Raw genomic sequence first — 72,089 nt, 5'->3', positions numbered from 1 at the left:
GGGCAATGCTGCATGGGCATCCCACAAGTGAGGCAGGGTAACTGCTGTTACCATCGGCAGCTGGGAGAGGGGCAGCCCCAACCCCCCGCGCCTGCTCCTCTCCTTCCCCCCCAGCTACGGAGACACACAGTCTCGGCAGCACAAAAGCCACGGAAGGGTAAGGTGCGAACAGTCATCGCACCCTTCCTCCAAACAGCAAGGCATTAAGCGCCATAAGGAAACAACCATCAGGCAGGGCCCAGGTTCAAAGATCTGCCCCCACCGGGGGGTCAGACAGTCGGCTATCCGGCCAGGGGCTGCGACAACAGCGGCCCCCACTATATACACAACAAAGACCCAGGGCCTCCCTGGGTCCTATAAATGAGAGCATCATGCTCAGAGTAAACACCATCTGTTTGTGGACCCTGAACTGGGACCCAAGCAAACAGGAGGTTCACTGTTTACTCAGTGTCTTCCAAATCTTCTTGCTTCTTTAGCATTTCTTGAAGTTCGCTGTACATCGCAGTGTCTTTTTCCTTCCTGAACATTGTACTGTTCAAACCAATTGCAACGCAGTTTTAACGAAGGAAGAAACGACAACCGAACGGCCAGCATGGACGCTGTCAGCTTCAACAATTTTCGGCATGAATCGAAAAAGCGAGCGGCGAGCGTGTTCAATCCACAGCAAACAAAGGCGCATGCTGCGGAATTATCCACAAAACCAGTGCGAGCGAAGGAGAAGCGGCACTCGAACAGCACAGCGCGGACGGTTTTCCGATTCAACATTTTACAGGTGAGTCACCGCGCTGGGGCTACGAGGGAAGAAAAATAGACATTTATGTCCAGGTGAGATACATTGTACTTACAGTGGACCGGAACCCCCACGTTATAAGGCAGACGGGGCAAGATAACACAACCCAATTTTAAATTTGGCAGAGTCACAAACCAGCTTGGGAGCTCGTCTTTGCTTGACAGCCACGCAGAGCTGGCGAACACATTGCCAAGCTCGGCGGGCCCAAAGACTGCAGATTTAAAATAATTTCTGTAATATTGCAGGGCGATCCCACAGCGAAACCAATTATTTAAATCCAGTAAATCAAGCCTGGGGGTGCCCAATTTTCGGAAACCCGGGCAAGAAGGCACAGTCAACAGTTACCCAGCACGGGCAACAAACAGAACAAGCGCAAAGAACTTGCCGATAACAACGGTTTTAACTCCGTGATAAAACCCCTTTTTCTTTTTCCTATAACAGGCATAGAAAAGCATGGGCCCCAAACGGAAAACACGGGCACCCCCAACACCGGCGCAGAAGCCCAAATCACCACAATTGCTAGCAGCCATTGAAGCGGCAGAGCACTACGGATGGGCATGGGTTAGAGAAAACATGTACGGCCTACCCAGGGAAGGAATTACCAGCCCACCCAGCCAGGAGGAAGTTCCTGCACCATTGAAAAAGAGAAAAATATCCGAAGACGCCAGAAAAGGTACCAGAAAATTGTCAAAATTATGCGAGAATATGGCAGAATTGCAGCAACTAATGGTAGAAATAAGGCAGAAACAGACGCCGCCCGCAAGGGATACCATGGGCCTCAAACCCCCCCATCACAATAGAACCTACTATAACAGTTGTCAATCCACCCGTAAAACACCCCCTATAGCAACTCCGCCACAACAAGTACAGCAGTTGCCAATAGCGACCACAGCTATAAACGCAACAGCCTCCACAACTCCAGCAACTGATCAACAGGTGCCCTAAAAGCATGGACAATGCCAGGCGCAGACAGCCCAGGCGCGACAGGGACACCTGGCAGCAATACAACTGACATTATATCAATCTGTAATGCGCAAGTAGAACAAAAAATGAAATCTTTCCAAACAGAGATATTAAATAGATACAAAAGATGCCTGGCATGGAACATTGATACCACAATCAAAGAAGCCATATGGGCCAAAGAGTTTATAGAAATCTTTTCCCTAATAGAAGCACAGCGCAAAGGGAAAGACACTTTTAGAGATCCCAAAAAAATAGAAGAGAAAGCCATTGCCAGGAACGCCCAGGTCGAGCAAAACTGGGACAACTGGTTACAGGCCTTTGCCATACTAGCAACAATATACGAAGAAAAATTTCCCATGGATGCTTGGAAGATCTGGGCACATGTTGATAAAATAAGGGAAGTAAAAGTAACACAGAAGGGGAAGACATGGCTTGTATACGACATCAGATTTAGGAGGAGCATGTCAGAAAGACCGGCCATTGAGTGGGATGAAGTCCAGAACGATTTATACACTCTTAATGCCGAACCTCCCCTGGAAGAAGATACCATGCATTCTTCTTCCAAAAATAGCAAACATTCGCAAATAAGCAAATCCCATGGTAATGATAAATCCAAAAAAGAGGAGCAGCCCTTTCGGAGGAACCAGCCTTGGGCGGCGAAAAATAATGCCCACAGACAGAACAAACAGCAGGCTGGCAAATCCAACATCCCATGTAGAAATTTTGGGAAAAACCAGTGTACATGGGGCAAAGAATGCTGGTACAAACACGCCTACACAAACTGCAACGGCGACCATGCAACAAGCAACTGCACCAGACTCCCAGCCAAAAAAGAAGGATTGCCCAATTATAGAACCAGGGCGAATGCCCATCAACCCGGGCAATTTTAGGGACGCCCTAAACAGCTACCCAGACACAGAAACCAGCAGGATAATATCGCAGGGGTTCACCAAAGGGTTTTTTATCCCATTTAAGGGCTCTGGGTCACAATACATCCCGATGAACCTAAAGTCAGTCAGGGACAACCCCCAGTTAGTAGAAACCAAAATCAAGAAAGAACTGCACCTGGGCAGGGTAGCAGGTCCTTGGGATGCCATGCCTCTAAAGGACTATTTAATATCTCCACTAGGCCTGGTTCCCAAAAAAGAACACGGAAAAATGAGACTAATCCATCACCTATCCTACCCCAAAGGCCAGTCTTTAAACGATGGCATCCCACACACAGAATCCGCTGTAACTTATACGCATTTCCAAGAAGCGGTAAGGCTCATACAAGAGTGCGGCAGAAACGCCTTGATGGCAAAGCTGGACATCGAATCCGCTTTCAGACTTCTGCCAGTCCACCCAGAGTCACAGCAGTGTCTAGGTTTCACTTTTAACAACAAATTCTACGTAGATAGTTGCCTTCCTATGGGGTGCGCAGTATCCTGTGCACTATTTGAGCAATTCAGTTCCTTTTTTCAATGGGCTTTCCTAAAGCAGAGACCAGGAACAAAAATAGTACATTACCTAGACGATTTCATGGTCATAGGGCCACCAAAATCTGAGGAATACGGCCAGGCTTTAGCAAACCGGGAGCACATGGCTGCACAGTGGGGAATTCCCCTAGCGAGGGAAAACACCACCAAACCAGACACAAACATAATCTTCCTGGGCATCAAAATAGACTCAGCATAGGGGCTCTGCAGAATCCCAAAAACAAAAATAACAGTACTCTGGGCCAAAATACAAAACCTGATAATGAGAGATAAGGGGACGGTAAAGGAAATACAATCCTTAGCAGGCAGCCTCAATTTCGCATCCAAAATAATATCTCAAGGGAGGATATTTTCCAGAAGCCTGGAGTTCAAAATCAAATCACTCACCAAACCACACTTGCATATCCGGCTAGGCAGAGAGGTGAAACAGGACCTGGAAACATGGGGAAAATTCCTCTGAGATTTCAACGGGTCTTTACTTTGGCGAATGCCTTTAAACACCCGGTCTAACAGGGTCCTATACACCGACGTAGGTGGGAGTAAGGGGATTGGAGCAATACTAGACTCGAATGAGTGGCAGGACACTGGCCCAATTCATGGCAAACAGCAGGGTGGACAAGAAACATCACCTTACTAGAAATATTCCCCATCTGGCTAACATTACACATCTGGGGCAGGCGACTAGCAAATACGGAACTTTTGATTTGGTGCAACAACATGGCTGTAGTGGGCTCCATAAACAGAAGGTCTACGAAATGCCCTTTAGTACTAAAAGTATTACGAGCCATTACAACAGTCACACTACAAGTAAATGTTGTACTCAAAGCGAAGCACATTTCAGGGGCAGATAATAACATTGCTGATGCCTTATCTCGCTTCCAGTGGACAAGATTCCGAGAGCTAGCGCCGCACGCCCAAGAACAGATGATGCCAATACCAGCAGAATGCTGGGCAATAATGGGAAAACAAGAGTAACGGCATCAACGCCAACGCCAGAGAGCGCAGGCCGGGATGTCCAACGAAAACCAGGCACCTCTAAAACGGGTGCCAACAACACATTGGCATCAACACCAGCACCAGAGAGTGCAGGCCGGGATGACCAATACAAAGCAGGCACCTCTAAAAGGGGTGCCAGCAACACATTGGCATCAACGCCAGCGCCAGAGAGCCAAGGCCGAGATGCCCAACGAAAACCAGGCATCTCAAAACGGGTGCCAGAAATACATTGGCATCAACGCCAGCACCATAGAGTGCAGGCCGGGATGACCAATACAAAGCAGGCACCTCTAAAAGGGGTGCCAGCAACACATTGGCATCAACGCCAGCGCCAGAGAGCCCAGGCCAGGATGCCCAACAAGAATCAGGCACAACAACAACAGGTGCCAACAACCTCACAGGTTTCCTAACTGAGATGGCAGAGAGGGCGGTGGCAAGCACCACAGCAACACAGTACAGTAAGTGTTTGCAAACAGTATTCAAAGCCACAAGTTTAAACCACGTAGAACTAATAATGATTAAAGATATAGAAGTATTTTTAAAATGGGCCCGGGAACAAGGTTTCAAAAGGGATTGGGCCAAAAGACACATGGTGGCAATCTCATACTTTACAAAAATTCGGGGCGATACATACCCCACCCAGAACACACTCATCTCTTATGCAATAAAGAGATGGGGCAGATTGGAGGGGCCGCAAGTGGACACCCGCCGACCCCTTGATTTCACCAAACTGGTATAGATAGCAAGCCACTTGGAAGCCATATGTTGGCACCATTACGAGATATTGTTATTTAAAACAGCCTTTTTCCTAGCCTACTTCGGGGCTTTCTGGGTAGGAGAACTCATCGCTTGCAGCACCAAGGCCACAAACGGCCTGGGCGTCATGGAAATCAGGATGAGACAGGAGAGTGTTAATATAGAAATGCAGCAGTCGAAAACGGGTGCAAAAAGAACCATCAATATTTGTTGCATCGATGAGGCAACAAACTGCCTGGTGTGCATCACCAACCTCTATTACGCACAACGACCTAAAGTGGGGGGGAGTTTTTGTATCCACAAGGATGCATCGCCCTAATCTGTTACCAATTTAAAGGAGTGCTGATGAAAGCAATCAGCAGAGCAGGGTGGGATCCCAAACATTTCGGCACTCATTCTTTCAGGATAGGTGCCGCCACTGCTGCATGGCAAGGAGGTTTAGCACCGCAACTACTTAAAAACATAGGGGGATGGAAGTCAGACTGTTATAAAAGACATATCAGACTGCAACCGATATAGCCATCCACCCGTATAATACTGTCTTCCTTTTCCCTCCCTCCGACCACCACAGAAACAACAGGCGAATTGAGGACCACACTCCGATCAGCATGGATAGTTCGCCACTCATTTGTTTTCAGGACAGGCAGATGGGCAGATGAAACTAAAGATGGGCCACCTTTCAGAAACACCATTACGTCATGGTGGGGATACAGAGGCCTACGTTGGGCGGACGTCCACGAAACATTAGCGGAACTGGTGGCATATAGGGACCCACCAGAATTCCTGATCATACATATAGGGGCCAACGACCTAGTCAACACAGCTAGATGCACCCTATGCAAAGAAATGTGCTCCTCCCTAGCAGGCATCGCGCACAACTGGAGGGGTACCGAAATATATTTCTCAGCCATCTTACCAAGAAAGAAATGGCTAGGGGCCAACTGCTATAAATCTATAGACATATCCAGAAGAAAACTGAACAGGACCATAGAGACATTCTGTATGACCAGAGGACTGGGTTTCATAAAACACCCAGCCATTACACGAGGCAACCCAGACCTTTACCTCGACGACAGCACCTATCTGTCCAGCCAGGGCATGGAGCATTTTTACCGGGAAATCAATACAACTCTTGCTCACAGGGGCTGTCACTAGGGCATACTCTTGGGGGAACACGGCCAGCCGGGAACCTGCCCGTGTGTGGCGGCACGGGTCTGAGGGGGTAACCTCAGGACCCGGTGCCCAAAAGTATGATACCATCATGATATGTGATATTGTTATTGTAATAACCCATATCTGTACAATAAAATCCTACGGCCTTTTATTGCCAACACTTGTAACAAGTTGTGAGCCTATCATTACGGGTTTGGGTTCGGGGTTCGGCCATTACTAATGCATGCATATGGGTTCAGCAGCTATGGGCAATGCTGTATGGGCATCCCACAAGCGAGGCAGGGTAACTGCTGTTACCATCAGCAACTGGGATAGGGGCAGCCCTAACCCCCCGCGCCTGCTCCTCTCCTTCCCCCCAGCTAAGGAGACACGCAGTCTCGGCAGCATAAAAGCCACGGAAGGGTAAGGTGCGAACAGTCATCGCACCCTTCCTCCAAACAGCAAGGCGCTAAGCGCCATAAGGAAACAACCGTCAGGCAGGGCTGTACAATAAAATCCTACCGCCTTTTATTGCCAACACTTGTAACAAGTTGTGAGCCTATCATTACGGGTGAGGGTTCGGGGTTCGGCCATCACTAATGCATGCATATGGGTTCAGCAGTTAGCAATGAGCGCCACGCCCAGCGTCCAGCGTGTAACATGTACATACTGATTCAAACTTAAAAACCGTTTTTATTACATATGCATTTGTCAAATATAAGCAGTGGTCATTGTTATGTTCCCAAAATGTTCTTTGATTTCATGCACAACAGCCAGGATCCCTCCTTGATGTTATATGGCTCCTTCACCATTCTCATAAAGGACTTGCAAAGATTGCATTCCATCAGAAAATCATGTTTATGGTACTTCTAGATTTTGCTAATGTACTTTGCTTAGTAAGACAAGTGTAATGTTGTTTTAATGACTACAACATGTACTGGAATTGATCATTGGAAATAACATAGACTAATGTTAAAAAGAGACTGTTTACAATGTTATTGCAATTATACAATTGATTTTTTACAAGAGAGTCTTTTTCCAAGAATACACATCACTTTGTATCATGACATATCTTTCCTTCTTGGAAAGGCTTGTACTCGTATGAAAATAAATTATCTTTTCCTTCTCTGTGCACCAATGCAAGATATCATTTTGATTTCTGACCACTGTTTGGAAGTTCTGTTGAACCCACATTTGTTACAATAGGCAACAAACACTAATAATTAAAAACATAAATTGAAAATAAGAGCAATTGTAGACCCTGCAGCCTGGTCGTCTGGCCCCTTGAAAGGTGAAGAACGATGGTCGGGAGGGTTGCCCAGAGCAATGCCAGAGGTTAGATTAATTCTAAACCTTCCAGCCATCACACCTTTTGTTTTGCCATAGTCACCCCGAGTGGGACGGGTATGACCAGACTTGGTTCCCATGCCGGCTGCGCCTAGATACCGCAGCTACTCCACACTGATGAGGCCCAACAAGGCTGAAACGTGTCTGGGGATGCTTATGATTTCCTGCAAAAGGGATGTGACCTAGCAGGTCAGGCTGGACTGCCCCCTTTGGGGTGGGACCAAGCCTGATTTGCATATGGTCATTCCCTTTTTGTAATGGCTTGGCAAGTGAAGAACAATGGTCTTGAGGGATGCCCAGAGCAATGCCAGAGGTTAGTTTAATTCTAAACCTTCCAGCAATCACACCTTTTGTTTTGCCATAGTCACCCCAAGTGGGACGGGTATGCCCAGACTTGGGTCCCATGCCTGCTGGGCCTAGAGACCCATGCTACTCCTCACTAATGAGGCCCAACAAGGCTGAAACATACCTGGGGATGCTTGTGATCTCGTGCAAAAGGGATGTTATCAAGCAGGTCAGGCTGGACTGCCCCTTTTGGGGTGGGACCAAACCTGATTTGCACATGATATGTGCTTTTTTGTAATGGTTTGGCAGGTGAAGAACGATGGTCTGGACAGTTGCCCAGAACAATGCCAGAGGTTAAATTAATTCTAAACCTTCCAGCCATCACCCCTTTTGTTTACCCATGGAAAGGTCTGTCAGAATCCTAGTACCCCTGCAGATCCTCTAGGTGTCTCTCTGACCTCCATCTAGACAGACAATTCACCCTAAGTGTTTTTGCAACATTTCTGCTTGACAGACAGAATTAACATGTATATCCCCAAACGCAAGGCCAGACCCCACCTAGGTGATGCCTGTGCGCCTGCTGTTGTACCATAAAAAAGAGAGTGCCTTCCCATTTAAGATATCTGTGCATTTTCTTGGATTGTGCTTCTGTCTGCAATAGCTGTGGTGGCCCTAGAAAACGTGCACCTGACAAAGGGGCTCTTACTTAGAGAACGAGAGAGAGAAAGCAAGAGAGAGAGAGAGAGTGAGAAACAGAAAGAGAGTGCAAGGATAGAGAAACAGGGGGTGACCATGCTAGATGGGTGTATGATATGCTGGGTACATCTAGTTATTTTAGAAATCGTCATGCGATATTCAGTTTGGTGTTTCTCAACACCTTCTGCGGTGGTTTATAGGGGAAATGAACACAAAATATGATGTATGCTTTGCCCTGATGTAAAAGATCCCTTATAATAGCACCATTAAGAAGTTAGACCTTCCACGTTCTGCAATCCGCAGAAGGTCATAGCCAATCGTAACCAGCCCAGTGTCTAGTCCACAAAGAGTTCAAGGAAAGAACAGTTTATGTAAAGTGGTTAATATCGTACCAGGTCACTCTGGTCCTGTGTGAATGCTGCTGAGAAATAGGCCATAGGTTGCATTGCCTTACACACTCCTACATGGGGAGGAAAAGGGTAGGTCGAAGGAGGGGTAGGGTGGCTAAATGGTGGTTCTCTCTGTACAAAGAACACAAAAAAGGGAATGCCAGCAGCGGTACAGCCTATTATCCAATAGCACCAAAATACCAGTTTCCTGGAGCAATACAGGTAGAATATGAACATTCAAGATGAAGGTATAAATTGTTGAACATTTCAGGATGCCTTTCCTTAGTGGGGAAATAGTGAATTATTAAACACATGAAGATTGAATCAAAGGAGCCGGAGAGATGTGGGCTGAATTATTAAGAGGAAATTCTGGATACTGTTTGCATTGTTTCACAGCCACTGAGATATGCAGTGTAAGTGTTCCAGATCACCCCCTCTGGATCAGGCAAAACGACTCTCTGGAAAGGGCTCATCAGCTGTACAAGGCTTTGGTAATCTGGATTGTTGATGCTTTCTGGCTGATATACCCAGCACCAGCCACAAACCACGTGCTTGCTTCACGCTTAGAAACACACTTCCTAACTGTACACAGACGCGTTTATCAACACATTTTCAGGATGCCTGTGCCCACAATACGTCCAAGCATTGCCATTCTAAGAACACACCCATGTCGGCTTTGCCCATTAATCCCAGTTCTGCACTGTAAGGAAACAATTAGTTAAAAGTGAACACTTAACAGCACACTTTTTGTGAAACATTGTGTAAAAAGTCCTGTTTAATTTACAATTTGTATTATATGGAAACACATTAAAAAGAACAACACATGCGTTTGCTCAGAAATCCACAGGAGCATTACACAATGCATTGTTATGTAGCAGTTTGTTTGTTTGTTTAGTTTATTTGTAGAGCGCTCCGGACCCGTGGGTAGAAGGGCGCTTAAGGACACGGTTACAGGCAAAAGATACGGATTTACATTTACAGGTACATCAATTACAAAGGATTTACATAGTACAACAATTTGCATATTATATAGGGCAGGTATGGTTGCGGCTGTTAGATATTCGGGATGGTGGATGCTACTCTTTGTTCAATAACCAGCCAATAACAAGTTTCCTGAAGATCGGGAAGGACTCGGTGGTTTTAATTTTGAGTGGTATGGTGTTCCAAAGTTGGGAGGCTAGTACAGTGAAACTCGCACCTCCTGCTCTTTTTAAGGCATATCTGGGCACTAGCAGGCATAAGGAGTTGATGATCTAGTGGTTCTGGATGTGGATTTTAGAGTGAATTTGTTGGAGAGGTACGGTGGGGCTAGGTTGTTTAAGGCCTTATAGGTGAGGCAGATAGTTTTGAGGTCAGTTCTTTGCTGTATGCAGAGCCATTTGTACGCTTTCCTGGTAGTGGAGATGTGCTTGCGCTTTGGGATGTTGAGTGCTGCGCGTAGAGCATTGTTCTGGAGAACCTGGAGCTTGTTAGTTACAGATTGGTTGGCTCCCAGGTACAGGCTGTTGCAATAGTCTAGTTTGGATTGAATGAGTGCTCTGGCCAGAGTGAGGCAGCTGTCGGGGGATAGGAAGGGTCTACTTGCCCTGATTAGCTTACCCGTATGGTCAGTGGCCGAGGCGGTTGAGTTGATTTGTTTGGAGAGGTTGGAGTTGGCATCAAGGTGGAAGCCTAAGGTTTTCACACTTTTAGCAATAGGGATGGTGTAACCGTCTATGATAATGTTCTTATAGCTGAGCCCTATGTGGCAGAAATGGGAATGGGGAAGGGCAAAAGGTGAATGGGGAATTACCGGTCCCTCCAACCCTGGAATGGACCGGTAATTACTCCATTCACCATGCCGGATTTGGGACGGTTTCGGAGGCAACCATGGAGCTAATTACTCCATGGTTAGCTGCAAACCCGGAATGAGGCCCATTGTATTGAATTGAATTTATATGAAATGGGGATGGTATTTACAATCAGGAATGGCATAAAATAACCCATTCACAGATAGAGTAGGCATTCCCCAGACAGGTGCCGGTACAAAGGCACAACGATGGGAACAAGTGGTGAGCCAGTTTATGGGGATGTGAACAGCATGGGACATATTCCGGAACCAGCATTTATTCCGGACCTGCAAAACACAAGTCTGCTGGTTGGGGCCACGGATCTCCCAGCAGATCTGATGTGCAGGTAGATCAGGCCCCTACTGGCAGATACATGCCTGAATCACTGGCACCGGAACTCCCAGTGCCGGTGATTCGGTCAATACCATCACATGAATGTCATCTTTCATGTACTTGGTGTTTGTTTTAGCAGTGCACAGTGGTGGCGCAAGTTATGGTTGCTTAGCTTACCATAACTGGTGAATTTCTGGGGGTTTTCGGTTTTACTTGTAACCATAACGTCCCATGAAAACAGTTATTTCACTGAATTTCATGGGATTTTACCAGTGCACCCTAATTTGCTACAACTTACTAATATCATACTACCCCAATATAGCAACATTTGGGTGCAATTTAAAAAGTTTCACCTTACAACTCTGGCATTCCCCACGTCTAGCATAATTTTTAACACTTCTATACACATTTAGCAACTTTTTCCACTGTTTTTGTGAACATCTAACGTCATCTCAGACTTTCTGAACAGTGTCACATGATCATGCGCATGATGACGTGTTCACAAACGCGTTCGCACTTCACGAACAGGTCAGTTATTCACGAACATCTCGAAACTGCTTTTCCATCTGATCTAGGAAGTTTTAAACTGAAAATGAACCCTTGCACAGCTCCTCCACCTATTCTTACTCATTATTCATTAACATCACATACTTACAAAAATATTAGAAAAACTGCTATTTATCTTAAAAATGGCATCAGCTAATGCCACCCTTCTTTCCCAAGAGCCTCCACCACCAGCTGGAGAACCTACATAACGAAAGAAGCGCAATACTTCAAAAGGCAATGAAGAGGACCAGGAAGATGAGGCAGAGGAAGTGCCTAACCCGGCACCCAGAGAGAATCATGGATGTGGCAGTTCTTTACCACAGTTGGGAATGTACCAAAGGCTATAGCTGCCAAAGTGAAATGCACTGAGGGCAACATTGTACTCAGTCGCGGACAACTTGGGGAGAACTTCTGCGGGACCCCCTCCATGCATGCCACACCAAATCCAACCACTGAAATGCTCTCAGAAAGGCTGTTCCTTTTTTAGGAAGTAGTAGGGTGTCTTTCTATACCTCATCTTCCTCAACCAATACTGTAACCACACAGCCTACTTCTGTTGGACACAAAATCCCACCAGCTACCTTGCAATCGATCGAAGAGGATGTTGATCCACATCTTTTGAAGACAAGAGTACACTGTATATACTGCAACACACCAATCTGCAGAGGGGAGCAATTTTGAAGAGTTTGTGAAGCTGTTATCAAAGAGCATGAGAAATATTGCCCCTACCTTAGAATTACTACACACGCAACATATTCCCCTGTACAACTGCCCCTCCATATCTGTGGTTGGTGGCCCCTTCCCACGTTTCCCTCCCCACCTTACTTTCTACCCTCTCCTGCAAAAAATACATTAAAAAGGTGCCTTTAGGACCAACCTTTCACAGTTCAAAAATAGAACTAAATAAATAAGCTTATATTATCCATCTACTTTACATTTTTCAGTAAAGTAGTTACAGTCAATAAGATTCTCTAACATTCCCATTAGCATTTTCTACTATGTTATTGGAACTAATGGACAATTGTATAATAGAGAAAAAGAAAAAAACACAAAAACAATTTTCTGTCTGAAATTCTTCTCTCTAGTATACAATAAACACCATAATCTATTGCCCTTTATGACTATTCACAGTCGCCACATTACCCTGTCTAGCCCATGTTTTATTAGAAAACCCACATTACACATTCACACCATCACACAGGACAGCCCTTCTACTCTTTTTACTGTTATGTTTGTAAGACTCCCTCATTGCCTGCTTTAAACCATTCACACATGTAACCACCAATCACTTAAAAACACTCTACATATAGCCTATCAACATATTAAACTGCCACTTAAAAATGTTCTACACATCTTTTGCATCTGCATTTCCCATACTTATACCACAACATTGCACATAGAGCACCTATAAATGCACATTTGCATTGTGCAGTAAGAGAAGTGCATAAATGAAAGGGACAGTACGGATGGACACGTGCTCATGGGAGCCCAGGAGGGAAGTGCCAAGGGATGCCAAGGTCAGAGGCCACTATCTAACTGCTGGGGCAGAGGAGTCCCAAGCGTAGGGTACCTCTTAACCGTAACATCCATTTAACAAAGTTCTTTCTTTCAATTGAATAGGTTTTTATAAGTGAAAATGTTTCATAATGTTACATCACTGTATATAAGTTATTAATAATTCCTCTTTTAACATATATAAAAGAACTATAAACTTCCTTTAACAAACATATTTATTGCAACGCATACTTATGTGTGTTTTTATCAGCAGCGCATACTGCGCATACAAGTCATTATTCAATTGCCTAGGGTATGCGACTCGACCATAACCCCAACCCCACCAACCCCCCCCCCCTTTTATCCACTGCATCTACCCAGCATCCTCGATCACTGTCCACCACACCCTCGTAAGATAACCAATGGCCAGTGCTCATGGCTGCAGGTGAGGCTCCACAATCCATGGGCCATGGGCTTTGGCAATGCCGCATACCCCAATTGGCAAATCAGATCAGACATTTGACCTTGCCAAGGGCCAGACCCACTGACCATGGCAAAAAAGTTATATCACTATTTTTTGTACTTGCGTTTTGACACTTTTAAAAAAAGTACAACACATGACAGATTTGCAAAAGCATCCTTTCAGGTCCTTGCTGGCACTCCTTGCGCAGATTTGCAGCAAACCTGTCCAGCACTCTGGGCTGCAGCCACAAGCAGAATTGTTTTTCCCATGTAAACCTACAGCGTTGGCCATCCCTCATGCCCCAAAATCAGAGTAGGTATTTGTCATTGCCAAGCGCCAGGCCCGTTGCCCATGCACCAAATTTATATTACTATTTTCTGTGCTTACATTTGGACACTTTGGAAAAATAAAACACAAAACAGATTTGAAAAAGCATGCTTTCAGGTCCTTGCCGAATCTTCTTGTGCAGGTTTGTTGTAATTCAGTACAGCACTTCAGGCTTTAGCCGGAAGCAACATTTATTTTCCCATTCAAACCTAGGGTTCAGTCATGCTACATGCCCGAATAATCAAATCAGACCACATGATTATCAAGTAATTGCAAGGCGGTATAATTGGTAGATCGCTGTTCTTCATCTAGTAGTTCAAACGGGTGTCCGGTCAAAGGTTTGAATCCAAAGGGATCGAATGCCATAGGGTCGAGTCAATAGGACCTAAAACAAAAGGGTAAACATTTTTTTTTAAAATATATATATTTTTTTGGGGGTTCTGTATAGGAAACAAAAGTGGTTTTTACCACAAAAAACGGGGTAAAGGGGACCCCCACAAAAAAGTTTTTTAAAAAAAATCAACCCTTTTGTTTTCAGTCCTTTTGATTTGACCCTATTGTATTTCAATCCTTTTGATTCAATCCTTTGACCTATAACCATTCAAATGGATTACCCTGCTGGTAGTGATGGGGTTCTTTTGTGAAGGTTTCCTTCCTTTCTTAAGTGTTAGGTTTCGAATAGTAGAGTGAGCTCTGGTCACCGGAGTGCTGGGTAATTCAGTAAGCAACTGTTGTCGTAATAAAGCAGTCTTCAAAACCATTGTTTGTGCTATATATATTGTTAGAAGTCAGCCGGCATGTTATTTCGACTCCCTAGGGTCTTTCTCAAGGTGTTTGGATTGTGGGCTGGTCATTGCTGCGAGGTTGTGGAAATTAGTCTGGCATGCTATCCCAATATCTTGTCCCGGTATTGTTGTAAATAAGGGGGGTTACTGATTTGAAGGGGTGGCCTGGTGACCACTTGGCCACCTTGTTCGGCGTGCTCAGTAATGATCTGCTGATTAGCATTGTCTCAGAGTGTATGCAGCGGTAGTCACCTTGATCTGTGGACACAATTCAGTAGTACAGCAATTCAGGCTGTAGCCACGGGCAGATTTTTAGCCACAGAAAGAATATCTTTTCCCATGGAAACCGATCCCAATTTTCAAAAACGTTACCAGATAGCCAGTCCCTGGTGGCCATGTCACTTTAACCCCATTGCCAGTCCCTCATGGTTATGGCCAGTAACCAGTTGTCTGAGTCATGGCCATGGTTTCTCTTAAGTTTTCCTCTATGTTTATATGTCTGGAGTATTCATTGTTTTCTTTGAGATATTGTAGAGCTTGTCAAACTCTGTTTACGTCGACTAGTTGTTGCCAAATCATTTTGCCTTTTGTTGGTTTACCATTAACTCGTGCAATCAAAGATTGATCTTTTGGCTATCGTACTCGTAGAGTTTCTACATTTTCTTTAAGATCTAATGGCAAATATACTACAAATACCTTTAAGTAACTCGGAAGTAGGCAATTTGGCAGTTTTGGGTTGAAGGCATATTGTAGCTTGAAATTGACCTAATGTTTGGATTATAATGCTCTCATACAAGTTAAGTTGTTGGAGAGCTTTTGGAAGTGGGAATATTTCTAAGTTACTAGTGATAGCACGTAATGGCCTTTTGGTTATTTTCAAGCTTTGTATTGCAGTACGTGCGAACTATTGAGGGGTCCGTTATTTTGTATTTATTTTCTGCTGTTAGATATAAAGCTCATTGGAACCATTGGGATTCCTCATTGTCCTCTATTTTGCAGGCAATATCTACTATTTTCTGTAACAGACACACACTTTGTCTGGTATTTCAGCAGATGTGTTCTGAAACTTGCCTATTTCTTTTTTGTATGTGTTTGTAAGGAGGTTGCTGTTTGTGAGGTTTCGCTAATGTTTTCTAAATGTACTGAATTTTCTAAATCAACTTAATTTCCAAAATATTTACTTTGGATATGTTCTATTTCTCGAAGGAGTTTTTTGGCTGTTCCATGTAGGAGTATGTTATTTAAATGTTGCAGTTCTAGAGCAGGATGTTTTGCATAGTATAATCTATGCACAAAGTTTCAAATAGCGGAATGGTGTGTTACTAACATTTTGATGTGGTGGAAGGTGCTTTTGCAAACAGTTACTGAAATGCAGGCTAATGAATGTCCTCGCTGTCCAGTGTGGATGCATACTGGGAAGGTGTCCATGGGTTGTAAAGTTTTGATTCTACTTTTGTGTTTTTGTTTCACATAGTGATTGAAGAATTGTCATAAAGATTTGAAGGATTATTGGCGGATGTTACATATTGAGCTGCATGTCCATTTGTAGAGGAGGAACCAAAAGCCTCTACTGGTAATCCCGCCCCTATTTTGCCTCTATGCTGGAAGCCGGAAATTGCAACATGCACAACGCCAGTATTGGTATCTATTCCACGAATAATCCTCGAGACAAGGTATCCACTAAGAAAGCCCTACATAATATACTCAGAGAGAGATGACAGTCTCTTAAAGGAGGTTCTCGAAACAGTATGTAGCAATGAACGCAAGAGGATGGTGATGTCACATGAAGCAGAGATGACGCACCAAGAAGAGATGCCAAGAAAAAGTATATGGACCTATAGAATCTGATGACGGAGTGAAGAGTCAAGTAACATTTCATGTGCGGAATGAAGATTACATGTGTGAAGAGCACTGAAGAAAATGTGAATCGCTTTATAACTGTACAGATGCTGCAATGCAAGTAGACTAAGTAATGATGAAGGCTGGCTATACGTAGTGGATAGACTGCAGGCGGTGACGCCAATATATATATATGTGTATAGAATCTGGATGTTCCACATCGTATTTTAACAAACTAGGACCCAATGAGCAAAAAGGGCAGAAAGTGTGGCGCAGCAGAGAAAGGCACCTGAAGATGGAGGAAGAATCGAAAAAGGCTTGTCTGGCCCAGTGTCAAGAATTGAGGCAGCCAAGAAAATGGTTATCTATTTGAGAAGATACAATGAACGTGAGAAGCAAGGCATGCTCATGTTAAGGTGCAATGGAAAAACACTATGACTGCCAAGTTTTATTCATTCAATAGTATTAAATACGACAAAGGAGCTAAAAACGGTCTCCTGTCACATGGGGTAGATGGAAATAGACTTTGGGCAAGCTACATTGTGTTGAAGATAAGAACGTGCTCGCACTCCCTTCTATTCTCAGGCGCAGTGATACTTTGCAAGGTCAAGTTCAAAAACAATATGAATGGCAGACAGCAGGGCTGATGATGGTTGATGGGCTAATTGGGTGGGAAGGCATGGTCAAGTTCACCCACAAACACCTGGGGTACCAGCTTGCATGCTGCTAGCGAGTGGAATATTCCCGCGGGTCCAAGCGTGCCAACCAATCATAGAGTGCCACATAGCAAGGAGCCCTATAGTTTGAGAGCCAATAAAACATTGTGTATTTGATGACAATGAAGATGACTTGCACTAGGGGTGGGCTTAGTTGTCCACCTGACTATAGAGACCAAATCATAATCTTATCCCCCATAGAAAGTATATCTAGATGTTCCCCGTAGACCAACCACAATCTCAGTTAGGTTTTTCTTATTATTGCCACGTAGTATGATGTTAATGATGACAGGTTTTTGCATAAATGTGTATTTTTTCATGTAAAACGTTGAGACACTTGAGCGAACGTCCGTTGATGCCCGTTGTACTCCCTGTTTTAGACAATTAATATTTAAACAGCAATGTTTTGCCAACTTCCTGAGTCGGTCTTATTATTGGTGTAAGGGTCAATTCTACATCCCCATCCATTCAATAAATCGTTATCTCGCTTAAAGGACCTACGGGTTCACGTGGTATCAGAGATTGGATGGTTAGAGTACCCATTGACTAGTATGTTTCTAGTATGTCGGACGATCCAACACCCTCCACCATCTAGCCAGAAGATCGTGAGGTTTCCTGTGGAGAGCGGGCGATATAGAAACTTGCAAGAAAATTGATATATGTGGGACGGGCCTCTCTTTCATGAAATCCCTTTTGGTTTCCACAAGCACCGATTGGACGGAAGGTGAAAGTGGCCAATTGGAGGAGGGGAGAATGAATGGTGAGTAGATTGAGGGGAATGGCAAAATAAGGGCATGAGATTGTGGTAACATAGGAAAGTAACACTGGGTTGTTTAAAGTATAAACAAAGAACTTTTAAGGTGAGCCCAGTTTCCTACCTCAAGACAGGTTTAGAAGGAGTCATTTCAAACCCCAATTTAGCTATAAATAGGTGGCGCATAAAGAGGGCCCAGGAGAAAAGGAGTACAAGATATATATATATATGTGAAAAGTCGACTAGTCTGTCTGTTTGTGTATTTTGTAAATGAAAAAACATGTTGAAGAGTGACAAGAATAAGCTGTGCAAAGTTGAAGTAGAGATAAAAAGTTATTACTTATTTTAGGTCATTGTTGGTGCAGACCGAAAAGTAGGTTGAGATAATTGAGAAATAGAGGTTTTGAGCGGCGAATGTTGGAGGGCACTCATATTTCTTGTATAAATGTATCTGTATAAACGACGGTAAGTTTTGACAGCCAATTGAGACTTGTCACAATGGGAGATATTACTCCACTGATGCACCTGTGTAAGACACTGCTAGAACACATGCCTAAACTCAGAGTATAGTGCAGAATTGGTAAAATGTTCATGCCAATGCCAGTAGTGGGATCGCTGTTGAAGGCGGTATTGCAACACATGACCACATACTTGCACGCTGCATACATGATCGAATACATTGTAGAAAAGGTTAGCTATTTTAGAGCTCAAGAAAATGTATCAGGAGGAGCGGGAGGACCGCCACCTGAGGAATTGATGCTTACTCAGTATAGGGAGGAAGGTGTTGAGCCTTCTGCTCCCATTACCTTGCCAGAAGTAAACAGCGATAGTGCAGAAAACATAGGATTGTATCCGTTAAAGAAACTAAAAGCGGCGACAGGGAGTAGTAACTGGATATATGACCCACCTGCTTATAGCAGAGACAATTGTCCAGAAGAAACTAGAAGAAAGGAGGAGATCTTTAAGGTCTTACAGAATAAGGAGGAGAAAAGCGTACGATCAAATGTAACCACAGATATAGAACGAGAAATTAAGAGATGGAAAGGAGAAAAGGATAAAGTTGATGAGGTAACGCTCGTACAGAACGAATGGATGGGTGGACAAATATTGCTCAAGCTTGATGGGAAAAGTATTGAGGAAGTCAGGCAAAGGGAAGATCAAGATAAGCAGGATAGAAAAGTCAGGGAAAGAGAAAAAGGACTGAAAGAGGATGAACATAAGAGAAAGAGTAGGCAGAGGTGAGAACAGATGTATCAGGAAGAACAGCAGCACAGATGTATCTGGAAGAACAGCAAAAGAAAGAAGAAAGGGCAGAGGAGAAAAGGAAATATGACAACAGACAGAGAGCTATTTAAGAACGAGACAGGCAAGAAAGGAAGAGAGAAGAGGAAGAAGTGCAGAAATTAAGGGATAAAAGGATACAAAGACGAAGGGAAGAAGAAGAGTGTAGAGCGAATGAAAGCAGGGGTGAGAAAAGGCAAGAAGAGGAAACAGTTAGATGGGAAGCGAGAAAACAAAGAGAGTTAGATGAAGAAATGGAGCGAAAAAGGAGGCAAAGGGATCACGATATTGATCACATTCAGAAATAGTTAATGGAACCAAGTCCAGTAATATCATGGGGCAATATAGAGGAGTTCCTGCCGTTACATGGAGCAGCGTCAGGGCTGTCTAGGGTAGCACTAGAGGAGAATTTTGACATAGGGAGCATCGGAGAGAGGATCGTAAAAGCCTTCCAAACTTGAGAGAAAGAAGCAAATTGGGAAGCCGAGGGAAGCGAGATCAGTCCCTGTTCTTCCAATCATGAAGCAGAGAAAGAGATCTGTTCAGTCTCGAACATAGAGCCTTGTCCCTAGATAGGCTGACTTTAGATAAGCTGGGGGCTAGCTATGTCAGACGAAGAGCGAGAAACCTTCCGTGGGGAAGAGGGAGGAGGTGCATGCGGTCTCGAGGGATGTCTGCAGACAGACAAGCAAGTGAGATGATTGGATTTAGAGCAGCCTAAAGATAGAACGCCAGATCCCATAGCATATCCAGAGTGACCTAAAGGACAATCGCATAGCGAGAAGGGAAAGTCAGCACCATATGTGAACAGGCTAAGGTCATTGTCAGGTAGAACGCAATCAGGAACCATTGTCCCCACTATGGATAGGCAGACAATGGTAGCACATTGCGGATTTGGGATCACGCAGTTCCCTTTATTGGGCAAAGGAGAGGCGAGACAGCAGTATATTCCTTGACCACAAATGGATAAGGATAACCTGAGATGTAAACTTCCCAGTTTACAGGCAGGTGTGGAAAAATGGACATATGAGTTAGAGAAAATGACAGGGGGAAATATATTAGCAATAGTGAACATTAAGAGTCTCCTAGCAGCTATTCTTGGGGAAAGGGCTGATGACATTTGACAAGAGCAGGCTATTCAAGTGTCACGGCACAGACACAGTGCATGATGGAGTGCTATTTAACAATTGTAGAGCAGATGTCTGGAGAGCACTTAGGGTGCAGTATCCTGACCCGTCAGATATAGGTGCAATTACGGCACGTAAAATGAAAGATGACGAATATCAGCTTGCTTACATTCAAAGTATTCAGGAATGGTGGACTCTTGAAACACAGAAACTGTGGGGAAAGATAGTGGCAGTATTTTACCACATTTTATATCAAGGATTGCCTGAGCCGGTACAAAGGCAACTTAAGAAATTAGTGGGAATAGAAGCAAACCCATGGGCAGAAATACAGTTCACCATAGTGCATCACTGTCGACTATTGCAAGAGAAAAATAGGAAGAAGGAAGATGCTAGAAAACTTGAGGAAGCTAAGTTAGTTCAGAAGAAATTGTCAAAATATGCCATGGAAGGGGCAGTATTGACACACAGAGAAGGATTGGGAATGCAGAAAGCAGTGGGTACATCAAAGGTGAATAATCAATGCTAAATGGATCAAGGAGGGAGTGGATTTGTGCCACAAGGCAGAGGAATGGGCTATAGAGGAAGGGGTGGTTTTCAGAATACCCAAGGCAGTTTTCAGAATATGCAGAATGATAATCAGAATATGAAAGGAGGATATAACCAAGGGGGACAAATCAGAAGGGCTCCTGCTGTATGATGGACATGTGGGATGACACGGCACATTGCGCTCACATTTGGAAGCCAATGATGTGTACAGAATGGGCCATTCTGAAGAGGGGGGACAGGTTATGCTCCAGCATATAGCTCACACGCTAGGTACAGGTTTGTCCAAGATCAGACAGTATATAAAGCACAAGCGCCGCAAATGCAACAGGCATTGAAACTACAGCAAGCGCCATTAAATCCCCCACAAGGGCAGTTGCAGCAGAATGCAAACACAGGACAGTTATTGACACCTAGAGTAGGGGTTTCACTGTGGTAGGAGGAAGTCCTTTCACGGGTACAGGGGTAAGTATGTATCCACAATAGGAGAGCTCACAGGGTGACTTGATGTGTTCAGTACTATTGGTGACACCAGACCCCCAAGAGGAACCAAGGGTTGATGTAATGATAGGAGGCAAATCTTTGTCGTTTTTAGTAGACACTGGGGCTACTTGTTCATGTATACGAGAGGGAAAATACCCAATGTCGGGAAATGCCATGAATGCTCAAAGATTCTCTGGAGGTACAAGTCGAGTTCCTTTTACTGATGAATTACCAGTTTCTATAGGAGAGTATGACATTTCTGTTCCATTACTGTACACAAGGCAGACACCAGTCAACATTCTAGGATGTGATTTAATGACGAAACTTAACATGACGATTTCTTTTACTGATGAAGGCATAGTGTGTTCTACTCCAGGGATACATTATTGTCATGGCCACCAACTCAGGGCCAACACTTTCATCCTCTAGAGGGTCCAAATGGACCCTGTCCTGGCACCTTTGGCGCCAGGCTCATAAGAAAGTGTGCTCTGCACACTTTGAATCCAAGACACATGCTCTCAGGCTGGGCGGGGACATTAGAAGACATTGGCAGGCACGTTCAGGAGTCTATGGGAGTGGTGAGGTGGGGCCACAAGGTGGAGCTAAAGGGGAGTGGCTAGAGGCAAGCTATTTAAGCCAGCCCCACCAGCATGTAGAGGCTTCGTGTTAATCTACCTTGGGCAGCGTAATGCTCTCCGCCGTCTACAGCTCTTACCTGCTTCCAGCTCTGCACGCTGGGCCTGTACATCATCTGCAATGCGCGCATCATACCTGAATCCAGCCATACCATCGCTCACAGCACCGCGCGCATCTCACTTGAATCCAGCCATACCATCGCTCACAGCACCACGCGCATCTCACCTGAATCCAGCCATACCATAGCTCACAGCACCACGCGCATCTCACCTGAATCCAGCCATACGATCGCTCACAGCACCGCGCGCTTCTCATCTGATTCGAGCCATACCATCGCTGTCAACGCTGTGCACATCTTACCTGTTCCTACAAATCCATCGCCTGCAGCTCGTCTCGTCCTCACCTGTCCGAGCGCGCCTACGTGGGAGTCTTCTTCTCGTCCAGGATCTTCAGGGATCTTCCATCGACCAGCCGCTGGCATGTTTTCGGACCGCCGTTCTCCACCAGTCGACGCCGGATCATCCCTGCAAGAGAAAAGGAACCCACAATGTTAGAATCTGCAAAAACATTTAACGCTTGGCTGCGCAATACCTAAGCCTTGCGTTTTTGCCTAAAAACGCACTTACCTGCCAGTGGGGATGCTCCATCACCCTTCTGGCGCCGTGCAGGCTCGTTCCCAACTCCAGGACCCTGCTGGAACATCTTCACATCTATTGGGAAAGTGAAAGACATTATTAGAATTACAAGCCAGAACTGTGGGAAAAGACATTGCAAAAACTTACGAACAATAATCATTATTACGAACGCTTACCACAAAAAGGGGATTGGTCGCAGCCGGTCTGGGCCATCACGTATACGGACCAGTGAAGCAACTAGGTCTATCTACAGCGCCCCTGCTGAAGAGAAGCTAAACAACAGGTGAGAGTTTATGGGAAAACGCATGCTTCTCTCATTCTGGCAAGAGGAGTTTGAGGGGGATCGCAATCCAACCGCTGCATTTTCACTGCCTCTCACCTTCTCTCAAGGACTTTGCCAGCGACCAGAGCATTCCACCCTACAGCAGCTGAGGGTAGAGCCGGATCCAGGGGAGTCAACTCAAGGGAGGGCCCCAACCGTGCCCCAACGCCCCCGCAGAGATCAGGTGAGCGTAACAATTATATGAATGTGGGTGAACCTATATTGGCATTTACAGGGCAAATGGCTCTGTGAAGAATGCCACTGGAACCAGAAGTCTTTCTTTATGGGGTACGCATTGTGTTGACGTGTCTACCCGGCTTAGTGGGGAAGATTATGAGAATACCTGATGCATTTTTGTTCAGGCCACAGATACCTATGGACGAAGAGGGGGGACAGATTATTCCCTTAGAATTAAATGCAGCCATATTGTGAGGTGAAATGGCCATGCTCGAAGGAACGGATGATGACGGCAGGCCATGGAGAACAGTGATTGCCATTGGGGAAGGGTATAGACTGACTGATGTCACAGACAAAGACATGTTTAGAGATGATCCATCAGATGATGATGTAATATTCGAGATGAGTATTACATATTGGATCAGGATAGAGAAAAGGGAGATCCCACAGTGAATGATAATAGTGCGGTAGCATCCAGCATTTTTTGATGAAGGTTTGGAAAAAAAAAAACCTCTTCATGGACTACAGGCCCTTATGAAATAGGCCTATTGAAAGGGATTGGGGAGATTTAGATAAAGTTGAAACCATGAGCAATTTTACCTTGAGCAAGACAGTATCCAATGTCTTGAGAGGCAGATGAGGGTATTTTCAAGACTATGGTCCTCATTAGGCATATGTAATACAGGCACGGCAGCCGCCGGTATTTTATTGTTTCCGGCGCCCAGAAATGGGCAATTACTGGAAATTACAGCCTTGTATTTGCCCATTCCTGGGCGCTGGGAAAAATTCTTCCCCATTCCCATTTGAGCCCTATAGGGCTCAAATGGGAATGGGGAAGCCGGATGCACCAGCACCATTAATAACGTTGCCGGTCCATCGGACATGCTGTGCTTGCGTGTGCTGCTCTGCCGCCAAGTCAGATCTGGTGGGCAGAAAGGCACCCGCAAGCACAACTCGTAGTTTGCCGGTCCGGGAACTTTGGTACCGGCAAGCTTACCGGTACTGTAGTTCCCGGACCAGCAAACTTATAATGAGGCCCTATCTCAGCCCTGATGGAACAAGGTATTTTAGTGATGTCAGAGTCACTGTGTAATACTGCGCTGCATCCTATCAAGAAATCAAAGGGAGGGTCATGGAGATTAATACAAGATATGACACCAATTACACAGATTGTAGAGGCTGAGTTTCCTTTAGTTTGAAATCCAGTGATAATATTATGCAGTATCCCAACAGAAGCACAATATTTTACGGTGATTGATTTGAAACATGCATTTGTATCAATACCGATGCAAAAGGACTCCCAAGACCTTAAGTCATTTACGTTTCACCAAACTAACTGAAAAGCCCTTGTTTGCCCGAAGGGCACACTGAGTCTCCATCGATCTTTAACAGGGTCCTTCAGATGGATTTAGGCAATATTGATTTGAAAAGCGTTTGGTTTGTAGCACAATAGAAGATGAGTGCAGACAAGACTCAATTCATTTAATGACTATCCTAGCAGACAAGGGATATAAGGTAGACAAAGATAAGCTGCAGTATTGTCATGAAGATGAGTTGTCAATAGGCAAGTTGATCTCACATGAGGGAAAAAGTGTTACACCTGAAAGAGCTGAGGTAATCATGAAAACAGCAAAACCGCACACGGTAAAACACATGCAAGAGTTTTGGAGATTATGCAACTAAATTACAGCGTGGGTGTTTGATTATAGTTTGCACACAAGCCCTTTTTGCATGCTCTGAAGAAAGCACAAGTGAATAAGGAAATGATAGAATGGACTAAGGAAATGGAGGAAGGGTTTGAAGAACTAAAGAAATCAATTTGTACAGCTCCAGTTTTAGGAATTCCAACTATGACAAGGAGTTCTTTATATTTTCGCACACAAATGGGACAGTCATGACAGCAGTGCTTACACAGAGAACTACACTGGGGTAAAAAACCTCTGACATATTCTAGTGGAATTCTGGATCCAGTTATGTGAGGGCACTTACCTTGTGAACAGGCACTGGCAGCAGCCGCGTTCACAATAGAAAAGTCTACCAGTATCTTGATGGGATGTTGTATGACACTTTTTGTAGAGCATGCTTTATTTACCATTTTATAAAAACCTAAGGGCATATTGACATCTCAGAGAGCTTCTGCATATGATCTGGTTATATGAAATCCTGCAATCAAAATAGTTAGGTGTAAAATAGTGAACTCTGCCACGTATCTGAGCTTGTGGTAGAGGGTAAACATGTGCCTGATTGTGTTAACTACGAGGAATTCTATGATCACATCCCGCACGTAAAGGAAAATGCTTAAGCAGAGGAGGAGATTCTCTTTATTGATGGTTCTTCGAAAATCGATCAAATTAGTGGAGAACGGCATTCTGGCTCAGCTGTGGTAAAACACAGAGCCAATGGTGAATTTGAAGAGGTAGCAAGTGCAAGACTACCATCTCACGTTTCAGCACAAGCAGCAGAATTGGTGGCTCTTATTGTCGTTTGTGAGTAACATGCAGGGCAGGAATTGCCAGTGTACTGTGACTCCGCCTGTGTAACGTCAACCATGCATGCAGGGTTAGCACGATGGAACAGGAGGGACTACCTCCAAGTGGATGGCACTCCAGTGCAACACGCAGCATTATTGGACAGGCTCATTAAGGCACTACAGCTCCCAGTAGCCATTGCAATAGTTGAATGTGCAGCACATCCTAAGCAAACTGACTTTAGCTCTCACAGGAACAAAGCAGCAGACGAAGAGGCCAAAAGGGTTGCATATTTCCCAGATATTTCAAGGTTTGATACTCCAGATGTAAAGGAGATGGTAGTCACAATTATGACACTAAATGAAGAGTTTAATCATTTGTCAAGAACACAGTTGATGGAAGTTCAAGGCAGCGTACAGGAAGAGCAGGAATTTTGGAAACGGAGGGGGTGCTCCTTGTCCCCCTCTGAAGCATCATGGTGACAGGACATCACTAGAAAGCCAGCGATGCCAGCAGCATTGTTAAAGATAGCGCTTGAACAGCTGCAGTACCCTGCGCATGTAACTAGGGAAAGCCTTGCAGCAGCTATTGCGGAGGACTGGTTTGTACCGAACCTGTTAGAACACATCGCATTTTAAGTAGTAAATTGCATTGTATGTCAATCTTTTACCCCTGGGCATACACTGTGAATGATCAGAGGAGTGATTCCTCAACCAAATGGTTCTTTTCAGCATTTACATATCGATTATGTTGCTATGTTGCAAGTGTGAAGTGGATACAGGTATATGATGCTGGTGGCGTGTCCCTTTTCAAGATGGATCAAAGCAGGTCCTTGTACACACCCTGATGCCACTTGCGCAACAAAGATTTTATTCCGAGAAGTCTTTCCCAGATGGGGAGTATGTGAGGTGCTGAGATCTGACAATGGGCCCCATTTCGTTAATGAAGTACTTGAATAGATTAGCTTATTGCTCATTATAAAATACAAGTTTTCATCTGCCTATCACCCACAAGTGAACGGATATGTGAGAGACTCAGAGGTCTCCTTAAAGAAAGAATTGTGAAATTAAAATTGACACTGAAGAGGGGATGGCTGTATTGCCTGCCCCTTGCATTGTATGCATTAAGGAATCAGCCTGGGTCGCACCACCACCTCACAACCCACGAGCTAGTGAGAAAGAGGTGAATGAGAATGCCTCTGCTTTCTCCATCGAGGAGCAGAAGTGATCCCCAGAAGACTGCATAAATGTTGGGAAATGAGTTACGTGCTTATTTGACATGTATGACCGCTAGTATCTCTGTCATTTCAGATCAACTCAAACACAAGGGGGATCGGTCACAGGACACAGATGAGGACCATTCAGCAATCAGAATTCAACAACTATTTCCTGTACTTAGACTTTTTATTGGAGATTCAGTCCTAATAAGGAATTTCACCCGGAAGTGGCACGAGCCACGCTTTAGTGGTCCCTACGTGGTGGAAAAGATTACTGCCTCAGCAATAAAAATCCAAGAGAGATGTGCCTGGATCCATTTGAGCGACGTAAAGCCATATGCTGGTGAGACCAACACACCCCCAACTATCGATTCGGAAGCAAAACAAGAAGAAGAAGCTCAGCATGTGCAGACCTGATCAATGATAAGGAAGAAGGGCGCTAAGGTTGTTGATTAAATAAATGCAAGTGTGCATTTGGACTGTGGCTAACCCTGGACACTCTTTATAGATATTATAGCAAGAGTGAAAACCCAGTTTTTGAGTCACAGGAATCTTTGAATTGGACTTAAGAAAGTGTTGACATACTACACATGCCAAACCTGGAGTTTGAATTTGACGACTGAAAATGTGAGCAGTTTTCAGACTCGTTCCTCACTGAGTTTCTGTTTGGTTGATCCAATGGTCCTTACAGATGCCGATGCCCATAGGCAACTTCTCGCTGTTTTTGTTTTCATTCTTCAAGCTTATGCTGCTCTTGTTGGTCACAGAGTTGACATATGCACTTTTCTGCATCATCCTAAAAATGTCCCTGCAATAAGAAGGCTGCCTATGGCAATAGTTGAACAGATTCTGCAGTTACCTGACCATTTGACAAGGATGCCTGATCAAAAAGGTTTTTCTTCCTTAAAGCAGTATACAGGCACAATGAGGAATGTCGAGAATGGTGCAGTTTTGGAAAGTGAGCAAATTCAACGACGTGTGGAAAATTGTAAATGGTGGGGATTTATGTATAGGTGCATAATATATGCGTGCTAACCATTTATTATGTTTTCCTGATTTTGTTGATCGATACTGTTTACTTCATTGGTCCAAGTAAAATAGAAGTCCCTTTGATTCTTCCAACTCCAGTGACTCTCACAGAATTATCTATTACTGCAAGACCAAGACCACTTGTGATTTTCCTCACACTAGTAGCTCGTGTAAGGGTGCCTATTTGTTTGACAAATGTGCTGATGCTCTCCCCTGTAGGAAGTACCATTACTGACATACTTCTTGAGTATTATGAAACCTCTCACTTTGCACGAGGGAGACACAAGAGAAGCATAAGGGAAGATGATCATGAATTAAATAGTTATCTAGACAGCACAGCGCACTTGGGCAATAACATATGATATCAGCACAAATAAAAGGTGGGAGAGAGGACGTCCAAGGAGAGTTGCTATGTTTGTGCTCTCATACCTTATGCCATGGGGAATTCTAAGATATTTATAGCTATAGAATCAGCAGTCCAGAAAGGTCATTGTCTGACAAACCTTGCACTCTGCTATACGAGAGGTCAATTGCAGGTTTGAATGACAATCTTGGTATGGGTGACTGAGGAGAAAGCTCCAAGAGAAGATGATTATATGCAAGATTTAAAGACAAGAGAGTGTCCAGAAACAAAGAATCAAGTGATAAGATCTGAAAAGCCTGAAATAAATGGAGCAGGAATCAGATGGGAAGAAAATAAAATGCTCAATTGTCAAGGAAAGAACCATGAAGAAATACGAAGATGCAAGGAAAGAGGTCAGCTGCAAATCAAATTAACAGTGCTGACCCAGAAGGATGGGCTGAAGGTCTAATCATATGTAGAGCATCAACACTAATGGGATACTATGAACCAGTCATAGATACTGCAGAAAATGAATGCAAGCATCACTGGTCGAAAATTGTGAAATTGCTGACATGGGTCGATGATAAAGGAGGACCGTTACAGATAGTACCTCTAGCAAATGCAGAACTGTGCTTCAGAAACACTGGCACAAGAAAGGTTGGAATAAATCAGCAGTGCGGTCGAATCTTCGATGTACCAGGCATGAAGGATGGAACAGTAGTGATAATGGACCACTACTCGGCCTGTTGCTCCCGAGCATATATGAAGTTGATTAAAGACTGGGGTGGGCTGTATTCCATAGTTCTCATTCATGTCCCAGCATTGGTGATTCCGAAGAGTGACCTGAGCATTGAAGAATTCCCAAAAGCAGAGGCTCACCTGAGGAAGTGGAGATCGATTCTGTATGAACACATGTTGTACAGTCAAACTGCTGCAGTATTCACAACTATCGTCATGCCAGGGATCCAGACGACCGCTAATGCCAAATGGTTACAGATTACCAAATGGTAACTTCTGCAGACGATCAATACTACCATAAAGGGATTCAACGCTATCAACCAAGAGTTGAGAGCTATAAGATTGATGACCCTGCAGAACAGATATGTCCTGGACATGATCACGGAAATGGATGGAGGTGTTTGTGCCAAAATCAGAGAATCATGTTGCACATTCATACATTCTCACAATGATGAGAATGGGTCCTTGACAGAGGTCATAACAATGTAAACAAACCTGCACATCAAGATGGACGATGAGGTAGAAGATATTGCAGATGACAGCTGGTTTGCATCAATCTTCTCATGGGTTCCCCAAAATGGATGGTGAATATTTTCAAGTTTCTCTGAGCACTATTGGTGATGATCATGTTGGGTGACTGTGTGATCAGAATAATAATCACACAGTGCAAGAAGAGAGCAAAGAAAGCAGTAGGAATGAAAATCGTGATCGATGTCGAGTCTGGGTTTGGACCCAAGGAAATGACAGATGAAGAAATCAGAAAATATATAGAAGCAAGCATTCGAGTCCGAGAAACCACAAAAAGTATGTGAGAAGATGTATCTACTGCAGTCTGAATGGAAAATGTAGTCACATAACCGGGAATGTTGATGAACATGTTAAATCAGCAGGATCTTTGAAAGGAGTAGTAAAGGTATGGACTCCAAGGAAGCATTTCTTCAGGGAAGCATGTTTAAATGTGGAAACAGATGAAAGAGTGATCGATTAATCAACCAGAGGGAGGAGTGTAGAGGAGGAGCCAAATGCCTCAACCGGAAAATCCTGTGCCTATTTTGCCTATATGTTGAAAGCCGGAAAGTGCAACATGCACAACGCCAGTACTGGTACCTATCCCACAAAGAATCCTCGAGACAAAGTGTCCACTAAGAAAGCCCTATATGATGTACCCACAGAGAGATGACAGTATCTTAAAGGAGGTTCATAAGAAGTATTAAGCAATGAACGCAAGAAGATGGTGATATCACATGAAGCAGAGATGACGCACCAAGAAGAGATGCCAACAAAGAAGGTATATATAACTTATAGAATCTGATGACGAAGTGAAGAGTCGAGTAACATTTCATGTGAGGAATGAAGATTGCACGTGCGAAGAGCACTGAAGAAAATGCAAATTGCTTAATAACTGTACAGATGCTGCAACGCAAGTAGACTAGGTAATCATGAAGGCTTGCTATACGTAGTGAATAGACTGCAGGCAGTGTCGCCAATATATATATATATGTGTATTGAATCTGGATGTTCCACTTCGTATTTTAGCAAATTAGGATCCCATGAGCGAAAAGGGCTGAAAGTGTGGCACGGCAGAGAAAGGCAGCTGAAGATGGAGGAAGAATCGAGAAGGCTTGCCTGGCCCAATGTCAAGGTTTGAGGCAGCCAAGAAACTGGTTATCTATTCGAGAAGATACAATGAACGTGAGAAGCAAGGCAAGCTCATGTTGAGGTGCAATGGAAAAACACTATAACTGCCAAGTTTTTTCATTTAATAGTATTAAATACGAAAAAGGATCTAAAACACAGTCTCCTGTCAAATGGGGTAGACGGAAAAAGACTTTGGGCAAGCTACATCAAGACTAAAGATAAGAATGTGCTCAAACTCTCTTCTATTCTAAGGTGCAGTGATACTTCGCAAGGCCAAGTTCAAAGACAATTCGAATGGCAGACAGCAGGAGTGATGATGGATGATGGGCTAATTGGGTGGGAAGGCATGGTCAAGTCCACCCACAAGCACCTGGGGTAGCAGCTTGAGTGCTGCTAGCAGGTGGAATATTCCAGAAGGGTACAAAGGTTCCAACCAATAATACAGGGCCACATAGCAAAGATCCCTATAGTTTGATAGCCAATGAAACGTTGTGTATTTGATGACAATGAAGATGACTTGCAGTAGGGGTGGGCATAGTTGTCAACCTGACTATAGAGGCCTAACTATAATCGTATCCCCATAGAAAGTATATCTAGATGTTCCCGTAGACCAACCACAATCTCAGTTAGGTTTTTCATATTATTGCCACGTAGTATAAGTTTTACTATAAATGTGTATTTTTTCATGTTAAACGTTGAAAGACTTGAGCAAATGTCCGTTGATGTCCACTGTACTCCCTGTTTTAGACAATTGATATTAAAACAGCTATGTTTTGCCAACTTCCTGAGTCGGTCTTATTATTGGTTTAAGAGTAAATTCTACATCCCCATCCATCCATCCATCCATCCAATAAATTGTTACCTCACTTAAAGGACATACAGGTTCACAATGGCACCCCTACCACTTCATAGCCTCACCCATTACTGTCTATGGCAATTGGGTTTATTTGTTCTTGTTTATAAGCCTCTTCATTGAAATATGGTTCTGCGCTGCTAGTGTGAATCCCTTCACCTTAAAGAAGTTTGAACAGGTAACTATATTGACGTTGCACATGTTTAGAAGTACTTTTTGTAATGTATTGATTCATTTAGTTAGTGGTTTCATTCTGTTTAAAATTAATATTAACATATTTTTCTTTAGAGGAAATGCACTGTCAATTAGAGCTTCGAGGATTACTTTTCTGCAGTAGTTTTTAAGGGCAGATCGTGACTTTTTAGCTTTCTTTATGAAATTGTTAAGAACTCTATGGTGGAAAGATTTTTGTGAAATCGATTTTCTGGAATACTTTGGTGTGGCTACATTAACATTGGTAGATATAGTGTTAGGTTCATTTGTAGGTTTTCTTTCGTATATCTTGTCTTACTTTTAATTTTTGCAAAAGGGGCTTACTTTTTTATTGGTGGCTGGTTTACTTTTGTTGAGTGAGGTTACTTTTTTTCTGCTTTAATGTTTTCTATGATTTGTTTCAGAGGCATATGACTATATGGCTTGTTCTTATTTTTATCTGCTCTATATTTTCTTTATTTTCTATGGCATTGGTTTATAGTAGGCCTTCTGGTCTGTCTGTTAGGGAAAAAAGAAAGTTTGTGTTTCAAAGTTGCGGAATGTTTATGCATGAATTGTGCATGTGTGTGTGGGTGTTATTGTACATATGAATAGAGTGCTGTGCGATTGTGCAGTGGCATGATAGATGTGGTTGGGAAGGTTATAACAGTAGGAATCTGTATAGCTGTGATGGGCTTGGGTAAATATGACATTGACATTGGGTGATGTTTTATTAAATAAGTATATTCATGTGATGGGGAATGGGTACTAAAATATTGATAGTAGAATGTGTTGAGAAGTACTGGTGTTATTGAGTAAGGGAGTGGTGTTTTAATTTAATAGCTAGTAATATGATGTGTTGAGGTAAACATTGCTTGCTATAATGGTGTGATGTAGTGTATAGGTATGAGGGTTGGTGTAATTGAAAAGGGGTGAGGAAGCGTCTGTATATGTGCTAATGTGTGTCAGTAATTTGGAATTTGATGAGTGTGAAAGTTATTGGGTTGGAATTGAGGACTTCACTTGGATAGGGTTACAAAAGAATATCTAAATTAAACTGTGGTATAGAAGTTGATGAGCGATTGTTGTGTTATTAGACACTAAGGAATTGGTGGTGTATTGAATAAAGAATGTTCAGATATGATTAGAACGAGTGTGAATGCTGCAATAGAATGAGTAATAGTAAAAACAATATTGTTATGTAGAGATGCATACTCTAGGCCAATACATTGTAACAATTAGAGATAAATACATGCTATATTTATGTACTTATTTTATAGGATGTGAAGAGTTTTCATTGTTCGTAGCTGTCTTTGTCAAACTTATTTTTTCCTGTAATTGTAAAAGAAAGTTAGTTTATATATGTCGTAATGATGAAGTCGTTTTACCAAGAGAGGTTGTTATTTATTAGGAGGAGTTGCTGGAAAAACGAGTGAATAAAGTTGTGTTATGGGTGGAGTAGTAAAGTATGTTTATTATGTTGTATGAGAAACCTGAGGTCATCTTCACACATACGCCCCTTGGAATCTCTTCGCAGTTGGCCAGGGAAAGGCCATTGTAAGTGGTTTCAACCCAGCACTCCACCTAAGTCAATGCTTAGCGTGACATGCCCAGCTGGAACCCTTATTTATATATTTTTATATCAAAAGTTCTTTAATTTCAGGATGATGTACCCTCATATAATGCCCCTCTCTTTGAATTCCCCCCGGTCCCAATGAACCAAGAAATAGGTTTGTTTTGCAAATTTCAAAGATTTATTTGAAGAATTGAACATTATATATATCACACTTTTATGAATATAAACAATATCTGAATATCCCACTTATGAATATTTCTACAATAATCAGCAATGGGTAGTATTACAATAATCAACAATCTCTTTAATCAATTAGGAGTAGGAATAGGAAGAACAATGTAGCAGAGAATAAAACTTTGTGTGGGTTCAATGAAATGCAATGATATGAAATTAATCCAACACAGAAATTAAACTTGATATGAATTCAACCAAAGACAATGTAATCACTCTTTCCCCCTGATACTACTCACTCCCCCCAATATGCAATATGAAGAGGTGGAATGGGGGCACACAGGTTTCAGGAAAAACAATCAACGATTGTAGTTTCAATCCCGATTCCCCCCAGCAAGCTTTGAGAAAAATAGGAATGATTTTAAACAGGTCAAAATGCTTTTGAATGTGATTTTGTAGTGAATAGAAAAAATGCTAAAAATGACTTTAATTCGCTAAATTGGATTCATAACTAGTGAGAGCCACTTTGAATAGGTTCAGGTAGACACTAGCAATGATGTTTGAATGATTATCAGATTAAAAACGAAATTCAGAAGTTGAATGCAAGAAATAGCTATTCTTATATGGAGTGAAATTGAGCCAAGTGCAAATTCGCAGCAACGTTTCCGTGTGTGAGAAATGCGATTACGGAAAAAACTAAAAGGAGGATGTTAGCTTCAAAATTACATTCAAATTTCGTTCCTGGAACGTACGGTTCAGAAGTTACAGAGGTTTTAATAAAGGTACATTTTTCTCAAAAGAGTCAAGATTTCAAAAGGAAAGATACGCTTTGGAAGATTAGGAACAAAGATTTCTTAACACTAGAGAGTCTATGGAGCCGCAAACTACACGGACCGCACAGCCACCGATCCAGAGGCGCCCCCGGATGTTTTCTATCTGCCTGAGATGCTTGCCTTTCTCCAGCAAATATATTAGCGCAAAGATGATTATCACTACAATTATCACAGGATTATGTGGATGGGATATGGATTTCAGGATGGACAAAAGAGATTCTATAATGCAATTCTGGATATGTTGGAATGGGTTGGATAGGATTACTTAAGACTAAGTGGTTGGTTATGAACAGTTCTATGCTAAATACTCACAACTATGGTTTGGAATGGAATATGCCCGTCAATATCTGGTCAAAGGTTTGGACTGGACTTCAGTCCGACAGGTCTCAGGTGCTTGGTTCTGCTCTCAGCAAGGCACTCTGGTCTGCACAGCCTCTTGGACTGGATCTGACGGGTTGGTTCTGGGTACATCTCTGCTCTACTGATCTGAATCTCAGGGTTCTAGCAAGGGTTCTTGGCCAGAAGCAACAAAACAGCTCAACCAGGCTACAACATAGGGAAGAACCTCCCCTTTGTTCCTAACCAGAAAATCTAGTTTTCATAAAAAACATATTCATAATATACCCAACTTGTTAATATTATATATACACATCACAGATTAATTAAGGCACGTCTCTGTTCAAGTCCCATCTTCATAAGAGTTTTGGTTCCCAAATGACAATTTTTTGCGCTTTTGGTTGGTTTCTCAATGTTAAATCTATACAAATGTTTCCCCATACATGCTCATACCCTCTGGACATATTCCTGTACATTTTCATATTTTTACATAATCACAACTGCTACGAAGTCCACATTTTGATAGTTCAGTCTCTGAACATCGCAAACATTCCAGAGTAGTTTCTACTTGTGAGCAATCTTTTCATTTTAATAATCTCTAAATTCCATATTTTTGCCAGTTCGGTACAATATTGTATAAGTCTTTTCCAAAACAATATTTTCTGTGCTCTCTGAATACATACAATGGTTTGTACCCACCTCCAAGGTCATGGCTGGGCTAAAGAGTCACATGGGCTTGTCTTCCTGCCAGGGCTGGTTTCTGTTCACACCCGAATTAGCATAACTATTCAGTTCAAGGGTGTCATTTGTCTGCTAGCAGAACAACAGGCCAAAGTCCCCCTCCCAGTTCCTTTCACACCAGCCTGCCAGTTTCTTAGGAGAGAGCAGGTGGAAGGATTCCTTTGTTGGGTAAAAGGGTGTGGAATGTCTTTGAAGCCCAGTGTAGTTGGCTTTACTCATTTTGAAACCCAAGTTTAACAGTTTTGTCCTAAAATACAAATTACATTTTTAACAAATATCCACACATCTCTTAATTTCAGCCTTCTTAAAATATAGGGATTGAATTGAAGCAAACCATCTTGCTTTTGATAGGAAGTCTCTTCTTTGGCATATTGTGATTCAATGTACAACTTTAAAATGAAAGGTTTAGAGATCGCCAGCTTCTGACAGAGGCGAGTAACGCTATTGCGCCCATTTTTGACGTTTTTCTTTCAAGCAAGCATCTTTAAATGTGGATTTTGTTCTGATAAAATATGTTTCTGCTCAGGTGAATTCTTTATATACAGTGATGTTTCACACACAACAAGAAAGTTGGATCTCTTGTGGTGTTTCAGAACCATGATTTTTGCACTTTTCACAGCCAAGGAAAAACGGATTTTAAAAGCAGCTCTGTGTTTCCCTTGCAATGATTTTGCTCTGTGGGCAACCAAATGATGAGTTTTGGCAGTGGTCTTCTGTGCTACCACTGACATGGGCAAAAGTGGATTGGCGGCCTATTTTTCAGGTTCTCCTGCGCACTTCTGGGTGATTTTTAGCGAACACCATGCTTTCCAGTGGCCATTTCTGATGTTTCTGATGGAAGCAATGCACAGTGATGTTGCAGGGCATGGACTAGTGGGTAAGGACATCCCACACCATTGCTTTTGATCCTGACCATGGGGTTGGAGATGCGAGGGAGGTTCACCTAGGTGGAGGGTCCTGGGGAGTGGGGATTGGGGAGAGGATGTCTTTAATTGAGGCATTGTGTCCCCTTTTCCCTTGTGATAAACCCTCCCCTCCCCGTACCTTCATAGGTTTATGCCATTAATTTCCTTTTATTTGCCATCAGTCAGATCACTCTAGTACTGAGACGAGGAATAGGTGACTAGGAGTTGTACACACTAACACTCACTTAAACCACTCTGGTGCTGAGACAAGGAAGAGGCCTGGAAACTATTGCAAGTGTTGGGCATGTCCAGAGTACCTAAGTAGTTGTGGTCAGGCAATTGAACGCATAGATTCACACCTGCAACCTGTTAACAGGTCACAGGTGCATGAAAGGTGGAGACACCAGCAAGGAATGGAAAACCAGCAGATCTCCTAGATGAGAGGAGATAATTCCTTCTGGGAAGGAGGCTGCTGACGACAGTCCAGCCTGGAGGCCAGGACGCTGGCTACTGCTAAGGAGAGACTGTGATGCTGGGGCCTGAGCAAGCCGTGAGAGGGTTAAGGCTGTCAGAATCTCCTCTGTCTGGTGCCCACAGCAGGAGCTGTAAGGCACAGAAGACTCCAAGTGACGCAGTACAACGGCAAGTGATGCAGTCCACCGGTAGCATCCGCAAGTGAAGAGCGTAGCTACTGGCAATCCACAGCGAGATTCGATGAAGCCGAGCACTGTTCGCAGAGCTCGGGAAAAGTGTCAGATGGTCCAAAGAACACAATAAGAATGAAGAGAGAGGATGCCTGGAGGAGTTGCCGAGGACTGGTGAATGAATTGAAAGGAACACCCGTACCGGGGTGCTCCTGGGGCGACAACTGGGCATATAGTAATGCCGATTAACTGAATTATGTGTTCAAATTATGGTGAATCCAAAGGGAGGAGTTTTTTTTTTAAAAAAACTTTATTTTTTAGTTGCAATTCACAATACACACACATGAACCACTCTGTGGCACTGGATATACATGTTATACACTTTGTTTTCTCCCATACATATACCTATATAAAACAACATCACAATTAAGGATATTAAACATTTGTTGGCGGGATGGAGGCACACATTTCAATCGGCATCGTCCTCTTCCGAATTAGGTGGGGTGATGCGAAGGTAAGACCTGAAAGCTGACCAAATATCTTTAGGTCTGCAAGGAGAGGGGACCAGACCTATGTACGTTTCTTCACATTCGTGCACATATGCCAGTGATTTTAAGAATTGTTCTGCACAGGGGGCGTGGGGACTCTTCCATTTTTGCAAGATACATTTTTTGCCACCACACAAGTGACGTTCAATAGCCTCCTGGTTTTTTCTGGGAATTTACTGATGTCGCCAAACAGATATTTCTTGGGGGTAAATTGTGTGGGAATTTGCGTAATGTCTTCCAGTATATTCGCTACTGTCTTCCAGAATACAATTATTTCAGGGCAGGCCCAATACATATGGAATTAGTCAGTTTGAGGGTTATTGCATTTGGGACAGTTCGTGCTTGTGGATACCTTGATTTTAGCCATCTTAACAGGGGTATAGTGGAGTTTATTGAGTATTTTGAATTGTATGAGTCTGAGCCCCGCGTTGAGGGAGACCTTCTTTGTAAGTAGGCAGTACCTCAACCACGTTCCTTCCTCTATTGTTGTACCCATGTCTTCTTACCAGGTGGACTTTATATTGTTGGAGGACTTTGTATGTGTCTGGACTATGTTGTACAGTGTGGAGACGCCTATATGAACCTGTGAGTGGAGTGCCTGGTAACAAGGGTGCTCGGGTGGCTCAGCTGGGAATGATGGGCAGCGTTTCTTGAACGCCGCTTTCGTACGATGATATTGTAACGTGATGAGTTGGCCTCTCCCCACTGTGTCAGCGAAGTCTTCGGGGGTGACAAAGTTTCCATTTGGGAACATAGCCTTCATTGTAATATCATAGTTCGGGATCCAGGCTTTCTGTATACCGGGGTCATATGAGGGGGCAATGCCCGGAAAACTCCACAATGGAGCTTGGGAGTCATAGGGAGTATCAATGTGGAGGCGCTTGCCTCTTGCAGCCCAGGCTGTGATCGTGCAAGCCACTGGGTCAAATTTACAATCGTCTTTATAAGATGTCGCAAAAATAATAGATCGCAAGTCCGTTGGGCGGACCGAGTGCCGTTCAATGGGGATATGAGGTGGTTCCGAAATAGGATTCTGCCAGTATTTGGCATAATGAGCCTGCGATACAAGATAGTACAGCTCATAATCGGGCGCGGCAAAGCCCCCCGTGTCGTAGGGTTCCACCAGTTTTTCCCATTTGAGCCTGTTGGCCCCACCGTTCCAAATGAACGTGGTTGACAGGGATCGCAGGTTTTCAAAAAAGGGTCTGCCTGGCTATATCGGGACATTATTAAAGATATATAAGAGTTTGGGGAGGATCACCATTTTGAGCACTGCTATCCGACCGGCCAGTGATATGGGCAACTTGGTCCAGATCTGGAGTTTGGCGTGGATCGTCTGTAAAGTGGATTCGTAATTATCTATATATAGCGACTGTTTGTCTCTAGATACAAGGATCCCCAGATATCTGATGTAATCCGGGGACCATCGTAGACCGTGTGTACGTGAAGGGCAGGAGGTGGACTGTGTCAATGGGAAGATTTCAGATTTAGCTGTGTTGATTTTGTACCCTGAATGAAGAGTAAAGTCCTGTATTACTGCCAATATGGGCTCTAAATTGTTTTCCGGTTTACGTATATACAATAGAGCATCGTCTGAATATAATGAGATAGATTGGTAGCTGCCGGCCAACTTGATGCCCCTCAATTCTTGTTCTCTTCTTCTTGCAGCCGCCATTGGTTCGACAGTGAGTGCGAACAGGATGGGGGATAAGGGGCAACCCTGCCTGGTGCCCCGATGCAAGGTAAAGTGGGTAGAGAGGGTGCGATTTGTTAGGACCCTAGCCTTGGGAGAGGTGTAGAGCAGACTGACACAGTGTGTGAAATACGGGCCAAAGCTGAATTTTTTGAGGACCTCGAACATGTATGCCCATGAGACGGAGTCGAATGCCTTCTCGGCGTCCAACGAGACGGCCACTGCCTGCGCGTCGGGCTTGATCTGGGCTCTATGTAGGTTCAGGGCAGTGGATCTCTTCGGGATGAAGCCACATTGATCAGGGTGTATTAGGGAAGTCATTTTAGGGAGGAGTCTATTCGCGAGCACTTTGGCATATATCTTGGCATCTGTATTTATTAGGGAGAGTGGATGATAGGACGAGCGGTCATGGGCCGGACGTCTAGGCTTCAATAGGACCGTTATGACTGCGTCGGTTATGCAATCTGGGAGAGAGCCGGAGCTCAGGGCTTCCTCCCATACATGAGTTAGAATAGGGGATAGTATTGTTGTATATGTTTTATAGAGGTCCGATCTTAGGCCATCGGGGCCTGGGGTTTTTCCAGCTTTAATTGCCTCAGCAATCTCCTCCTTGGTTATATCTTGTTCAAGGACAACATTTTCCTCGGGTGAGAGATCTATCTCGTTCAGGTATGTCGCTATGTCTACAAGACTCCGTGTATCATGGTTTGCGTATAGGTTGGTGTAATATTTGGCAAATTCGGTGTTGATTTCTTCCTCTGTGTGCACGGGATCACCATTGTTTGTCATTATGCTTGCGATGGGGGGATGATTGTGTTCGTTACGTAATATGAGTGCCAAGTGATGTCCTGCTCTATTTCCTTCACCGTATCTACGGGCCCTGGTCGGAGTGGACATGTATTGTAGTTCTTGGATTGCTAGCTCGTTGAATCTGAGGAGGTGTGCATTGATGTCCACCAATATGTTCTTGTCATGCGTTACACTATAGTTGTTTTCAAGAGTTTTCAGGTGTGTTTTGATCATATTGAGGTTGGATCTGACACTCTTTAGGAGGCCAGTGGTTTTTGACATAAGATTACCCCTCACCCAGACCTTAAACGTTTCCCACACCGTAGCCCAATCCCCCACCGACCCCGTGTTCAGCTGAAAGAACTCCTCCATCTCAGTTTTCAACGATTCAACCACGTTGCAGTCCTTCAGGATGTTAGGGGGCATTCTCCAGTGCGAGGACGGACGCTTAATATTGTGGAGCGTCATCTCGAGCGTAACTGGGGAATGATCAGAAAACGTACAGGGAGGATTTCACAGCCCACCACGGAGCTCAGCAGGGGAGCGGATATGAACCAGTAGTCAATCCTAGATTCAGAATCATGGCCTGACGAATAGAAAGTGTATTGACGGTCTGTGGGATGTATCCCTCTCCAGGCATCGGTCAACGCCCTGTCCTGTAGGGCCTGGTGGATGGTGTTAGCGGATCTGGTGAGTGACCTTTGTCGACTGGAAGACCTGACCAGTAGTGCATCTAGGATAGTATTAAAGTCTTCACCCCACAGCACCCATATGTCAGCTATCACATCTATTTCCGTGAGGAAATGACCATAAAATTCGGGGTCGTCCGTGTTTGGACCATAGGAGTTGACCAGCACCCATCTTTCCCCAGCTAATGTGCCCCATACCACCACGTATCTACCCAACGGGTCAGATCTACTCTTTTCAGGGACGAACCCCAGCGAAGGGTGTATTAGTGTGTGGACACCCCTGCTCTGCGATGAGTATTCAGTATAATACCTGTTGTTACCCCATTGTTTCAAGATCTTCTCGTTAGTCTCTCGGAGAGCATGGGTCTCCTGAAGCATTACCACATGGGGACGGTGCCTGTTGATGTATGCCCCCACCTTGCTGGATTTAGCTCTATTGTTCAGACCTCGGATGTTCCAAGTTAGCAGCTTAAGCGACAACCCGCTGGAGGTGTGAGTTTTATGTGCCATGTCAATAGGTGTAGAGACAATCTTGGGAGAGCAGGATGACGATTTGGGGGAATCAGCGCATGACTTGTGACTGCATTTTTAACATTAAACACTACAATAAACTGTTTTGCAACTTGCCCAACTGGGGCTTTCGACCTTACCTCTGGCCGGTTAAACAGACCCAACTTCCCGGTTCCCACCCCCACCCACACCATCTGGCCCAACTTGATGATGAACCCCATCCAAAACCCTGTGGTTTCACTCGTGGAGGGGGGCGAGTGCTGCAACACCGCCTTGGTAGCCGAGCGCATCTCGTCCGGCTGTCCTTGAATGTTGGAGAATAATAAAAAGAACAAAAAATAGAACAATCCTCCCTGTATTTGGTGAGACGAGAATAGACAATTCGTTGTAGGTAAAGGGTGGATCATAACTGCGGTCGGACAGTGTACCATGTAGATTACTATACCGGCTGCTGAAGGAGATTTTGATCAGGTTCGTTCCTACCAGGAGGTAGAGGAATAGCAGATTCCACATAGGCCAACGCAGCTGCCGGAGAATCAAAGAAGTGCGCACGTCCGCCATGTTGTATCCGTAGCTTTGCTGGAAACAACAGCGCATATGGAACCTGTCTCACCCGCAGCTGTCGTTTGATGGATTTGTAGGAACGTTGCTGGGTTTGGACTCCCGCAGAGAAATCTGGATATATGTGTATGTTGTCGTTGCCGTGTCTCAAAGGGCCCTCTTCTCTTGCCAGCCTCAGAACCGCGTCTCTGTCTCTGTAATTTAGAAGTTTTGCCACTATCATGCGGGGGGGGGCCCGGTCTGGGCGGTGGAGCCAGGGTGCGATGTGCTCGCTCGACCAAGAATTGTGAAGAGAAGGAGTCAGCACCTAGGAGGGTCCTCAAAAGGGCTTTGATTTGGGTTTCCATCGGACCTTTGCAAAAGGATTCTGCCAAGCCGACAATACGTATATTGTTCCTTCTCGACCTCTACTCCAAATCATCACACTTATCGCAGAGCTTATTCATTTCGCTTTCCAAGCCAGCTATGTCTTGAGTATTTTGATGAGTCAAGTCTTCATTTGCACTTATTCTGTTTTCGGCATCAGTGATTCTGGCACTTTCCTTATCTACCCTGGCTTTAAGGGATCCTATCATGGATACAATATCGTCCAGCTTGACATTTATCGCCAGGAATCCCTTCTGAACCGTTGTCAACAGATGGTCGAACTTGGAGTCTTCCATGGCAGGGAGGTCAGTTGTTGTGGAAGGGCCAGAGGTCTCTACGGTTGATTGTGAGTTCGTGAAAGAGTCCATCGGCCCGGTCTTCCTGTCCTTGAGTGCGTTCTTCCCAGGCATCCCAGGGGTGTACCAAATGTTAAAATCCGTTGTAGTGAGGATCGTAGGTGGCCGTTGGGGGGAGGTTCGCCTCGGACTGTGAGGAGGCCTGCTGTGGTAGTCAATCTAGGAGCCACTGTGTGATACTAGGCCGCCGCTGGCCACAGGGCCGAGGAAGGCACTGTGCATGGGACGATCACCGTGGGACGGACAGTGTTTGATTCAACAGGAGATTCTCTTTGGGGGCCCACACGCAGATACCAAGCAGAGTTGTTCACAGCGTCACTCTCCGCTGCCCTCTTTTGCCCGTGGGTCCAATCCGCAGCAGGCCCGTACCACCTGCCTCGCGCGGTCACGCTCACAGGTCGGCCACAGGATTAGAGTCTGTAGCTCGTGTGCTTTCCGTTTCATCCCCCCCCTTCTTTATGGCAGTGTTCGAGACCAGTGGGAGTTCCGCCTGAACATGGCCCCCCAGGGCCGTGTAGGAGAATACAGGTGAATCAGGCGGAGGGACGGGGCAGGGCGCACGCAGCTCAGGTCTCAAGGCGCTTCTCCTACCAGAAAGGACACCATCCTTGATGAGCGATCGTTGCTTCCTATCGGGTGGCACACGAGGCAGTCCCGGTGCTGGGAGTCCGTTCCGCCCGCGGGGTCGGACTAACCCACTGCAGGGCCCACACCCCACCCAGGGCCACGGCACTCGCGTAGATTACTCCGGAACTGAGGAGCGGACAAGGCCCCCCGCCTACGGCAGGCGGGGGGTCTTGTCCGCTCCTCGGCACGCCGGGGCCGATTTCGCCTGTTGTTTCTCCCGGTGGGTGCAGGATAGGTACAATGGTCGAATCCGCTGGTCCAAGAGTGCGGATGAAGGCAGATACAGGATATAATTTTAGAAGGATAATACGCCGGAGAGGAGCTCCACTCTTAGGCGGCCATCTTGTTGCGCGACAGCGCCCCCTCAAGGGAGGAGTTTTTTAACACCATGAGCAAACGTTGAGCTATAAGTAAAGGAACTTCAATATTAAGCAAGAAATATTAAATACCAAACGAGAGGAAAGCTATGATAGGCATACAAAAGAAATGGAAGCATATGTGAAACACTCCTAATGAACACTTAAAGACAAAGAATTAATCTTTATGAATCGGTGAAAAGCAAGTAATGACCAGTTATGAAGATTGTGAAAGCAAGGTGGTGGAAGAGAGTGAGCACCACTGAGTGAGTTGTGTGGAAGAACTCACGGTGGCGAAGCCAAGAGACTGGCAAGGATATGTCAAAGTGAATATAAACCAGAGCAAAGGTGCAGTGAAAGAGAAACCTGTGTGGGCAAGAAAGTCTAGGGTTATTGGTTACGTAACCTGCAATGGGTGGGCTGTTTGGTCCACAATTGCACCTAGACCAAGGATACCCTGTCTGGAAAAGCCAAGGAAAGAAAAGTTAAACCATCTCCACTGGTGAATTAGATTGCAGAAGTGAATGCAAAAGATAGCAATCTGTAACTATTGAAGAGTCTGAAGGATTCTAAAGTTGAACTGGACCTGGTTTTGAGGCTTAAGAGACTTGAACTGATTGTGAGTTGGCAAGCTGTAAGAGCTGACGTCTTGGGCAAGGGATACCCGAGACATTTTGGAACTGGGTTGTCTTCTTGGGAAAGGGACCCCGAGGCTTGTTGGAACAGTTTTGACCTTGGGGAAGGGGGCCTGTAAAGTAAGGCAAGAGCTGGAAGAAGCTCATAACTTTATTTGGAACACTATTATTATGTTGCTGTCACCCTACACTTTGTTTAGCTTTAGTTTTGTGGGCAAGTATAGTTTTTGGACACAAACATTTAAGTTGAATTTACTAACTCAGGCTATCTTTAGTTTCTTTAGGTAGGGAAACCCACCTTAGCATAGGGCAAGTTAGGCCTTACACCCTCCTGGCATTTAAGTAAATAAAGATGTTTTGTTTGAAGCTTGAATCTGTTGTCTGTGTCTTGCTTCATGATGCCTTCACAGTTGTTAGAGCGACTGGACTGTGAGAAGTGCTCTACGACACATTATAAGGTACAGGGTAAACATTAGCGTGTAAACAAGATCCATATCTAGGTCATTTTTGCAGCACAGGAAAGTTTCTTCTAGCGCTAATATGTAATTATTAGCTGTACAGCAAAGTTTGGCTTGATGTAAAAATGCATGAAAAATAAATGTTTTTGCAGTAGGGCATTTTTTGTGCTGGTGCTTTGAATTGTGATGTTATGTATTTGTAATGTGTTGCAGTTTTTTTAAACAGTAAGTAGTGGTAAAGCAATGATAGTATGTAGTAAGAGCATTGTATACTGTTAGTGTATGGCGTTTTATAGTAGTGGTTGGAAAATACTAGTATTTTATATATAAGGACAAATGTTACATATAGATACATTGGGCCTCATTAGAACTCAGGCGTTAAGGGTTAACGCCGTCGTTAACCCTTAACGCCTGATTCCGATTTTAACGGCTGCTTTTAGCAGCCGTTAAAATCCATGGCGCTAACCCGCCATGGAAACATAGTTTACACCATGGTGGTAAAGTTGGCGTAATTACCGCCTGGGTCATAATGACCCCCATTGGCAGTATACACATATGTGTGACCAGATGGAAAAAAGTGGCACTATAAGGGATGTGATGAGAAAGGTTGAACATTATGACATTTATATCTAAAGAAACATGCTGTTCCTTTAAAAATATTTCTTTTTAGGGGCATTTTGTTGAACGTTTAAAAAGACCTATGTTTATTTATAGCAATACTGTTTGTAACTTTGTTCTACAAGTTAGGGAAATGCAGTTGCAAATAATATGTAGAACACTGTTAAGTAGCAGTTGGTGTGTGAAAGTACATATGTTGGCAGTTCATAGAAGTAATTGTCACTTGATGTGACCAGATGCAGAATGTTGGACTACATGGCATTTGATAGGAATGGTTAAAAAAGAGAATATGCTTATTGAGATGTGTATTACAGGGTAAGTGGCAGGAATCCTGTATATATATATTTATACAGGTGTTAAAAAAAATACTTTAATATAATCATATCTGTTCTATGTCTTGTTAGATGTAGATATTGTTGTATCTGCAAATAGAAATCTTGGAGAGTTTTCAGTAGTTTGTGATGTAGGAGGCTGTGAATGACAGGAAACATGTACTGTGAGAGTTCAAGTGTACATCTGAAGGGTTGAACTGAGATGACAGGGTTACATGTAGAGTTTTTGGATATGATTTGTGGACGGATGTGAGACTGTTGGAAAGTAGCCAATGAGGGAGTGCTACAAACATTAGAGTAAAAAGGGTAGAAGGGTTCGATAGTCTGCGGACTTGCACAGGCCATCCAGGTGTTTTAAGGGTTGCTGGCATGGATATAGGACTGCAGAGACTGCAGACAGCTGGAAAGCTCCGCGTACAATGGGGGATTGGCCAATCAGGTTTTGTGGTTGTGGAGGAGGAGTTGAATTAGAACACAGGGTAGCAAGTGTTTCATTGTTTGTGAAGTGAAGATGGCTATGGCAATGGGTATGAAGAAGCAGTGTGTGGATGGTGGAATATTCATGAATCCATTGGTTAAAAGGTTTACATCGAGCAGTGTGGATTGTCTTTCAATATTGCATTTGAAGAATTCGAAGTTTCTTGGTATGGCGTTCGAGATTTGAAGTGGGTGGAATTGTTGGCATTGTGCGAGAATATGGTTACGTTTAAACATCCAGATCATTATAGTACACTGTGGAGCCAACAGGTTGGACTATGTGACTGGAATATCCTCACAGTTTACCATGAAGGATACATTTGCAAAGTTAATAGAATTGTTTCCAGCTTTGAATATTATTTTCTCTTGAAGATATCAAAGGCAAATGTAAAAACGTTCTGACTTGTTTTGTCCACAAATTGAAAAATCCAGGCAGAATGCACATAAAGCTGTATGTGCTTTTTTACAGCATGTAGGAATAGCATCTTTCCACTGTGAAAATATAAAGTTTGATGGAGTTAATATTTTTTCGAAGAGATGGAGTACATTTTAACAGATGTTGGAAATTAGATTTTTCTTTCTAATATTCAGAATGCCTTGAAACTGTTTTTGTGAAAAATATGAAAGCAGAACACCTAACATATGTAGTGAAGCATGTGTTAGTAGCTGCAGTACATAAGAAGAAAAAACAGTAAAAAGGTTTGAAGCAGTTTTTGTAAACGTTATTTAAAAAAGTACAGTAGAGCATTTGTTAGTATAGTATAGTATGTAAAACCACTGAACATTCTTTTTTAAAACGGTTCTTTTAAGAGCCACCATTGTGGAATGAAAAAAAAAAGTTAATTGAGTTAAATCTCGCCCCCTGTAATTCTCTGGGGGGTTCTGCAGACTATCATACTGTCTGCAGACTAAATAGGTGATTAGGAAGTTATGGTACGTATTGTATGCTAGAGAAATGTATCTGGGACAGAAAATGGTTTCTGTCCTTTTTTCTTTATCTCTAGTATACAATGGGCCTCATTATGACTGTGGCGGTACAGTCACAACAGCGCCAGTAGTGCTACCAGCACCGTTGTTACCGTACCGCCACATTACGAGTTCTGCTCGAGGGTGCTCTTGCAGCCACCTGGTCGGCCAGGCGGCCATACCGGCATCCGCGAGCAGAATTAGATGGTAGCAACATATTGTTATGAACGGTACCGCTGCTACCATCTGCCCCATTCCCATTGAGCCCTATGGGGGCTCAATGGGAATGGGGACATACCGGCTCTGGCTCCCGCACAAGGGGAATTACCGGGTCCACCGAGGTCGAAATGGCCCGGTGATTCCCCTTTTGCGGGACCCAGAGCCGAGTTTGGGGGTAGCCATGCCACCCTCCAACCTTGTAATGAGGCCCAATGTGTCATTATTTCTATTAGCATAGAACAAAATGGAGATGGAGTCTATATGATTACTTTTTTTTTTAGTTCTATTTTTTAACTGTGAAAGGTAGCTCCCAATGGAACCTTTTAATGTGTATTTGTTTATGTTGTTGTTTTTTGAGGGTTCAGGGTTTGTTTTCCATGGAGTGAGATACAAGGAGGCAAGGTGGGGGAGGGAAGGGAAGGTAGGGGCACCAAACACTGATAAGAAGGGACAGGTGGACAGCGGAGAACGTTGGGCCTTCCTTAAATCTTAGGTAGTGGGCAGTGTTTCTCATGCTCCTTGACAGCAGTCTCGAAAGCACTTAAAAACTGCTACCCCCTGAAGTGGGGTGTGTCACAGTACATACTGAGTACTGTTGTCCTACAAAGTAAAGGATCAGCAGCCTGTTGTATGGCCCATGAGACAGCTGCTGGAATCCTCTGCCCCACAGTAGTGGTGGCAGGAGCAGTTGAAGAAGATGGAGTAAAGGAGGTAAGCCTACTCCCTGAGAAAGGAACAACCTTTCTCAGAGCACTTGGGTGGAATGTGCGGGTGGGGCAGTACATCAAGGTAGTGCCAAAGGAGTACTGCCTGTGTTGTCCATGACTGAGTGTGACTGCACACTTAATGCATTTGACAGAGGCATCCCAAGCCTTTCGTACCCCTCCTATGGTTGTAAAGAACCACCACACCCACAATTCGTTAGGGGTGCTGGAGGTAGGTACCTCCTCTACCTCCTCTACCTCACTTTCGCCATCCTCTTGTTCCTCCTCTGCACCTGTGCGCCTGTTCCCCTGTCTAGGCCCTCTAGGTGGTGGTGTGGTGGCTCCTAGGGAGGAGAGATAGGCATGACTGATGCCATGCTCAGCAAGATAGCAGGTCTGCCAAATAGCTCTATAAAGCATTTTCTCTCAACTGGGGTGCCAGATTGAGAACAAGTAATAGTGATGGGGTGGTCACTTGAGAGGAACTGCCCGCAGACCTTTCTCCTGGTCACAGACTCAGGAGTTTAAAATAGGCGTTGGAAAGTTTTGAAAAGTTCAGAGATTAACTAAGAACGGCCCTAGGTGCTCTGCAAGGGTAAGCATTCAACTTCAAACTTCCTAGATCGGCCAAAAATGCAATTTCAAAATGTCTGGCGCAGTCACATGATGATGTCCGTGGACATCCACAATGCCACCAGACATTCGCAAACGTTGGTAGTGAGAAAACGACTTGAAAAGTTGTAGAAAGTTGATAGAATTGCTAAGAATGTTGAAAGGAGGTGCTGAATGGTAAGGTTTTCACTTAAAGCTTCCTTCGCTACACTTTACAAAAATCTTCGGTGTCCGGACACCGTTTGTGGGCACCTCATTACGGCACAAGGGCACAGTCACATGATGATGTCTGGGATGTCCGCAGCGCTGCAGTGACATCCGTGGACAACAGCACCGAAAGCGATTAATCAAAAGTGCGTAATGCGTGACCGGACATTTCCGGACTAGGCGCAACATCCGCGAATGTCAGCCATTGCGTATGCAGACACAAACATTCGTATAGTCCACGCACGATCAATTGGAGTTTTAAAAAAACATTTTTTATGAGGAAATAATATGCACCATATTCAAAGTATACAAAATATATTTATTTACGAAAGGAATGGGGTATCAGAATGGGAAACATAAATGGGTGCTTCTGGGGTTTCTATAAAGATATCATCAGGGGAACGAGGGAGCGAAGTTTCATCAAACTGTCTGTCATTTATGTTTTCTGGATTTTTTAGAGGTGAGGTCTCACAAAACCTGCGCACGCCCTCAGACTGTGATCCTACTTAACCACCTATTTGTAACTTCCTTCCTATTTTGTATGCCCGATGCAACCCCGCTCCAGGAGGAGTAGATCTACTATACTGTCCTCACCCTTAACTCTACACATAACCACCGGAATGACTCTCTAAACTTGCGCTGTATATCGCATTTAAGCTATCTGGTTACTCCGGATTATCACCTCCATTGTACTGGTACTACGATGTATGCCGTTACCTTGAGGTGCGGCCTTTCCAGTCTGCACATGTACTTTATCCTGACCCACATGTACTTGTTTATATGATGTAGCTACCCCGTACCATGAGGTATGGCCTTACCAGCTTGCACATGTACTTTATTTCGACCCACATGTACTTGTTTATCTGATGTAGCTACCTCGTACCATGAGGTGTGGCCTTACCAGTTTGCACCTGTACTTTTATCTTGACCCATTTGTACATGTTTATTTGATTCAGCTACCCTGTATCAGGAGGCCTTACCAGTATGTACAAAAACCTTTATTTTGACCCATTTTTACTTGTTTATACGATGCAGCTACTCCGTACCACGAGATGTGGCCATCCAGTTTACACATGTACCTTTATCTTGACCTACATGCATTTGTTTATCTGATGTAGCCACTCTGTACAATGAGGTGTGGCAGCACCAGCTTGCATATGTACCATAAGCTTAATTACTTTGTACTTATATATCTATTGTAGCCACTGCACTCTGAGGCTTGGCTGCTCCAGAGTATGCTCTACTTAGGTTTGTACTATATGTCCTCTATTTAAGAAAGTTTACTTCTATGCGCCCTGAGGTTTTGGCGCACTGCTATAAATGACAAAATAAAATAAAATAAGTGACATTATTTGTTTGCATTGAAAGATATATCATTTACCATTAGAGATTTCGTCATCACTCATTTCTTCTTTGGGAACGTTTTCTTCTAACCACTCAAGTCTGCCATTTCTGTCAAAATGAAAAGTGGCGATATTTGCTTATGAGAAATGTTTATATCATGAATGGTAATAATAGAGAAATAAATAAAGTGTACTTACTATTTGGTAAGCGGTTATTTTCCAATGTGCTGCTGGTGTATGTCAGCGCGTTGTACTAAACTGAGAAAATTAGGTTTACAATTATGCTTTGTGTTTGGTTAATTCCATAATATTGTGTGCTAAATGAAAAATTGAATTTTACATTTGTAAATGTTGAATTGTATGAAGATGTATATTTGGGTGTACTAAGTATTAGTCATGTTGGTTTATGTACTTGTTTTTGTTATGAGAAGGGTACAAAAATATTATTTTGTCCCCTGTGCTTGTGGGTTTTGTTGATGCTACCTTCTGTCTGCAGACCTTTATAGTGTCCGCAGACTCTAGAGCTGCTACATTGGAGATGAGTGTGATTTTTAGGTGTAATCATTAAAAATAAGTATAAAGAACTTGTAGGAAATTAGGATGCACTGGCAAACACATGAAATTCAGTGAAAAATCTTTGTTAAAGGGACGTTATGGTTGAGTTGCACTAATAAAAACCTATGAAATTCAGTGAAAAAACATTGTTAAAGGGACGTTATATTTAAGTTGCACTAATACAAACATATGAAATTTGGTGAGAAAAAACTGTTCAAGGGACGTACATTTTACAAGTAAAACTGAAAACATTGGATGCACTTAGTATTGGCTTTAAGGATCTTATAAATGTTGTTAAAAATCATGTTATTAAAGAATGTTGATTATAACAGTCCTTCTTGCACCTGTCCCCCTGTTCCCAGCAATCACCCCCATCAAATTCCCAAAATATAAATAAAAGAGGCTTTGATGAAACTTCACTCGCTCCGTCGCCTGATGATCATTGTATAGAAATTCCGAATTCTCCCTTTTATGTTCCCCATTCCGATACCCCATCCTTTTCATGAATAAACTTTTTCCCTACTATAAATGTCTGTAATACATTTTTTTTAAAACCCAGTTAATAGTCTGTGGACTATACGACTGTTCTGGCATCCTTCACAAAATGGGGGTGTCCGAGGAACTTGGTGCCGTATCTGGGCATGTCAGTTCTCGCATGATGCACTTTTAATTAGTGCACGGACAGCGCCTGTTCTAAGGACATTCACGTGCATACGCGCTGTGTCTCCCCCTGATGGGTGTCCGCAGATGGCCATCAGCACTGCAGATGTCCCCGGACATCATCATGTGACCACATCCATGTTGCGTGATGGCCTGACCCCGAACGGTGTCCATGCTCTGCAGACAGTTTAAAACTGCATTTTCATCCAATCTAGGCTGTTTCATGTTGAAAGTTTACCCTTCTAGAGTTCCTAGACCCATTCTTAGTTGATCAGGCAACTTTCTACAACTTTCCATGGCCTATTTATGACTCAGTACTCCGTAGACAGTCGCACGGTCTGCGGAAGGTTACTCTGAAGGGACCCACACACTACTTTGACTCATTGTCAATCTGGCTATCGAGGTGAGAGCATCTAAAACCATCTGCAGCAATGGTATCTGCTATGGCCATCTCTACACCTTCCCAGGGGTCACCACCATCCCCACCACCACAACAAACTGGAGGCCCTGCAGAGGGGAACATGCACAGAGATAAAGATGAAGTGCCTACCTCCAGCGCCCAGGGTAAGTCATGGGCATGGTGGTTTTTCGCCACTGTTGGGGGTGAACCAAAGGCTCGGCCAGAAAGAAAACCTGGGCTGTACTCCTACAGGCAACCTCCATGCACCGCCACACCAAATCCAATCACCCGGGTGCTAGAGAAAGGTGTTAATTTTCTCAGGGACAAGCAGGTTGATGGCCTCTACCCCATCTTCCTCGACCGCTCCTGTCACCACAAAGAATATTCCTTTGGGGCAGAGGATCCCGGCAGCTGCCTCGCAGGCCATCCAGAACGCTGTTGACCCTTACCTTTCAAGGGTCACAGTACTATGTTTTGTTCTGGGAAGCACTACTCTGTAGGGCGGAGCAGTTTTATAGTGTTTTCGAGACTGCTGTCAAGGAGCATGAGAAACACTGCCCCCACCTTAAATGTAATGCCAGCCCAACATCTTCCCCTGTCCACCCGCCCGTCTGTCTCTGTGATTGGTGCCCTTTCCCTCCCTTCCCTCCCCCACCTTACCATGCCTCTCCTGAAAAAATACAAAATGAAAAAACCAAAAAAAGGCTCCTTTGGAAGCCACCTTTCACAGTTAAGAAAAAGAACTGAAAAAATAATCACAGGACTCTTTGTAGCCTGCATAGAATGCGGAAAGTGCGGAAGTCAGCGGACATCTGGAAAATTCCAGACATGGGGTAGGAGAATTAAAATCATTTTAATTGTTTCTCATTCAAAAATGGTGGCTCTGAAATGAGCCTTTTTTTCTCTTTTTAGCTTTTTATATATTTTGTTCAATTCCTTGGTTTTATGTACTGAACTAACAAATATTCTACTGAACATAGTTATGTTTTCTATCTTTCACAGAAAGTGCTTATTTTGTTTTGTTTTTCCTTTTTCTATACTTCAACTACTGAAGAACACTTGAATCCATATTCTATATGTTCACAAAAACGGCTTCAATGCATTTTGAACATTTTCTAGAAAAATCTGATTGCCCACATCAGTGAGATGTATTCCATCTGTTTGAAAAATGTTAACAATATCACATTTAATAATTTCATTATGGAAAGATGTCATCCCACTATCCCGCAAAAAAGCAAATAACACTTTCTTCACATTGGGCCTTGCTTTCTCAATTTATGGACAAAATAAATTCAAACGCATCCACATTTGTCTCTGAGCAATTCATGAAAAAATAGTTTTTGAATGTGGAAACAGTTTCATCAATTTCCAAATGTATCCTTCCTTGCAAATTGTAATGAAATGCCGGTAACATGGCCCAAATTGTTGCCTCCGCAGTGCACTCCAATGATGTCTGGATGCTTCAAGTTATCCATTTTCTCACAAAATGGGAGGATTTCCACCCACTTCTTTCCTCAAACTCCATACCATGAAACTTGAAATTCATCAAAGCCAAGATTGCCAGACAATCCACAGTGCTCAGAATACACCTTGAGCCAGTGGATCCATGAGTCTCCGACTATCCAGACAGTCTGATTCCACAAAGCCATAGTCATAGCCATCTTCACTGCACACAACAAATATAACTCTTGCTACCCAGTCTTCCTGCACACCACACCCAGGAAACCCGGATTGGTTGATCGCTCCGATGTCTGCGGACATCCACGACTGCCAGTGGTCTCTGCAGTCCCCTTCCCATGCAAGGCATCCTCAAAAGACCCAGATTTGGCACGTGGCCTTCGTGGACTACCGCGATGGCCGCGGACAGAACATCCAATTGAAGCAGGTGGGGAGGTTTACACTTAAAGGATAGTTCCGGGACTTTTTTTTTATTGTCCCTACGGGTCGGCCATGTGTTTGTAAGCATAAATCGGTAGATCGTAGGAAACTTTCCTATGGACCTTACCCGACTTTTCGCCCATTATCGCACTCGAAATCAGCCTCCATTTTGTGATAATCCTATCATTCTGCCGCATCGCCCTGGCTCACCTGCCTTTGCGGCACTAAATCAAATCCCCCGCCCCTGAGCCTGACATCAGCAGACGCGTACTGCCCATTTCAAGCACGTCTCGTGTCAACAATCGCTGCGCCTCAGCTATTGACGTGTTGCCATGGAAATGGCAGGACGCCTCTTTCCCCAATAAGTATAAACAGACCGTTTCACAACATACAGCAGCAGATTTTCGATTCCATTCCTCTCTGTGTGTTACTTTGAGTATTCTGTGACTCGTTTCTGTGCTCTGGTCAGCTACCTTCGTTGATTGTAGCCCGTGTGAACAGATACCAGTACCACCGCTATAAATTATCTTACTTTCTTTACCACACAATGGCTACAATAATGCCGTATATGTACGAGCCCGAGTACACCGAGGAAGAACTACTGGAAAGGCAAGCACGCGAAAATGATGGGGATTCGGACGGCAGTTGGGAGGACCAGTCAACGGATGAAGAGCCTGGACCATGTCGCATGGACGGCGTCTCCACCTGGTGCACGTGCAATCGGTGCGAGCTAATGCCAACTGAGGAGGAGAACTGCTGCTGCCGTGAAAATTCCGGGTGCTTGGCCTACATTTCGGAAAGCGAGCAAAGTCTGCAGGAAGGCGAGCAAAGTCCGCAATGCATCACCGAGCTGCCAGAGTTCAGGGAAGCCTGCCTCTCACGGACAGTGTTGAGGATGATGATGGTGCTTATGCACGAACTTCGTGGCACTGTTCGTCCGCGTAATCCGAGTAACGAGTAAGTATACTCTGTTTGTGATGTCAGTGATGCCACCACTATTTCATGGTCGTCTCCCACATATAAAATTACATTTACATATCATTCGAACGCATGTAAATTGGTTCCATATAGTGCATTTTCTAGATATAATTTTTTTCTAAGAAAAATGACATGTGTTACCTGAATCGACATTGATAAGAAAGTTTGGTCAGTTTAATACAGTTTGCATCTTTTTTTTTCACAGGTGGTACAGGCTGGTGGCCTATCGTTGCTTCACTTGGTGGCTTCACGGGAGGCTCGGACACCGCGTTCGGAGAGTAATACCTGCCTGTGCGGTACTTGCCATTAGACAACATTTCCCCAGTGACAGTGGACAATACCGCGGATTTTCCCTCAATGTGCTGCAACCTCAACTTTACAATGTGTAATGTTTATTATTTATGTTTAACTAAAATCTAAAATAAAGCCCAACATATATTTTAACAATGGTTGTTTTGATTTTTTAAATGAATCTAGTGTATATTCTCCTGGGAGGGTGAGGTATTTATAAACTCACCCCCCTGCCTTCCATGTAGTAGATCCTGCAGCCATCCTCTTACATTCAGTTAGATGGCCTCTCCTTGGTGAGGCCCTGCGGCAAACGGGTCTTGTCTGCACGACCACCGCCCCGATCCACCCCCCCCCCGCCCTATCAAAGGCAGTTCGCACCAGGGTACTTGCGCTGCTGGCAAGTGGAGCTGTCAGGGAGCGATAAAGGCCAAGAGGTGCCAAAGACCATGTACACTTCAAAGTGGTCTATAGAGCATGGGTTGTTGTTCCCATGTCTACCTCCAGACCCCGTGTCTCCTGCCAAGCATCCCCCCTCACGCTGGACGCCCCCCTGCAATCCACATAAGTGTGTCTCCATTCACGATTCTTCCTGTGTCTTGTCTGCACGACCACCGCCCCGATCCACCCCCCCCCCCGCCCTATCAAAGGCAGTTCGCACCAGGGTACTTGCGCTGCTGGCAAGTGGAGCTGTCAGGGAGCGATAAAGGCCAAGAGGTGCCAAAGACCATGTACACTTCAAAGTGGTCTATAGAGCATGGGTTGTTGTTCCCATGTCTACCTCCAGACCCCGTGTCTCCTGCCAAGCATCCCCCCTCACGCTGGACGCCCCCCTGCAATCCACATAAGTGTGTCTCCATTCACGATTCTTCCTGTGTCTTGTCTGCACGACCACCGCCCCGATCCACCCCCCCCCGCCCTATCAAAGGCAGTTCGCACCAGGGTACTTGCGCTGCTGGCAAGTGGAGCTGTCAGGGAGCGATAAAGGCCAAGAGGTGCCAAAGACCATGTACACTTCAAAGTGGTCTATAGAGCATGGGTTGTTGTTCCCATGTCTACCTCCAGACCCCGTGTCTCCTGCCAAACATCCCCCCTCACGCTGGACGCCCCCCTGCAATCCGCATAATGCCACGACATATACACGTCATTCATTCACAAACACACCCCTGTTTCGAATTCTTTATAACCCACTTCATATTTCTAATGAGAACTTCTTTGCGCTTTGCTAGTCAACCCGTGAAGGTGCTGGTTATCTGCTCTTCGTCTCTGTGAACTTCCGTGACCACTTTGAGCAAACTCGTCAGTTTGCAACCGGTGAACTGCTCCCTCTTCTACGACAAGAAACTACTCTGATCCCTGCATCTAACTGTTTGTTCGTCAAGGTAAGTCCATGTACCATAATCATTTTGCATCCAATTTTTTAATTTATATCTATTTGCTAGTAGTCATCAAATTGCATCCATGTTTTCTTTTCGTTCACGACAGTACATGCAAGGAACTAGTCACATGTTCTGAGTTTAGTCAAATTACTTTTTCTATTTTTTGAAAGTTATTGAAATACTTATCCGCATGTGAATAACGTGTATAGTTCCAAGAACCAAAACGGACCTAGCATTGAACCTTTTATGTGTCATTTAATGTTTTAACACATTGGTATTCATAGAGAATTGTTGATCTTTACTTTTCAGAACTTTCCATAATGCCTGCCTGTTCCATTGGCGGTTGCCCTTCGAAGACTCATAACAAATCTGAAGGTACTATAATGCATGTTTTCCCTAAGACAATAGATCAGATAAGAGAATGGGTCCGATATTGCGGATATCCAGCCTCTGAGATAGAAAGTAGAGTCCTAGAAGTCTTTGCGGACAAGAGGGGTGATCGATACCGCATCTGCAGCAGGCACTTTAGCCCAGACATGTACTCCACATCATTGCTAATAAAGAAGAAAACACCGCGAGCGAGGCGAAAATTGCTCTCAACCGCTATTCCCACTCTATTCGTCCACATCCCTCCACTGGTGAGTCAAGTTTACGTATTTGTCTGTCGGCCTTGCGGTAGTGTGTAGCATTAGCTGACAATAATTTCCCCATTTATGTATCCACTCAATATGAAGGCGGAAGATTCTCCATCCGTGTCGTTATTGCAGTCATCAGCCACTTCAAGCGCCTATCGGGTAATCTTACTTAGCTATTCTGACACTGACTTGTTTTAGGCATGTAAATCAATAGTTTTAATTGATCCAAAATAATGCAAGTACTGTCTTTCAGGGAGATGCTGAGGAGTCCAACGCATTGACGACAACCGTAGATGTCACTCAGATGCTCGAGGTACGTTTCCGGACAGTTCCATCGATGGAGATCATCAGATCTTGCATTCTTGTAGCGTGATTGTTACACACAATGTTTCTTTCGTTTTTAGCCATTGGTATGTCCTTCTGTCGTCGCCCTCCTATGTGTCTTCTTTTTTCAATATTGTGTTCATTACTAATGAAAGTCCTATGTTTCAGGGAGTCGATGGAGCATTAGTCCAAGAAGAAGGGGGAGCATGCAGTTACGGGTCGGCGCAACAGCTTGCAGAAGTGTGCACCGCAGTTACAGCGTCCCTTGATGTTCTTATGCATTTCGAGGTATGGATACTGACAGATCAATCATGCGAGATCAAATGACGTGATTACATCCGCTATACTTCCTTCTTTATTAACGCAAGTACTATGTTTCAGGGATCTGACGGAGCTTCTTCAACAAGAACATCACCCCTAGTAGTTGATGCAGATCTCTGGGTGGTGACACTTCCAACGATGGAGCAAATCGAATCATATTTAGATATCCATTATTTATTTTAGACAACTGATCATTTGTGCAGGTCTATTTAGATGAGCCGTTGACGCCTGCAGAAAGTTTATGTTCTTTTAAACAAAATAGAAAACCATACTAATGCAATTACTGTGTTTCAGGGAGTTGCTGAAGCGTCATCTTCAATAATATCATCAATGGAAGTCTATGCGGAGCCCGAGGTATGGATCTTGACAGTTCAATCTAACTAGATCAACAATGCGTGAACTATTGTCGTTTGAATGTTCTACACAATGCGTTCATTTGTGTTTTGCTATTGAGATGTACGTATGGGTATTGGTCCCCAAGTACATTTTGTGTTTTCAATATTATTATACATACTAATGAAAGTTCTATGTTTCAGGGAGTCGATGGAGCCTCAGTGAGTGATGGATGTGCTTATCATGAAAATATAGTCGTTGCAGCGCGAGAGGAAGTGGAGACATGCACACACGAGTCGGAGCAACAGCGTCCAGATGTTGAAGTTCGAGGCAAGAAAGTTTCAAAGAAAAGAAAGCAAAAGAAGGTTAGTGTCCTGTTCACTATATTATGTTGTCTTTCACTGTCAATAGTTCTATACTGTAAGTTGTGTTTAAACTGAACATCCCTTTTCTAATCTGTCCTCTAGTTGCGAGTGGGTGTAAGAACTAGATCTACACAGACAGTGAAGCGAACGAGAGATGTTGCTTGTCAAACCTTTTGGCAGGGACTTGAGACTGGAGATGCATCGTGCCAATGGGAAGAATATGAAGTGATTGACAACGGAGCTATACCACCACCAGCCATTGATAGTGAATGTCCTCCTGGTAGTTTGGATGCAGTCGGAGATCAATTCACAGAATCCACACCCGCAAAAAATAAGAGCGCGCGAAAGTTGAAGACATTGTTTTTTTCTCCCATCTCCGGACAAGGAACAGATGTTGCAATGGAAGCGAATGAAGTGGACGACAATGAAACACCATCAATATCACTCAGCATAGCGGAAGACGATATCAGAGATTGGGCCTCATTAGGACCCAGGCGGATTTCGCGGTGCTAAATGCACCGCGAAGCACGGCGGAAAGCCGTCGATAGCGCCATGGGGGTTGGCGGATTTACCGCCCCATTCCGACCTCGGCGGAGCGGTAAATCCCCAATCCCCATTCTGCCCTTCCCCATTCCCATTCTTGCCCCATAGGGTATAATGGGAGTGGGGAAGGAGTTAATTACGCCACCGTAAAATACGGTGGCGTAATTAACAACGAGGTCCCGTAGCGCCATGGTTTTCTCCGCCTGGTAAAACCAGGCGGAGAAAACCTCCATGGCGCTAAGGGAACTCGTAGTACGGCGGACGGGTCCGCCGCGATTAGCGCTGGCGGAAACCCACTCCGCCTGGGTCCTAATGAGGCCCATTGTACCTTTCATGCGAGTGACATGTCCTCAACGTTACAGGCCGAACCAGCTGGGACGCAGAGTGACAGTATAAGGAAAGAGGCCAAATTCATTGTATTCGATAGCTGTTTGATGGATATTATTATGATGATGAAATGTGGGCATTGGGTTGGTGGGGAAGTATGTGGGGAGCCATTGATTAATGTGACTCGTGCAATTCGAGGCACTAACCTTAAAATACATGCCACCTGTACACAATATCATCCGTTCGCATGGTCTGCACAACCCATGCTGGGGCAACTGCCAGCAGGCAATCTACTTTGTGCAGCGGCTGCACTTTTTAGTGGTTCAAGTTTTAAAAAGTTAGAGTCTTTCTTTCAGTTTGTGGGAATCCATTTCATTGCGAAAACTCAGTTCTACAAATACCAAACCGATTATCTATTTCCAGCCATTAGCGAAGCTTGGAGAATGGAAAAAATGTCTATTGATAGTACATTCGCGGGCAAACGGTTCAGGCTAGCCGGTGATGGACAGTGCGACAGCCCAGAATTTTCAGCCAAGTACTGCACCTACCACTTTCAGGACATGGAAAGTAAGAAAATTGTGAGTTCGGTGGTCGTGCAGGTGTCACAAAGTACATCCTCAGTGGCCATGGAGAAAGTTGGCTTTGTAGCATCAATGCAAGAACTACAATCGCGGGGAATGGTGATCGACCTGATAGCCACGGACAGACACGTTTCAATTGCCAAGACAATGAGAGAAGAGTACAAAAATATAAATCACCAATTTGACGTAAGGCATCTTGCAAAAACAATCAATAAAAAATTGTCGGCTGCAGGAAAAAAAAAAAATATGCAAGGTATTTCACAGTGGTCCAAGTCAATCAGCAACCATCTTTGGTGGAGCTCAAAAACATGTGAAGGGTCGTTGGAAATTCTACTGGAAAAATGGCGGTCAGTAATGTTGCACTGTAGCAACGTACATCGATGGTCGACAAATGAGCATTTCCACAAATGTGAACATGGCCATTTGTCCACAGAGGAGGCACGGAAGAAGAAGTGGTTGATTCCTTCATCACCCACTCACAAGGCCATTGAAAAGATTGTATTTGATAAAACTATAACAAGAGATTTGAGGGGACTCACGGAATTCTGCCACACAGGAGATTTGGAGGTGTTCCACAATATGTGCCTAAAGTACAGGCCCAAAAGATTGCATTTTGGCATGGAAGGCATGATAAATCGGACTCTTCTAGCGGTCTTGGCACATAACCATAATGTTGGCCGTCAACAAAGTAGGACGACCGGAACTTTAGGGACGCTTCGCTACAATAAGGCCTTCACTAAAAGAAGTAAACAATGGGTGATCAAACCAGTGTTTCAGGATATGCAATATGAGTTTATTGAGAGACTTATCGTAGATGTCCTCGATAGGCACATACATGGAGTGGTGAACGAACCTATGCAGGGGACAACTGCATTGCCACCCAACATTGCCTCTGTTCCATGTCCACCTAAAGCAGAGCTCATTGAGAAATACACATCACGGTTTAAATGATTGTAATTTGATTGTCTGTTCTCTCGAGTCTCCTCATGTTGCAGGCCCATTGCAATTAAACCAAACAGTAATATAAATCATTTTTACAAAAATTATAGAATGTTTCCGTATTACAAACACATGGCCGACCCATAGGGACAATAAAAAAAAAGGCACGCAGACAAGATGCCCTTACACTAACTGTAGCGAACTAGAAATGTGTGCTCGCTCAAAGTGAAGGTCAGCTGCTTTGATGTTTTGCTCGGGTGGCGGAACGGCCCACGACCCAGTATAAGGTTCTATTGTGATTTGACCTTGACAGGCCGGGACCATCCTGAAAAAAAAAGATAATGAATAAAATTTCAGAAACGAAACGATGAGCCACGTTCATTAGAAGAAGTAACGTCGGCAAAGAAGGAGTGGTGTTTCGGGTCTGCCCTACACAGAGACACAATGGAAAATGCAAATATAATGTAAGTAACTTTTGATGAGTTTATACCGCAATTTCATTACTATACAGTGGCTTTAAAGACGGGTTCAGTTGTACTTGTTCGTTCTATGTGGCATATTGTTTTCTACCGCGCACTAACTTGAGGAGAAACATCTGCTTTTACTGAAGCACCTCAAAACCTTCCTCTTTGCTTCTGCTTTCTCTCTCCCTCTCCCCTGCTACAACTGGTCCACTGTCTGCGACCTCGGTACTGGGCCCTTCCACTCTCCACCTGCACTGCCTCCCTGTCAACCCCTGCACTGGGGGACTGTCTCAGTATCCTACAGCCCCCCTTTCCCAGCACTTGTTCTGCACTTACCTTGCACTTGCCACCAGCTGGCCCTATTTATTTATTATTTTATGCTACTTACCTTGTACTCCACTCCCCCCCCTCCCTGCCTCGCCACGCCTTTAAACACTTGTGTACACCCAGTAGCGCGCTATGATTTTAATAAGGATCTGATGGTGAGACTAATTTCATTTTTTATGTTTTTAGGTACATCGTTCACTACTGTCTGTGTCACGAGTACCGGACACCGGCGGACGGCTTCTACAGCCGCCAGATGCTTCTCCGCGTGAACAACGTTACCACCCTGACCATTTTATGGGACGATCGCCAAGTACAAGTTTGCCCTTACGCGGTACTAACGGTTAGATGCAACATACCTACCGTTGTGGTGGCCTAGTGCCTCGTTGTTGGAACAGCCATGCGATTATCAGTGCGACCGAAGAGCTTATTTTTATCGTAAAACAACACCCTGTGTACTGCACACGAACATCGCTTCCCTCAAGACGAACTAATTTGGATCGAGAGCAAAGAAAAATGCAAATCGCTGAATATTCTCTAAACATTTGATGTCCAATAAACGTACTTTGCCAAATGTACAATCTTGCCGTTTGCTTTTAAACCACGGTTTCACATTCCGAATTGTGGCGCTGTATTGTGAGATGCTCTAAGACCCTGTGTACAGCAAAGGACCATCGCGTTGCTCAATACGAACTTTTTGGAACATGAGCAAATAAAAATGCAAATCGCTGAATATTCTCTAAACATTTGATGTCAAATAAATGTACTTTACCACATTTACAATCTTGCGGTTTGATTTCAAAGTACAGTTTCATATTCCGAATTGTGGCGCGCTGTGTTGTGAGCTGATCTGTGTTGATTTCCGGGGTCTGTGTGGAGTCGCGTAGAAGACGCCTGGGCGCGTTTGCCTACGCAGCACAGTAACGTCACGGAGAGAGGCGGGGAATATGAATGTTTTGATAATGTCTGTTTCAGGGGCGGGGGATTTGATTTAGTGCCGCAAAGGCAGGTGAGCCAGGGCGATGCGGCGGAATGATAGGATTATCACAAAATGGCGGCTGATTTCGAGTGCGATAATGGGCGAAAAGTCGGGTAAGGTCCATAGGAATGTTTCCTACGATCTACCGATTTATGCTTACAAACACATGGCCGACCCGTAGGGACAATAAAAAAAAAGTCCCGGAACTATCCTTTAATTTAAACAATGTATTTATTTCTAATGGAAAAAGTGCAAGTACAAATCCCAAAATGCAAAGAAAAACACCAAGAAGTTATAAGCACCTACATATCGCAATGAGTCATTTTGGCAAGTATGCATGTACTGCCAACATATTAAGCTTCCACACACCAACTGCCACTTAAAGATTTGCTACACATCTTCTCCATTTGCTTTTCTTTTCTTTTACAAAAAGTTACACATAGTGTTGCAATAAATGCATATCTGCATTTTTTAACTTTCATCAAAATACTCCTAAAAAGAAACATTTTTAAACAATCAGCATTTTCCATTTTACATTCCATATAAATGTCACACTTTCCGACCTCACTCATTACATTCCTTACACTTCCACCATTCTCCACCTGCTCACACATATGTGTATACTACCATAGTATCTAGATATAAACATTGCCTTACATATAAAGTACTCTTCTTTCCCAACCTCTACTATAAGACACCAAACACTACTACAACAACAATCCGCCATTGCATTACCGTAGGCCACAATTTTACTATTCTTTAAAAACACTGTAACACATTATAAATACGTTACACTACTAACACAGCACTTTGTGTATTAAAATTAGCAGCACAAAAATACCCTAGATATGCACCGTTTTCCCACACCCAATTTTGCCCTGTTACTTCTTATGTGCCAAACAGCATTAATCATACTGCAATTACTTTGTTCCCCAACAACTCCTCCTGCCTTAATAAATAACAACCTTGCTTACTAAAAGTACTTCACCATTACCACATATACATACTATTTTTCTTTTACAATTACAGGAAAGAAGAAGATTGCCAAAGACAGCTACCAAAAAAAGAACACTCTTCACATCCTAAAAAGTAAGAAAGTAAGTACATTAATATAGCACGTGTACCGTTTTAAATGTAACCATGTACTTTCACTATATATTAGTTTAGAGTAGTGTTTTCAAATGAATATATTTTTTCACTCTTACTCGTTATATTGCAACATTCACACTTTTTCTATTCCCATCTAAACACCACCATTACAACACTCACTGTTTTCCTCAAAACATCATAATGTCCCTACTTATTCAATCACACCACCACTTCCTTACTTATTAACACAAGCCCATCACACCTGTACAGACTCTTACCCTTACAACCTTCCCAACTACAGCTATCATCCCACTACACAATAACGCAGCACTCTCTTCATCTCTACAATCACACCCACACACCCATCAACAATACATGCAAATACATTCCACAACTGTCAAACACAAACTTTCATTTTTCCCAGCAGACAGAATAGAATGACTACTGAAAAGTAAGGAACAAGTTACTTACCTGTAACTGTTGTTCTCCAGCATGGGTCTGGCATGGATTCACATGCTCATGAATATTCCCCGTCGTCAGGCTGGGAATCCTCGGTAAAGAAAAAACCAGTATCAGTTTCGTTTCTGATCTGTCTTTCGTAGTAATAACCAATCACTGGTCTCTGCGTCATACTGACCACAGCCAATGACTGCCCTCTACCTAAGCACCGCCTCTGGCAGCCATCTTCAGATTTGGAAGCACGTGAAGTGGCAGTATGACCAAGTGAAGAGCCGCAGAGGGGTAGGCGGGAGGGTTCGCATGTGAATCCATGCCAGACCCATGCTGGAGAACAACAGTTACAGGTAAGTAACTTGTTCCTTCTCCAGCATGGGGTCTGGCATGGATTCACATGCTCATGAATAAAGAATACATAGCAGTACACACATGCACAACCACGGGAGGTGGCAAAGGCTCAACATTAAGCATCACATCAACTCAACATTAAGCATCTTACCTCCTCACCAGGCTCACCTCAGGCGAACAGGTTGCGCAGCACTGCTTGGCCGACCCTGGACTCCTCCCTGGAATCCCGGTCGACGCAGTAGAATTTCGTGAAGGTGTGCGTCGACCTCCACGTAGCAGCCCTGCATATGTCCAGCAGGGGCACACCAGATAGGAACGCCGTGGTAGCTGCGATCGCTCTGGTGGAATGGGCTCTCGGACGGCCAGGCAGCGGTCGGTTTGCCAACCGGTGACAGTACATGATACAGCCGGAGAGCCATCTGGAGATGGAAGCCTTCGAGAGAGCCTTCCCCTGATTGACAGGTCCAAAGTTCACAAAGAGTTGTGACGTCTTCCGAAAACCTTTCGTGCGGTCCACGTAGAACTTCAGCGCTCTAGCTACATCCAGCGAGTGCAAAGTCCTCTCAGCCGGCGACGAAGGCGACGGGAAGAACACAGGTAACACCAAGGGTTCGTTGAGATGAAAGTCCGACGGTACCTTGGGCATGAAGGAGGGGTGCGTCCTGAGCACTACCCTCGTGTCGTGGAAAGTCAAGTACGGGGCCTTGCAGGAAAGGGCCTGGATCTCTCCCACTCGTCGTGCGGAGGTGATGGCCACGAGAAAAGCTGTTTTCCACGATAGAAACTTCAACGGGGCCGAGTGCAGAGGCTCGAACGGAGGTCCCATGAGCTTGGTCAGCACCACGTTGAGCTCCCACGCCGGGGCCGGAGCCTTCACCGGCGGGAACGATCTGAACAGTCCCTTCATGAACTCTTTCACCAGACGATGAGACCACAAGGACGTCCGGCCCGTGGTTCTGGTGTATCGGGAGATCGCAGCAAGATGAATCTTGATGGACGCGTGTGCCAGACCAGCTTTGGCCAGCGTCAGCAGGTACGGCAGCACTTGGGGAGCCGTAATCCGTAGAGGGTTAATCTTCTGTGCGTGGCACCAGACAGAGAACCTCTTCCATTTGTGTCCGTAGCATTTAAGAGTCGAGGACGCCCTGGCCTTTGCAAGAACCTCTCTGCAATCGGCCGGTATGTCGTATCCTCCAAACTCTAGCGCTGCAGGAGCCAGGCCTGCAAGTTCAGCGACTTCGGGTCGTGGTGGAGGATGGCGCCTCCTTCCCTGGAGAGTAGATCCGCGTCCGCCGGCAGCTTGATTGGCGGGGACGCCGACAAGTCCAGAAGGTCCGGGAACCATATCTGCCTCGGCCACGCAGGTGCGACGAGGATCATCCTGCACCGTGACCTCTTGAGCTGGTTGACGAGCCGGATTAGCAGAGGCAAGGGAGGGAACGCGTAGAGGAACAGGCCCTCCCAGGGGAACGAGAAAGCATCGCCCATGCTCCTCGTCTGGGGAAACCTGCTGGCGAACCTCCGGCACTTGGTGTTCGTCGCCGTCGCGAACAGGTCGATCTGGGGTGTGCCCCACCGTCGGAAGAGGCGATCCACCAGATCCTGCCGTAGTTCCCACTCGTGGCACGAGCGCAGCTCCCTGCTGAGTGAGTCGGCGATGGTGTTTTTTATCCCTGCCAGATGAAACGGCACCAGAAGAATCCCTTGGGCGACGGCCCAATGCCACAGGTCCTGCGCCTCCTTGGACAGCGCTGGGGACCTGGTTCCGCCCTGTTTCCTGATGTAAAACATGGTGGTGGTGTTGTCGGTGAAGATCCTCACCACCTTGCCCTTGAGGGACGGAAGGAAGGACCTGAGGGCCCAAAACACTGCACGGAGCTCCAGGACGTTGATATGCAGGGACTTCTCCGTCGGGAGCCAGAGTCCCCTTGCGTGCAGATTTTCGGTGTGCGCTCCCCACCCTTCTAGGGAGGCATCCGTGGTCACAGTCACCTGGTGGGCTGGGGTCTGGAAGTCCATGCCCGCCGTCAGATGCGCGCGGGTGCCCCACCACCGTATCGCTCGTCGGAAACTCTCGTCGAGCTTGATCCTTTCCTCGAAGCTGCCCGTCGTCTGGATCCAGCGCGCATCCAGGAACTCTTGCAACGGGCGCATCCGGAGCCTGCACATGGGAATGAGGTAGATGCAGGAAGACATCATCCCGAGGAGGGACTTGATGGACCTCACCTTGGCCGCGTCGGCCACCAACATCCGTTGCACCTTGCCCAAGATGGTCCTGGTCCTCTCCTCCGACGGGGAGGCCAGAAGGGACACTGTGTCGAGCCTCGCTCCCAGAAACAGTGCGACTTGCGCGGGCACCAGGTGGGATTTGGCGTAGTTCACGGAGAATCCCAGGTCCGTGAGGAGTTGGACGGTCCTTGCCGTGTGGACCACGGCGAGCTCCCTCGTCTTGGCGCGGATGAGCCAGTCGTCCAGGTAGGGGTAGACGTGAATCCCCTCGCGGCGCAGCTGCGCCGCCACCGGTGCGAGGCACTTGGTGAAAACCCTGGGTGCCGACCGTAGTCCGAAGGGAAGGGCTTTGAACTGGTAATGACGCCCTTGGACCACGAATCTGAGGAATTTTCGGTGCCCCTTTAGGATGGGAATGTGGAAGTAGGCATCCTCCAAATCCAACGACGATAGGAAGTCTCCTTCCTCCAGCTGACCCAGGACGTGCTGGAGGGTGACCATCCGGAACTTCTGCGCCTTGATGAACTTGTTCAGGCGTCGCAGGTCCAGGATGGGGCGCCATCCTCCCGTCTTCTTCTTCACGAGGAAGTAACGCGAGTAGACTCCGGAGCCCCGAAGCCTCTTTGGGACGAGTTCGATGGCGCCCTTTCTGAGCATCGCCTTTACCTCCAGGAGAAGTTGAGGGACGTGAAGTTCTTTCCTGGCCACGGGGGGGACGCGCGGGCACCTTCTTTGAAACTCGAGCGCGTGGCCCCGGGCCAGGGCGTCCAGCACCCAACGGTCGGTGGAGATGGACTCCCACACGCTGACGAAGCCCGCCAGCCGGCCTCCCACCGGGGTGCTTCGGTGGGGGCCCGACCCCACGGCCGGTTCAATCCTGCTTGGACGCGGCCTTGCCGCCTTGGCCTCCTTGGCGACGACGGCGGGGTCCGCCAGACTTGCCTCGTCCTCTGTAGGCCTCTTGCGACGACGAGCGGGCCGCTTGACGGTAGGAAGCGAAACCGCCGCCGGAACCTTTGGAGGCGCCCTTGCCTCCGCCGCTCCGAAAGGGCGTCCGCCGTTGCTGCAGTACTCCAAGGGCCCGGGCCGTCTCAGTATCCGCCTTGATGGCCTGAAGGGAATCGTCCACTGTCTTCCCAAACAGGTTGTTCCCGTCGAAGGGCATGTCCAGGACCCTGGTCTGGACGTCCTGCCGAAAGTCCGTAGCCTTGAGCCATCCGCAACGTCGAAGGCAAACGCCGTTGCCCATCTGGCGGAACCCAGTGTCGGCGATGTCCGTCGCCACGGTGATGGCGTGGTCCGAGGCCACCTCACCTTCCTGCAGGATCTCAAGGGCCTCCGCCCTCTTGTCGTCCGGCAGAAAATCCAGCAGGGGAGCTATCTTGTACCAGAGTTCCCTGTCGTAGCGGGCCACGATAGCCAAGGCGTTGGCCGCTTTAATCGTCGTCGCCGCCGACGAGATGACTCTGCGTCCCATGGCATCCAATTTCTTTCCCTCGCCGTCCGGCGGGGAAGTCGACGTGGAGGCCGCACCCCCCCCCGCTTTCTTCCTGGCTGCCGCGGAGACGACGGAGTCCGGGGTAGGCTGCGCCCGGAGGCATAGGGGGGCCGAGTCCGGGACCCGGTACTTTTTCTCGTACCGGTCTCTTTTCGCTGGCGTCGTGGAAGGGTTCTTGAGGAGGGAAAGGCCCTCATCCCAAATGTCGTCCAACAGAGGCACTGCGAGGACCGTCTTCCTCTTGGCCTCGCGCCGTTGGTAAAGGAAGCCTTCCTTTTTCTTCTCCTCAGGGCAGAGTTGGAAAAGCTCGGATGCCCTGGCGATCATTGAGTGGAACGATCCAATCTCGTCGGGCGGAGAAGCCCTGGTGGGAGGCGACGACGGAAAATCCTCGTCGTATGCCTCGTCGTCCGTACCCGTCGCTGCCGTGTCAGTCCCCGTATCATCCCCTCGGGTGGACGGGGAGGAGGGCTGGACGGGGCGCGACGGTTGAAAAGGAGGCAGTGGATGGATCCTTCTTTTCTTGGTAGGGGGAACACCAGAAGGTCCCGGTTCTGGATCCCCCGACGGGAGAGGTTCCTCCGTCGGTAACGGTAGTCTCGTCCTTATCTCGGAGCATAAGGACTGTATAGCCAACAAAATGGCCGCTGAGTTGTCTTGCGGCGCTGGCAGAGGGGAATCCGACGGGCGAGCAGGGGCCCCGTCGGTATCCTCGACGATGTCGTCGTCGTCACCTGCGTCGGGGCCCATTCCGACGGGCTGGTCTTGTTCCACGCCTAGGCCGTGGCTTAAGACCTCGATCAGTTCCTCTTCTGAGGTTGAGGCCGAATCTACGACGACGCCCTGCCCCCCCTTCTTCTTCCCCACGGAGGGTTTCACGGGGGTCCTATCGATGGGCACGAAAGAAGACTCCCTCCGAGGAGGCAGGGAGATTCTGGGCCCCGAGGCCGCCACCACTGGTGCAGCCTCCACAGGCTGGGCCAGGGCCGCCGCGACCGTTTCGATAGAGGGCTTGGTCGAATGGATCAAGGCCTTCACCACCTTAGGTGCGCTCACCGCCTTATCCTTGAGGGAGGGGGCACTGCCACGCTCCTCCTCTGCCTTAGAGCTCGACCGGGGCCTCTCCAGGAGCTTCGCCGGGTGCTCGGCCTTCCTCTTACCCGACCCAGAGCGTTGGCTCGTGGTTGATGGTGCCGGGGAGGGTGCGCCCTGCCTGGCGCCCGTAGAGCCGGACCGTTCGGCGCTCCCGGTGCCAGCGGACTCGCGGTGCTTGGCCTTATGTTGGGCCCCCGTCGCCGGGGCGCCCTCAAAGGTCTTAGAAGACCGCTCAGATTTCTTCTTCTTCTCGCCAGACGGGCTCTTACCCTCCAGCCAGCTGGCGAGACGTTGATGGCGGTCCTTCATGGTCCGTTCCGACATGTTGCCGCAAAACGCACAGTCCTTCTCCACGTGCGTCTTGTCCCCATGAAGGCAGTAAAGGCAGAAAGAGTGTTCGTCCTCCTTGAAGACGTTCTGCAGCTGGCATCCAGGGCAGGCCCTGAACAGCTTTCCGGGCGTCGAGCTTCCCTTCTCCTGGGCCATCTCCGAGACCGGGCCTGAGAAGCTTCTGGAGTCCTCCGAAGTGTAGCTCGACGAAATCTTCACCCTTGAGGGGCACAGATGAATCCGACACGGGTCCCCGTTGATCGGATGTAGGATCGGTGGAGCTTGAGGCTCTTTTGACCGAAAGAATCGAAGTTTTTGTGAAAAAGCGCGAAAAAATAGCACTAACGCTCGAGAGCAATAGCACGAGGATCCCAACACATGAACGTGCGGTAAAAATCTGAAGATGGCTGCCAGAGGCGGTGCTTAGGTAGAGGGCAGTCATTGGCTGTGGTCAGTATGACGCAGAGACCAGTGATTGGTTATTACTACGAAAGACAGATCAGAAACGAAACTGATACTGGTTTTTTCTTTACTGAGGATTCCCAGCCTGACGACGGGGAATATTCATGAGCATGTGAATCCATGCCAGACCCCATGCTGGAGAAGTAGAAAATTAATAGACACTAGAGCAGATAAGAATAAAAGCAAGCAATATAGTCTGCCACCTCTCAAACAATGTATAGAATACATTAAAACAAAACAGCTAGTAACTTCACTCAACAAAACTAAATCATCAACCACTAAAAATAGTAAGGGCCCTCATCCAAAAACTAAAAGTAAAAAAACATGTATATACAAACCTACTAATGAACCCATCATTATATCTAGCCACAGTAAAGCATTCCCAAAACATATTTTATAAACTATGTTGCACCATAGAGTTCTTCACAATCTTTTAAAGACAGCTGAAAAGTCACAATCTATCCTTAGATACTATAGCAGAAGACTAATCCTTAAAGCTTTAATTGACAGTGCATTTCTACTAAAAAGAAAGTTGTTTATATTGATTTTAAACAGAATGAAAGCACTAACTAAATTAATCAATAAATTACAAAAAGTATCTCTAAACATGCGCAAACGTCAATATAAATACCTTTTCAATCTTACGTGAAGGTGAATGGATTCACACAAGCAGCACAGAACCATATTTCAATGAAGAGGTTTATAACAAAAAACAATTGCCATAGACAGTAATGGCCGAGGGTATTAAATGGTAAGAGACACCATTATGGCAAATGAAACCCTTACAGAAAAAACGTCCCCAAAAAAGTTTCATCCGGATGTTCCTTTCTCCCAAACAAACCATCCAGTGTATAAATGGACATGCAGCTCAATGTGTAACATACGCCAACAATCCTTCAAATCTTTACAACAATTCCTCAATCACTATGTGAAAATAAAAGACAAAATTAGAATGAAAACTTTATAAACCATGGTCTCCTGTCCATTGCCCAGCCACACTGGACTGCGAGGACACTCATTAGCCTGAATTTTAGTAACTGTTTGCAAAAGCACTTTCCACCACATCAGAATGTTAGCGACATACCATTCTACTACACGGAATCTTGTGCATCGACTATACTATGCAAAAAGTCGTGCTCTAGAAGTGCAAAATGTAAATAACACTATCCTACATGGAACAGCCACAAAACTCCTGTGGGAAATAGAGAACATCCAAAGTAAATATTTTGGAACTGAAAGTGAAAGCCTCACAAACACCAACCTAACAAGTACATACAAAAAAGAAATAGCTAGGTTCATAAACACATCTGCAAGACGAGCACAACAATAGGTAGATATAGCCTACAAAATAGAGGACAATGAGGAATCCCAATGGTCCCAATTAGCATTATATCTAACAGCAGAAAATAAATACAAAATAACTGACCCCTCAATAGTTGGCATGTACTGCAATACAAATCTTGACCATATCCAAATGCCATCACGGACTGTCTCTAATAACTTAGAAATATTCCCACTTCCAGAGGCTACCCAACAACTTAACTTGTATGAGATCATTATAATCCAAAAAGAATGCCCATTTCAAGCTATAATAAACCTTCAACTGAAAATGGCCAAATTGCCTCCATCTCTGTTAATAAAAGGCATCCATGGCAACGTAGTATATTTGCCATTAGATCTTAAAGAAAATGTAGAAACTCTCAGAGTACAACAGCCAATGCATCAATCTTTGTAATGGTACAACAACAAAAGACAAAAACATTTGGCAAAAACTAGTCGACATAAATATAGTTAGACAAGCCCTACAATATCTGAAAGAAAACACTGAGTACTACAAAGATATAAAAGTAGAGGAAAACTTAATAGAAACCACCCAAATAATTCAAGATTCACCAGCAACTGGCCAAGTTGGACGTGTAGATCCTGTTACTGCAGCCAACATTTTAGACTAGTATACAGTGAACCCGATACACTCCAAAGACAGCATTGAAGATGCATTAGAAGCATATCAAATGCATCAAACCAAAGGATCCCCAATGAGCATATGGGAAAAAAGGGTAGAAGCACGTTCTTTTCCTCTACTCGTTCCTATGGAGCAGGACATTTCGGTGGTGCAAGTTCAGCAGGGCCCATTTAGCACAGACCATTTGCTGCAGGAGCTGGTTTGGAACAGCCGGTGCTTCAACTATGAGCATTGCACTTTTAATTGAAAAAAAAATATATATATACAATTAGGCCCGCCGCAAACCCTGGCCAACACAGCTTCAAGTCTGAACAGATAACCGCAAGGCCATAGAGACCTTATCAGTTAAATGTGCACCAGTTTCTCATATGAAGAGGTAAGAGCCTTCATAATGACGCACATTGATATAAGAAACTGGTGCATTTGGAAAGTACAAGATCTCAATAGCCCAGTGG

The sequence above is a fragment of the Ambystoma mexicanum genome, chromosome 6p (genome assembly GCF_040938575.1).
Source record: "Ambystoma mexicanum isolate Mex_15411 chromosome 6p, UKY_AmexF1_1, whole genome shotgun sequence".
NCBI lineage: Eukaryota > Metazoa > Chordata > Amphibia > Caudata > Ambystomatidae > Ambystoma > Ambystoma mexicanum.
The sequence above is the reverse complement of the archived record's forward strand: the minus strand, read 5'-3'. Positions refer to the sequence as shown.